Source organism: Mesoplodon mirus (assembly GCF_964341445.2).
Source record: "Mesoplodon mirus genome assembly, chromosome: 18".
NCBI classification, from domain to species: domain Eukaryota; kingdom Metazoa; phylum Chordata; class Mammalia; order Artiodactyla; family Ziphiidae; genus Mesoplodon; species Mesoplodon mirus.
In genome coordinates, this window is record NC_138994.1 from 8,263,738 (window position 1) to 8,334,717 (window position 70,980).

A 70,980-nucleotide genomic window follows, 5' to 3' on the forward strand; every position below is an offset into this window, starting at 1 on the left:
TGGGAGATTTCCCGGCTGGAACCAGGGCTGCCCCGAGGGTGTCGAGCTTCGCCGACCGAGGGCGGGGCTGCCCTGATCTCCCGACCCCCTCCAGCCTTGGGACACTGGGGGAGCTGCGATCGCTGCGGGATTCCCGCCCCCCAAGGACGCTGCAGGGCCTGGGTGGGGGGGGATGGGGAAGGAAGGAGGGGGCGGGGCCGTTGCTAGGGGAGGGGCGGCGGGGAGTGCGAGCAGCGCAGTCGGTGCGGCGAGGCGCGCTCGGCTCTGCCGCTCCGGCTCCCGCGAAGCCTGTTGCTGCCTTCTCCCGGCCGCCGCTTCCCGCCAGGTGCCCAGGGGCCGGCAGCCCGAGGGGTGCGGCGCGCGGGCAGCCCCCCGCCCTCTTGCTCTCCACGCACACAGGTGGACCCGAGCGTCTCCGAGAGCGCGGACGCCGGAGAGCCTCCCGGTGTGCCCCGGACCGCGCGCCAAGACCCCGGGCGCCGAGCGGCGATGAACGCGACCTTCCTGAACCACAGCGGCCTGGAGGCGGCGGGTGGCTTGGGCGGCGGCGGCGGCGGGGCCGCCGTGGGGAACCGCAGCCACGGGCTGGGCACGTGGCTGGGCTGCTGCCCCGGGGGCGCGCCGCTGTCCGCCAGTGACGGGGTCCCCGCGGGGCTGGCTCCGGATGAGCGCAGCCTGTGGGTGTCGCGCGTGGCGCAGATTGCCGTGCTCTGCGTGTTGTCGCTCACCGTGGTCTTCGGCGTTTTCTTCCTGGGCTGCAACCTGCTCATCAAGTCGGAGAGCATGATTAACTTTCTGATGCAGGAACGCCGGCCTTCCAAGGACGTGGGCGCTGCCATCCTGGGGCTGTACTGAGCGCCGCCTCGGCCCGCCCTCGGCAGCTTGGCTGGAAGAAGACGGAGAAGGGAGCCCAGGACCCTGGTTCCCCTCCCCGGGCTCTGCCGCCGCCTCTCGGCGGGCAGCGCGAGGGGCAGCGACGTGCCTCCGGGCGCCCGGGCCTGGGCCACTGCGGGACCTTAGACGGCGGCGCGGGAAGGGACTTCCACACCCGACTCGGTCCTGCGTGCGGTCCAGCGTTGGGGGGTGGGAGGGTAGAGGATGGGGGTTCTTAACTGTTACTTTGAGAGGAAGTTCTGGGCAGGGTGGGCGAGGTTGTGGGATGCACTTGGGGCTGAGGTCACTGGCGTGGGAACTTTGTGTGTATGTAGGTGGGGTGGAGTGGGGGCGAGTTCCAAGCAGCGTGCGGGGGGGACGCCGCTATTGACGAATCCGAGTCACTGAGCTTGGTGGCTTGATTTCGCATTTGAGAAGAAATCTTGCAGTAAAGCTACAGCCGTCGGGCTTCCCGCGGCTTCCGCCCGCACTCCTGTGGGATGTGTGTGTATGTTGCGGGGGGGGGTGTTGGCGGGGGTGGGCGGTGTGTAGCCTACTAGCAAGTACTTTAGGCAGGTCACAGGACGCCGGGCCTCAGGACTGGGCAGCTGTCGGGGCTGGTCGCGGGCTCCTGAGACCCCACTCGGAAGCCGCCGCCGGGGAGGAAAAAAGGTCGTGTTTTCTACGCGGACAGCCAGGGAGGCAGGTCCTGCAGGCTGGCGGGACAACTGGTGAGATCAATTAAATCCCTGGAAAATTTGAATCTATTCCGTGAGATGGAAAAAAAAATCAATTACTTGAGTCCAAAAGGGAGAAAATAGCAAAAATAATACATCAGGACAGTGGGCAAATAAAATTTAATTAATGTGTGGGCAGCGGTCTAGATCGAGGGAAATTTTAATTATAGGGCCAAAAGCCCCATGTAAGGGCTTGCTTGATGCTACCCTTGTAGAGGGTAGGTGAGCAGATTCTGAAGATGTGCCCTTGCAGCATGGGGAGGAGAGTTTGGGTGGGGGGAATGTATGCTTGGGAGGGGGCTTTGTGGTTTGAAGGACCCAGGATGTTTAAAATGGAGCAAATGACCTCCAATGTAGCTGTGTTCAGGGAATTTGGAACCTCCTATTATGAGATGCCCCCTGCTGCCCAGAACCCTAGCACCTCTTACAGGTGCAGAATTTCCTTAAAGCCGTGTTAAGCAGTTAGAACCTCGGCACTCACAGCCAAGGGGGAGTGTGAGTGGCTCTGCTGTCTGCAAGTGTCTGGTCTGGGGAAGAACTGAAACGGGGGGGTGGGAGATAGGAGGAGAGAAAGCTGGGTTTTGTAGCTTGTGTGTATCCCCCTTAGCCCCAGTGCCAACCCCACTCAGGCACCCTGGTGCTTGGAAGATTTGGGGGGAGGGCTCTAGTGGATTTCTCCCCCTCTTCTCTCTTTTGCCATGGGTGGAAGTGAAGGTGAATGAGAAGGAAGGTGGCTGAAGCCTTACTTGGCTTTGGGAAGAGAAGTATAGGGAGCGCCATCTCATGTCTCCAACACTAGTTCCCTACGAGGTTGGGGGGCGGGGCACAGCATCTCAACAAAAGCATAGATGGTCACTGATTATGAAGGATTCAGAATCCTCCTGGCTCCTGAGCCCTCCTGTGTAACCAGGATCGTCATCATTAGGGACTTCCCTGGTGGTCCAGTGGTTAAGACTCCACGCTGCCAATGAAGGGGGGGCCCGGGTTCCAGCCGTGGTCGGGGAACTAGATCCTACATGCATGCCACAACTAAAAGAGCCTGCGTGCAGCAACTAAGACCCGGCTCAGCCAAATAAATTAATAAATAATAAATAACTATTAAAAAAAGAATCATTATCATTAGGATGTGTCATCTTCCCACCCACACCCACCCCACCACCCCAATTTCAGACCTAGGAGAGTTCATCCAGTTAGGTCAGTCCAGTAAAGGATAGGGGCCAGAAACTACTTGCAGAGTTAAACCCACAATGTGAAGAATGTTCCGTTGATGGTTTGGGGTGACTTGCAAGTAGCCCAGCTTGATCTGGTGAGAGCAGCCTTGAACAACTGGGGCAACCTGGGGATCTGGCTCTGTGTAGCACAGCTGTCTGGAGCCTGGCTGACCCGATGGCCTGAAGAATGGAGTTCAGAGAGCTGCAGGCGTTCACCCAAATGACGGGAAAAATGGGAGTTTTGGCAGGGACACAGCTTAGACACTTTTCTGGCTGACCAAGTTGGAGCGAACACTACGAGCACTTCCCTCTAATAAAATGGATCTGCGACTGGGGCAAGAGAAGGGGATTCAAGAGTTAAGTTTCCTGAATTTGCTGAAAAAGGAAAGCCTTAATGGGGAAGCTTTGCAGGATTTTCTCACTGTAAAGAAGAAAAAGGACAATGAAGACACGTACTAACGTGTGTTTGTGCACTCCATCCCATGCCTGGCACACCCATGTGTACAAGTATGCACACACAGGCAGGTGCACACAAAGCCGGGCTCAAGCCCCAAACAGAAAAATAGCAAGTGTGAGTGGGGTCCAGGGAGGGGGTGGAGGCTGAGATCTCTTGCAGTCCATCTTAGTTCTTTTGAAGCCCTGATGTCCTGTAATGTGTTTACAGAACTCCCTCATATAAACCTCAGGGGTGGGGACCCTTAGTTACAAAAGAGCGAGTGCACGAAGCATAGTGCTTCAGGGGAAAGGCAGGACTAGATCAGAATCCTGAGCCTGCGGCATCGGGCACTGGACCAAGAAAGAGCCTGGTTCTCCAATGCCCTCTCCTCACTCCCCACCCCTGTGCAGGGAGAGATCTTCCAACAAGGGCTGCCCAAGATTCAGGGGCCAAATCTCTGGAGGTCCTGGGTTCAGAAGAGAAGTCCTGGATGCTGGTCTTTGAAATCCTAGCCTCCCTGCTTCCTAGCTCTGTGACTCTGGGGAAGTAATTCAATCTCTCTGAGCCTTAGTTTCCTCATCTATAGAATGGAAGCCATAGTACCCATAGCTCCCATGAGATGATGAGTATAAAGTAGCTGACATAGTGCCTGGCATGTGATAAACAGCCAATAAAGATAATTATTATGATTATCATTATTTTTGTTTAGGGTGTGAACTCTTCCCCGGCAAGATATATTTGGTTCTCTGAAAAGGGATCTTGGACAGAAAAATAGTAACTCGTATTTGCAAAGCATTTTATAGGTTTCAAAGCACTCTCATAATCAGGACAAAAATAATGTATCGCGTGTCTAATGAGCTGAGCACTGAGCTCCCACCTTGCTGAGGAAGGTTTCATTACTGCTCCCATTTTACAGGTGAGGTAACTGAGGCTCTAAGAGGTTGTCTGAGGTCACCCAGCCAGGAAGGGGCAGAGCTAGGATTCAGCCCTGCCTGTGACTCCAGCCTTCCCTCCACATGCTCTTGTTTGCTGTCCACAACAGCTCGGTGAGTAAGAGCACACACTGTCCCATGAGCCTGTTTATAGGAGAGGAAACTAAGTTTCCATTTAACGGACTTGCCCCTGTTCATCCTTTCAGCGAGTGTCTACTGGGAATCTCCTGTGGGCCAGGTACCGTGCAGGCACTGGGGTGAGCAAGGCGATAGCAGAACTGGAGTCTAGCCTGCAGCCCCGGGTACTTGCACTGCTCCTCAGAACCACTAGCCCTCGGGTACTGAGGGTCTCAGGGACTAGGTCAGACCCTCTGCTTCCCTTCCTCTGAGTCAGGGATGGAATATCTGGGGTCACTTGTGCTCTCACTAGCAAGAGGTCCTCTGGAATGGGGGACAGTAGGAAGGGCTCACATCACAACATCCACTTACTTTCCCACCTGTTTGTCTGAATCCAGTTCACACAGAGCCATGCTGGGCTGGCTTCTGGGAGCCGCTCTGCCCAAACTCTCCCCAGACCCCAACTCAGCAGTGCAGCTCACGATCCTCTCTTGCCAATCAAGATCTTACCAGGTACATGGGATGTCCGGATCCCCAAACCCAGCCCAGGGCAGGCCAAACCAGGCAAGTGTCCAGGTCTCTGAGATGGCAGCTGGGGCGGGGGGGGTGGGGTCCCTCCCCTGAGGCAGCATCTGCTTTCCCCTGCAGCTCTGTGGGGAGCTAGAGCTCCATCACTACACTACCCTCGAGGACCAGAACTGTCTTCTCTGTGTGTGCATTTTCTGTGGTGCCAAGCATGATGCTTTATTCTGATTAGGAACATCACAAGACTTGGTTGAATTGAAGACACAGCCTCTGCTTTCAAGGGGCGTCATGCATCTTAGGGATCAAAGACATGTAATCAAATAAACAAAACACAAGGAGGGTAAGTGTTCACTTCAGTCAGAGGCAAATAAAATTCCATGGTAATGATTCCCTTTTTAGGTGCTAATATTGCCACTTAGAGAAGATCTTCCACATGCCAGGAATGGTGTGAAGCACTTTTCATATTTTATCTCATAATCCTTTCTATTTTTTTCATAACCCAGATCTAATAATTCCTGCAAGGCAGAGACGGTTGTCATCTCCACTGAAGAGAACAAGGCTCGGACTGTTAGGTCATTCCTCTGAAACCACAGTTAAGAATCAATGGAGGGCCTCCCTGGTGGCGCAGTGGTTGGGAGTCTGCCTGCTGATGCAGGGGACACAGGTTTGTGCCCCGGTCTGGGAGGATCTCACATGCCGTGGAGTGGCTGGGCCCGTAAGCCATGGCCGCTGAGCCTGCGCGTCTGGAGCCTGTGCTCCGCAACGGGAGGGGCCACGGCAGTGAGAGGTCTGCGTACCGCAAAAAAAAGAAAAAGAAAAAGAAAAAGAATCAACGGAACCAGAGCCCACATTCAAGTCTATCTGAGTCCAAAAGATATTTGGAAAGTGAAGAGCTGGCACATTTTATGATTTTGATTGAAATTTTGAAATTAAACCATACCTTGATTTTTCTGTTTCATTGTTCAGGATGTGGGGATATTTGGGGGAGCACTTCTCACTTTTCTTTGTTGCAGAATGTGATGGTGACTCCTTAGTCATGAAATAGTACTGCTACTGATGATGAAGATGTTGGTGAGAAATTAACGACTCACCACCATCATTAAACAGGCTATAAGTTGAAAAGAAAAGTTACCCAAAACACTAAAAGTAGAGAGGGAAAGAGAGGGTTATGTCGAGATGGTTGACTATATACTCACTCCATCCAGCTCTGTGTCATTATAAACACTGGGACAGATATTAAAGAAAATCTATAGCATTGCAGGAAAACATAAGGGGTGCCCTCAGTGGACTAGAAACCATGAAGATATCCTGGAAAATAGGTGTCAGATTAGGTCAGGTCGGAAGGGGTACTCACAGCTCACAGATCAGAAAAGCAAGGTCTGCCACAACTCTGAGCACTTCTCGCCACCAGAGCCAACTCTGAGGCTTTGTCATGAGCAGGGCACTGGGATGATACAGAAAAGGAGAAATTATTTATGGCCGTGGTGAGCTTAAGACACACTGATCTGTAAAGATTAGAAGAGGTTTGCAAAGGCAGTCAGAGGGCATACCTGCCCCAAAGACTGCTCTGGGTCCTTGATGCCATGGGCCCTGTCTCCCCTGGAACCTGCCTTGTTATGCTCCTGACTGCAGACTTAAGTAATGAGACGCTTCTAAAAATGTGGCTTTATATTAACTTTTCTGCAATGTATGTATTGGCAGTCACATGTGTACTTACCAAAAGGGTGAAAAACTCCAATGAATTGCCATGGAGATGAAACCTGGAATGAGGTTGCCATGGTAACAAAACTGTTTCTAAAATGCCACATCACCTTGGGGAAGTAGGAAGGTCTTGTCAAAGACTTGAAGTTAGGGCTTCCCTGGTGGCGCAGTTGGTTGAGAGTCCGCCTGCCGATGCAGGGGACACGGGCTCGTGCCCCGGTCCGGGAAGATTCCACATGCCGCGGAGCGGCTGGGCCCGTGAGCCATGGCCGCTGAGCCTGCGCGTCCGGAGCCTGTGCTCCACAACGGGAGAGGCCACAACAATGAGAGGCCCGTGTACCGCAAAAAAAAAACAAAAACAAAAACAAAAAAACTTGAAGTTAGAGGCCAAATCACAGACCTTCCCATCAGGGCCGGGTGCTCTTTCAGTTTCTTTTTACTTCTTTTTTTCTTTTCTTGCCATCCCCAAAGGCAAGGGATTTAAATTTTGAAGACTTTGATCCAAGCTCTGGCTGTGCCGTTAATAAGTCATGGGAATCAGGTATCTGAGGGCCCTGAAGAGGTGTGAGGAAGAGGGCTGCTGGCCCTCCTCTCTGGCTCTGTATTGACCTGCCGTGTGACCTTGGACAAGTCATTCTATCTGTTCCTGGGTTTCCTCCCATACAAAGCAAGGAGCTGGACTAGGTGGTCTCTAAGATCATTCCAGTACTTTTCTCTCTCCCATGACACTCCGCCTCGAGGGGCAACCAGCCTCTTAAGTAAATTAGGCCAGTGGAGCTGTCTGTGGTGCTGAACATATGTCTGTTGAGCTCCTGGGCCACATCCTGTTCTCAATAGATCATGGCTATTCTCAGCACTCCCAGAGACTGGCGGACTCAGGCCACCTCCATCAGGAGTCTAGGAACCTGCTTGCAGCTGGAGAGGAGACTCCAGAGGGTCTTGGAGTTCAGAGAGCACTGGAGGAGGAATCTGGAGATGGGGTCCCAGCCTGACTCTGACATTTGCTGTCAATGGGTTTTTGATGAAGCCACACTTTCCCTGTGGACCTTTGTTTCCTCATCAATGAAGCTAAGATGGGGACTAAGATGATCCCTAACGTCCGATGGGCCAGAAGAGTCCTGGGAAGCTGGCCTGGGCTACAGGGGACAGGAGAGCCCATACATATTCAGCCAATCCCCACCTGTCCCAAGGCTCAGGCTTCTCTAGTAGGACTGAGGATGATGAACAAAGCACACTCCCTTGTTAGGAACATATGTTCTTTTGTCTGGAAGAAAAGACAGGCTGTGAGCAGATGCAGCATTTACATTTTCTCAAGTGACAACTGAACACTGAGGATGATTAGTGCTTGTCATGAAATGTGTCAAAACTATAATAAAATCTCCAACTTATATCATCCTCCTACTTATCTGATTATCTTTCCAGAATCTGCTTCACTCCTCAGTATCACAGGATGAAAAAGACAAAGACAGGAAAGCTTAAAGGGAGTTCACACTAGGAGGGACACAGACACCGCAATTCGCTCTGAAACATGTTTTTCACCCTTCAACTCCCCCATTTGTCGACATAATGGGATGTTTGGGAGTGTGGAGTCCATAATCAAGAAGGGCCCTTGATTCAAGCCCTGCTTCTGCTCCTTATCAGCTATAAGACACGCTTTCCAAGCTTCAGTTTCTTCGTTTGTAAAATAGGGGTTAATGACACGTACCTTTTTTTTTTTTTTTTTTTTTGCGGTACGCGGGCCTCCCACTGTTGTGGCCTCTCCCCTTGAGGAGCACAGGCTCCGGACGCGCAGGCTCAGCGGCCATGGCTCACGGCCCAGCCGCTCCGTGGCATGTGGGATCTTCCCGGACCGGGGCACGAACCCGTGTCCCCTGCACCGGCAGGCGGGCTCTCAACCACTGCGCCACCAGGGAATCCCGACATGTACCTCTTAATGTTGCTGAAGGGATTAAGTAACATCGTTTATGAAAATGATTAGCAAGCATACATTGAAAGTGATTGTTTTGGTTATTAATATCTGCAAAACAAACTACCCCCAAAACTTTATGGTTTAAAATGATAACCATTTTATTATCTCTCACGGTTCTGTAGGTTGACTGGGCAACCGTGTGTTAGCTGGGCAGTTCCCCTGCTGCACGTGACATCAGCAGGAACTGCAGTCATCCAGGGGTCATCTGGCTAGTGTCCAAGTCTGATGCATTGGTGGGGATAGCTGGAAGTCAGGGCTCAGCTGGGATGGCTGGACCTCTCTTTTCCTAGTAGTCTCTGGCATCTCCTTCTCCATGTGCTTCTCTCACGGTCTCTACAGCAGGACAGCTGTACTTATTACACATCAGCTTTCTTCCCAGGAAGTGTGAAAGCAGAAGTTTCCAAGCCTTCATAAGCCTTAGGCTCAGAATTGGCATATTTCTTTTCTGCCACATCCTATTTATTAATATGAGTCCCAGGGCCAGTCCAGATCCACTGTGGGAGGAGAGACTATATAAGGGCATCAATACCAGGAGGCGTGGTTCACTGGGGAGTGTCTTTGGAAACCAACCACTACACTGATCAATAAATAATTTTTGTTTGAAATTCCAAGTATGCCACTCCCTTATCCCTTAGAAATATCACCTCTTGTTGGGTTTGCACAGAGTTACTGAACAAGTATTTTGTTGACTATATAATTTAGAGTTACGTGGTCACTGCCCTAACTACAGTCCCCTAGGATAGGTGTCATGTTTTTCTCACATACTACCCCACAGGCCTAGGACAGGGCTCTGCATACAGCAGGTATTAACTAAAGGCTTCACACTTTGTTGGATATTAGTATTTCTTTACCAACTTTATTTGGGTTAATATTTTCTTTGCGTATCTTTTCTTCAACCCTTTTCTTGCAGGATTTCTCTGTCAATATATCTTGGGTACATAAAATACAGCTGGATTAAAACATATATAATCTTTTCACTGGTGTGTTTCCTCTGGCTTCATTTATCGTGATAACCAATATATTTGGATTTATTTCTATCGTCTTATCTAGTGTTCTGTTTTTATTACTCTTTTTATTTGCTTCTTCCCCCCCGCCTTCTTTCATGTCTTCTACTAGTTTGGAAGTTATGCATTTTATTTCTGTTCTTCTAGAGGTTACCTTCAATTTTTAACAGCATCCTTGATGAAAGAGTCTGAAATTAGTCAATATCTCTGTCTTCATCCTGGATAAAACAAAGACTTCAAATGTTTAAACTCTGATTACCTCACCCATATACCAAGTTTTCTTGTCTAGTATTTTATTTCCACCTTGTTTCTTTTTTTTTTTTTTTTTTTTTTTTTTTTTTTTTCTTTTTGCGGTATGCGGGCCTCTCACTGTTGTGGCCTCTCCCGTTGCGGAGCACAGGCTCCGGATGCGCAGGCCCAGCGGCCATGGCTCACGGGCCCAGCCGCTCCGCGGCACATGGGATCCTCCCAGACCGGGGCACGAACCCGCATCCCCTGCATCGGCAGGCAGACTCTCAACCACTGCGCCACCAGGGAGGCCCTCCACCTTGTTTCTTTTTAACTCTTCCCAAAGTAGTCATTATAAATGTCTTTTTATTTCTAAAATTATATACAGTGAAATTCATTTTTTTCTGGTGTATGGTACTGGGTGTTTTGACAAATGCTTCGAGTTGTGTAATCACAAACACAATCAAGATACAGAACAGTTCTACCAGACAAACACAGTTGCTCAAGCTGCCACTTTGTAGTCAAATCCTCCCTCGTTCCTTTAACCCCTGACAATCACTGACTTGTTCTCTGTCCTTATGGTTTTTCTTTTCCAGAATGTCAAATCAATGGAACCATAAGATACATAGCCTTTTCAGTTTGGCTTCTTACACTTAGCTTAATGCATCCACATTGCTGCGTGTCTCAATAGTTCATTCTTTTTAATCGTTGAGTAGTATTCCATCATATGAATGCATCACAGATTTTTTAAATTAATTTTTGATTTTTATCTATCTCCTGTTGAAGGACATTTGGGTTGTATCAGTTTTTGGTGATTATGAAAAATCCATCACAAACAATCATGTACAGTTTTGTAGGTATGTGTATGAAAGTTTTCCATTTCCCTTGGGTAAATACCTAGAAGGGGGATTGTTGCGTCATATAGAAAGTATATACTTAACTCTACAAGAAACTGCCGAACTGTTTTCCACAGTGGATGTCACATTCTGTATTCCCATCAGCAACGTGCAAATGTTTTAGTTGCTCTGCATCCGCACCAGCACTTGGTAATGTCAGGGTTATTATTATTTTTTGTATTTTGTTTATTTGTACATGTGTCTTTCTAGTATGTGTGTAGCAATATCTCATTGAGTTAAATTTGTATTTTCTAATGAATGGTGGTGTTGCAAATCTTTTCATGGGCTCATCTGTCATCTGCATGTCTTCTTGAGTGACGTGTCTTTTGCTCATTTTTCAAGTTGGATTGTTAGTTTCTGATTGTTGACTTCTGTATAGTTTGGATACAAGTCTTTTGGCCGATTGTGATTTGTGAATATTTTTTCCCAGCCTATGCCTTGCCTTTTCATTCTCTTAACAGAGTGTCTCACAGAGTTCCATACCTCCCCCAACCACTGCCACCCCCACCACCGCTACTGTGTCCCCAGTACCTAGCTAGCACCTGCATGGCAGGGACGCCAGATGTCTGTTGAGTGGATGATATAATAGTGAATGAAGAGGTGACTCACTCTGGTCTGGGTTTTGCATCACTCAGGTCTGTTGCCTTCTTGCTCTGGTTCTCTGTTCTCCAAGTGGCTTTCTGATCTTTATTTTGGCTTCCCTGGTCTCCTGACTCCAAGAAAGGAGTCCCCAGAATAGTGAGCATGGGTAGTCCAGTGACTGAAAAGGCAGCCTCCATCCCTTCCATCCTGAGTTTAGGAAGTGGTGTTCTGGTTGCTCATCATTGAGTTTGGTCAGTCCAGAGAGGCTGGCCACTTTTGAGGGTCCTGGCCCAACTTCTCGACCCTACTGAAGCCTGGACCATGATGGTCACTCTGAAGTCCACCCTGTGAGGTCCTGCCTGAGGGCCCAGCCAACCTTCCTCAGATGGCCCCTCTCTTGCATCTCTCTTCCCTGCTCAGTCCAGAAGGTGAGGGAGGGAAGTCAGCTCCAGGGTGGGAGGATTGGCTTCTGGGGACCCCCAGGGATGGAAGGACTTTCCGTGGTTAAAGGGATAAAAAGAGAGGAGAAAAGTTTTGGGGGTGGAGAGTGGGAGGGCAAAGGAGAGAGCCTGGAACAAAAAAAGTGTTCAGGAAATACTCTAGCTTAATCCGTTCTCACCATAATTCAGTGTAAAGGGATTGCTATCTGTGGGGGCTGGTAGAGAAGTTTTATTTCCAAACGCAGCAGAGCCTTCTTTGCTCTAGAGATAGAGTCAACTTGTCTTTTTTCTTAGTTTCCCAAAGAAAGATGGAGAACGTCTCCTTTCTCCAGCGTTTTTAATGCAGGGTCAGGAATGCAATGGGGGACCTAAGTGTGGTCGTGATCTACAGGCTCTGAAAAATAGTCAGTGGCTCTTGAGCACTACCAGACAAAGAGAAGTAAACTTAGAAGTCGGGGTGGGGTAGTGGTAGATTTAGGCTTTTCCAAAAAAGAAAGCAGAATACTTTTCCTTTTGAGCCAAACCTCTTCTGAAAAATTTAAAGACTGGAGGTCACGCACTTTGCTGACTGCTCTGTCAGTCTGTCCATCTGTCTGCTGGTAGGAAGCAGAGGATGCTTCTGCTGCTAAGGCACCCTGTGCCCCCACCTTCCCACCAGCTCCCTGGTACTGCTCTCTGGCCACACTTAGGTCTCCCCTTGCATTCCTGACACTGACTCACTTGTCCTAGGACGCTCTGCCTGTGGAGGAGAGCCTTGGGCACGCCTAATTTTGTCAGGCTGTCCTGCCTGGACACATGGAGACCTCTTGTCTTTGCACTGGAATTTACTTTGGTAAAGCATTTCCCATCTCACACTACTCCTTCAGCCTTGTACCAGTTCTTCAAGGTAGCTTGTACATTTCACTGTTGGGAACACTGAGGGGTCATACAGCAAGTTGGGGGATGGAGTGGGCTAGAGCCCATGTTCTCTCAACCCGTGTCCACGCGGGGGTTTTCATGGACTGGACTCAGTCTTCAGGCAGACTCAAACTCCCCAGAGCCCCTGACTTCCCAGGAAGTTGGGTCCACCCCTTGTCCCCATCCCACGACCTCTGGAGGCAGGGAGAACTCTTGTGCACCAGAAGTGGGTGGTGGGAGGGACGATGCCCTGATGGCCCAGTCCTCACCCCTGAGCTGACACATCCTCCTGGAGTGTTCTGCAGCTAGGCCTCAGAGTAGCTCATCTTTAAGTCTCCTTCCAGCTCCCCCTTCCAACGGTTCTTGGCTTAGTCAGGCTCTGAGATGCCTTGGCTCCTGCCATCAGCACTTCCTTCAGTTTAAGAATAAAAGGAAGCCGTCCTCTGAGCCCCCACGCACATCTCCCACCCCCAGAGTCTTCTCTGCTAGCTCCTGCTGTTGCGGCTGTCAGGAGTAGGTTTTTGGGTAATTGTTGCCATGGAGACCCTGTCTTGAATTATTGTGCAAATGTGTCCCATCTTTCTCCTTATTTGGTGTGTGATATGAATGCGGGTAAAATGGGGGAGGCTGAAGGCGCGCCCTTGCCATGCAAGTTGGTTTACCTGGGCCCAAGCTTCTTGGTAGCCTGCACCCCATTCCTGTCTTCATCAAGGTCTCTGGCCACTTGCTGCCAATGGAAAGAAAGTCCTGGACAAGTTCAGAGACACCTATTTCTATAAATTACAAAATGCTTGACGGGGGAGGGCCCACGTCAGTCTTACTCATAGCTACATATACAGTATTTAGCAATGTGCCTGTATATAACAGACACTTAATCACTATTTCTTGCATGAATGTTGAATAAGCATAGATCTGCAAGAGTAATCTTATTGATCCTTAAGTACATACTTCAGTGGCTTCAGTAAGAATGATTCCTCTTGTTCTGTGTGTTTATCCCTCGTGGGAATGGAAACACTTTCAGAATGCTTCGTGACTTCTAAGGTTACACACACCTCTGGCAGAGGTCAGCCAGGTGCAGCTGAGGACAAGGAGCCTTGCTCTCCATGGGTTGAACGGGATCACCCAGATCCACTGACTTTTGGCAGCAACAGATCCCCAAAGCAGTAGCCCCCATTCCTGGAGCCATCATCCCCTTGGGGAATTAAGCCAGAGCTCCCAGCACCTTCCTCCAAGAGACGAAGCCTGTCTAAAAGATGAGGAGTCACTCACCTGGACCCCAGCTCCAACCCACTTCCATAATCATCACCGGGCACACCAATCCTGCCGCAGAATCCAGGCTTAGCACCTCGCCTCCGTTTCCCCGAGCACTCAGCCTCCCACATGCAGATGACTGGATCACTCGCACTAATTTTATCACGTCTCTTTCCCATCCAAGATCTGTCCTCATCTCCCCATTGTTTTTTCTACCAGATACAGACTCAACTTGCATTCAAGGGCTTTCATCAGTTCCTTCCTCTCCCACCAAACAAGCCGGCCCTTCATGCCCCCTCCACCTGGCCCCTCCTCACCTTGGCTCCCTGCCCCCTGTACTTCCGAGAGCAGCCTCACCCACGTGCTCAGACTGGCTTTACTCAGGCTCTGCCCTCCCCGAATGACCTTCTCTGACCCTTGTTGGGAATCCATCACCTTCTTTGAGAACTTACGTTAGCATCCTTCCTCCACAATGGCTCACTGCACAGCTGCTGTTGAGAAGGCTTGAGTGTTGGAATGGGGGCAGGAGGTACAAAGACAGGGTAGCGTGTTGAAGAGAGCGGGAGGGTGGTATTGTGTCCCACCAGCACTGTCAACTACACAGGCTACTCCAGGGCTGCCATCCAACAGGAGCCACGAGACAGAAAGCATATGGCCACCCCCTCGGCGTCTACGTGGATTTGACAAGCTTCCCAATAAAGGATTCATTGTTACCCAACAGACAAGGAACAAGGGAAGCAAGAAAGCTTATAAGGCAGAATTTTGGCCTTGTGTGGGGAGGTTTCTGTTTACGCTGCTACACAGGAGGGAACAGGAGCTGAGTTAGAATATTTCTGGAGTTGTTGAATAACATTCTGATCCAGGACTAATCTTATGGGCTTTTCATCAGTTTTCCCCTGAAGGTTAAGATGGACCCTCCTGTGAGTGAGGAGGGTCACTCTTACCCCTCTTCCTCCCACTCTCCATTTCTACGGGGTTGTAGGTCAGACCGTATTTTCTTGCCTTGCTGACGAGGCTTCATGAGGCATGGAGAGATGATTCTAGATTGCACAGTGCCTAGTCTGATGTGAGGAGAGGCAGCATCTGGATCCCCAATCTAATAGGGGAGTTAGAGTCCCCGTCCCCAGAAGGTTCCTAGACTGATGGTGGAGACACAGCCCCTGTTCTAAAAAGCTCTTTAGTCAGTTGGCCAGGGGTGAGGTGAGAGGGAAGACACACACACAGCTACGCTCAAATAATACATCTAACCAAGTACAGCTGGACCAAAGTGTTAGCAAAAGCAAGGAATCACAAAGGGAGGAATGGTGATGAAGTTAAGACCTGGTTTGGAAGGCTACCTGGAGGAGGTGAGCGCTGAAGGAATGGTTTGGTGAAGAGGAGGGATTCCAAGCCATGCACTGCATCCGAGGTGTGCTTGGCCTGAGACGTCCACAGAGAATTGATGAATGTGTTCCTTAATGAGTCTGGTTCAGAAATCAAGTCCTTCCAAGCTCTACTTTGACTCCTGTCAAGACAAAAATTTGGGGGGCTCAAGGTCTATTTGAGTTAATATTTACTGTGTGTCAGCTTTGCATCTAGCATCTTATAATGTAAATAGCTTGGGAGGAGAGAACAGAGACAGACAAAGGCATGGCTTTGGTCTTGTAGAGGGTTTCCTTCTGAGCCTTCAATGAAAGACACAGAAACCCAGTATAAACCAGCTTAAGTAGGAAAGGGATTTACTGGCTCCCTAAATCGGGAAGTTCTGAGGGCATGGCTCAGTCCAGGGGCTTAACTGATATTGTTCCCTCTCTCTCTCCCTCCCTCCCCCCTCTCTTTTCTCCTCTATCTCTCCCTCCCTCTCTCTCCATCTCTTGGCTGTGTTTTCCTCTTGGAGGACTTCATTCTCAGGCAGCCTCTCCACATGGCTGGAACGAAAGCTCCAGGTTAAGATGTCTTGCTCTCACGGAGGCAGTGATCAGTTAGAATTAGTACTAAAGGGGCCATGCCAGTCTGAGTCTGTTCCTTTTGAAACTTTCCCGGAAGTCCCTTCCAGCAACTTCTCCCCACATCCTGTTGACCAGAACTGGGTGACATAACTACTCCCACTGCAAGAAAGCCTGCAGAGGCAAGTATTTTCAACTGGGCTTCCAATAAAATTAGGGTTTTGTTATGGAGAATCAAAGGGAGAAAGGACATTGGTGGGGCAGCCAGCACTGTCTGTAAGAATACCAAGGAAGATTCTTATTGGCTCTGCATGGTCATGTGGTCATCCCTGAACCAACCACCAGCGCCTACTGACAGAGTCCTCTGATAGGCCAGGCTTGCTTCAGGGGCTTCCCCCTGTTGAAGAAGGCAGTCCTAGCTGAATCCCATGGAACAGATTTTTCCATAGGAAGGAGAGATTATGTTATCAGCAGAAGGGGATAACGGCTTGTAGTCCAAAGAGGGGATGCTGGGCAGATAAACAACATACGCCCATGACAAGAATTCTCCAGTATAGAAAGAAAATATACCGGAAAAAAAAATAGCTTTAAAAAGAAAAATAGCTTCAGGAATCTCCTCCTCTCCCTGACACAATATATACAAAGTTATACTGCAGGAACCAAATAGAGCTGCACTGAGAAAAATGCTTTAGAAAGGAAGACATCCTGGTGGGGGTGAACTTGGAGTTGGGGTGTAAAGGAGGTGATGGCTAGAGAGGAGGAGCAGGGAGGCAAAAGCCCAGAGGGAGAGGTGCTACACAGAGGCCAGGAACAGGGCTGGCTGGGAAAGAGAGGGGAGGAGGGGTGGACAGCCCACCCTGCGGCTGTGAGGGTGGGGTTCCTCCCTGAGTGTACCTGGTCCCCAGAAAACTGGAGGCTTCCTTATCCCACCTGGGTCAGTGTCTGGCTTTGGTGCAGCAGTGGTTGAAATCCGCCTGCTAATGCAGGGGACGCGGGTTTGATCCCTGGTGCAGGAAGATCCCACATGCTGCGGAGCAACTAAGCCCATGCGCCACAACTATGAAGCCTGTGCTCTAGAGCCCGCGAGCCACAACTACTGAAGCCTGCGCGCTACAACTGCTGAGCTCACGTGCCCCAACTACTGAAGCCGTGCACTCTAGGGCCTGTGTGCCACAACTACCGAAGCCCGCGCACCTCCAGCCCATGCTCCGCAACAAGAGAAGCCACCGCAATGAGAAGCCCGGGCACCGCAACGAAGAGTAGCCCCCGCTCGCCGCAACTAGAGAAAGCCCGCACGCAGCAACGAAGACCTAATGCAGCCAAAAAAAAAAAAAAAAAAAGAATTATCTTGGCCTGGGAGATGGGGCAGAGGGGTACGGGGAAGACCTCCAATGCCAAATTGCAGGGGAGAGGAGGGAGGTGGCTCTGACATGGGAGCAAGAGGGAGCCACTGGGAGCAAGTGCCTAACCCAGTTAAGAAGTGATTATATGGTCGTTTTTAAGGGCTATGCCCGTTATCAGACATCCCAGGCGGCTCTACCTGGCAGCTTGACAATTCACCATTAAACCTGGGATCTGGAGCCGGCTGATGCAGCAGCTGGGCGAGGAGCCCAGGCACAGACAGCTCTGGTGGAAATCTTTAAGGATGAAAATGATAGGAAAGGAACTTGCTGTTTCCATGGAAACTGACTCTGGGAGGATGAAACATGGTCCAATGGGTAACCCGAGGGGAGAATGCCACCCACCATCAGGCTTTCACTGTGGGCGGCAGGCGGGCACCTCTGGAAGCGCCGTTTCAGCCATGTTCGTGGGCTCTGTCCACCTGTCTGCATTCTCTTAGGGACATCACAATCTGGCAATGTGCGTGCCAGGTCACGTCAATATCTGAGGGGCCTGGGGAGATACCCCCTAATCAGAAAACACTTGGCATGGCTCCTGCCACCCTGAGTTAGCTGTGCATGGCAAGAGTATGGTACAGTGCCAGGCAGTGGGACTGTAGCTCGGGCGAGGGCCACAGGCTAGGATTAGGACAAGCTGGCAAGGTGAGAATGCCCATGGCAGGAGTGAAATGGCAGAAGCACTGGACTGGGAGTAGGGGACCTCCATTCTGATTTCAGATCTGTTATTACCAACTGGCTGAGTGATCCCTAGCAAGTCACTCTCCCAGGTCCCTAAGACCCTTCCAGCTCCACTTATCCTCTCTTCTGGGATTTGGAACCTGAGTTTTGATTTCATCAGCCCCACGTCTCAGCCCACTGCACTACCCCACCACGGCACAGGGTGTCCCCCACAGGGACCAGTCCCGGCTCTTCTCAGGCTGCTGAGCAGGTTCTGAGACAGGTAAAATGCTGCGGCAGCCCGCAGTCCCGCTGGCCTTTGCTGCTCGGGGCATCTTGCTCCTGAGCCTGGGGGCATCTGAGCACGCAGACAGACGTTCCTGAAGCTCCCAGCTGCCCCCCCGCCATGCTCCCGTAACGGACATTCTTCCTTCCGAAAGGGAGTGGGGGGCTTGTGACTGTCATAGACCAAGGAGTATGGCAGAACGGATGGTGTGTGACTTTTGCGGCTTGGTCATAAACAGGATACAGCTCCCCCCAGGCTCTTTCCCTTGGGGTGCTCACTCTTGGGACCTAGCCATCATGCTGTGTGGAAGCCCTAGCTGCATGGAGATGCCTCGTGCAGGTGTTCTAGTGGACAGGTCCAGCCAAGGAGCTCAGCGGCCATCAAGCACCTATGTGACTGAACCTTCAGATGGTTCCCATCCCCAGCCCTGGAATCTTCCAGCTGAAGCCCCAGACAATATGGAGCAGAGATGAGCCGTCCCAGCCCTGTCCTAGTTCCAGATCTTTAGAAACGGTGAGATATAACAGTGGAGTATTGCTATATTAAGCCCCTATGTTCTGTGTAACATGTTATGCAAAACTAATGCAGGTGGGCCCTCGTGAATCACGCGTGTACTACAAGGCCCAGCCCCATGGTGATACATAGTGGGTGCCCGATTAGTATTTACTGAATGGCTGAATGAATGAACTTCAGCAGGTGACAATTCTAGTCTAACCTTTCAGTCATCACTCTCACCTCTCCTACATCCCTGCTCTCAGGGAACCTAAGCAGTCCCAAGCCTGCCCTGGATGACATCTCTGAGCCCTGAATCAACCAACCCTGCAGCCCACGTCAGCTCCATTAGTTCTTTAAGCTACTTGGAGTTGCCGGTGCTTGCAGCCCAGAGCATCCTCACTGGTCCACGCAGTTGATCGTTTTGTCCTCACCACAGTTCTGTGAAATAGGTCATTATTACCATCCCCATTTCATACCTGAGGACACTGAGGCTGAGAGGAAGAGAGAGTAAGCGAGTGATAATAAGTAATAAAGCAGGGATTTGAATTCAGATCTTCCGATGCCAAATGCAGTATTATATCCACGACATCATACCTGTTCACAAATAAAGTCTAACTCTGAATGTCTGCTGTACTTTCTTTAGGGATATCGAGTCCTTGACTAACAGCCACGCCAGCTGAACGAGAATGGACCAGACCTAGGTCTTGTACAATGCTAATTAACAATTTTAAAAAACCCTTCGGCTACCATCTTCTTATGTCCCAGGCTGTGCAGAAGCACTTTATATACACTGCAGTGTTCACTGGCTCCCAGCCTCCCTTTGGGATGGGCATAATTTATCCCTATAAGAGAGCAGAGTCTTGGGATAGGTGGTATGACTTGCTTGAGGTAACACAATAATGACAGACAGCATACCCAGGCCTGCTTGATTCCAACCACTTAAACTTTTCTGCCTCTTAACAAATCACTTCCACTGACTGCCAAGACCTCAAATATGGGCACATAAGCCACCCTTATGAGGTAGCTATTATTATTCCCATCACACAGATGAGGAAACAGGTTTGGACAATTAAGCCCAAGGTTATCTTGCTAAGAAGTGGTAAAGTCAAGATTCTAAGCCATGTCTGCCAACCCCATCACAAATACCATCCCACCACCCTCGTCGTGCTAGCTGCATCTCACAAGATCACGTCAAGGTCCTTGGTGGCCAGGTCCTCCCAGGAGAGCTGAGCTTGTCCACACCACACGTTAGACTAACAGCTTCTCCACCAAGTCTCATCAGCATGTCACAAATGAGCTGTGGTGAGCTCTCAGGGGATGTGGCAGTGCCAGCCGCTGCCTCCACAACCTGTGCCCGTTTGGTGGTTGCTCCATGTCTGAGGAGTCCAGACCCGGGTGCTCCTGAGAAAGACCGGCTACCCGGAGCCCCAGCAAACCCTCCCTCCTGTACACTTACATCAGAGAGCAGGCTTTAACCCAGACCCTCATGGCGAGGCCGGCTTAGGAGCGTCCCCGCTCCTCCTTCCTGAGTCCACAGAGCTCAGGGCATGCGCAGGGATCCTTCCCACTGCTCCGGTTTCAGGACAACAACTAAGGATCCTTACATCTGTGTTCACAGCAGGGCCTTCCTCCACCCCCAGCTCCAGCTTCCTCCCCAATACTTCCCCACTCCTTCCACAGGCCGCTCTGAAACCCCGCCAGCTGAGAACTGAGCTCACACTCCTCCCTTTCAAAGCTGCACCCCTCCCCAGGGAGGGCTGTCCTCCGAGGTCGTCAGTCAGTACCATCCTGGGCCACTGACCTATTCTCCACCCGGCCCCTGTCCTCCCTCCCCCAGGAAGCACTCCAACACCACTCCCGCCCCCATCTGGATAAGCTCTCCTCTTGGGTATCTACCCTGCCCTGTGACATCTCCTGTAATTATTAAATCGACTTCTTATGTTAAAAGGGTACAATACTAGGGGTGAGCTCTTTTTTTTTCCTTAAGTGACTATCCCAGCCCTTCCACATCTTTAATTGAGTGCTGTTCCCTCCAAATGGATGATCTCAGAAAATTTGTTTCAAGATGTTTTCTCATTCGAGGAGGTGGCCAAGGTTCCCAATCTGGAATTCTGCCCCGGGGGCTGCCTGCCAAGGGTCTCCCAAGGCCTGTGGGCCGAGGTCAGAGAGGCTGCTCCCTGCCACAGCGGTGAAGGAGGGAGAGGAAAGAAATGGTTTCCTGGACACGGACTTTGCGCCCACTCGTGCGTGTAGCAGCAAGAACTCAGACAACACCCAGGAGCGTTCAGAATTTTATCTTCTGATATTCACAACAATGTGGAGAGGCCCAGGGGACAGCGATGATTATCCTCTGCTCTTACAGAGGTCCCAGCTCTCCGACCCCTTGTCCCTGTCCCTGCACAGGCCCTAGCGTGAGGAACTCTTAGCAGAGCATGCCGACAGGTGCCAGGAGGTGAGCAGAGCCAGAGGCTAGGCCTTGCCCCAGATGTCTTGGTTGAAAGAATGGGGGGCCATGGCCCAGGCTGGAAAGGGGAAGGGGGAGTGGAACCGTCTTCTGCACAGCCCACACCTGCTCGCCCCTGATGAGCGACAGCCCACCAAGGCTTCAGCTCCATTTCAGGCTTCTTGAGCCTCTGAGCATCAACCACTTCTCCGATGGGCTGTGAGCCAAGCAGACGATGGCAGTCAGCCCTCCCAGCGGCTCTCCCTCGCCGCCTTTGACACTTAGAGGCTGATTAGACTTAACTCCCCCATGCCAGCCCCCTCCCCTTCAACTTCTCCCATGACTCTTCCTCTCCCTCAAGCATCCCGCAGCCATCACCTCGCTCTCTCCCAGAAAGCCCTTCCTAGTTAATGCCCCACTGAGACAGCCACTCTAAACTGCTGTCCCTCCACCTTGGGAGATTCTGATGTTACTTTGCCCTCTGCTTGTTTCATGCAACTAGTTCTTGCCTTTCCAGTTAAACAGGAATAACCTATCATACCTGGAAGGCATTTAGAGCAGAGGTTCTCAACCTTGGCTGCACGTGAGAAATCTCTTGGAAGGTTAAAAAAAAAAATCCTCAAATCCAGGCCACACCCGTGATCAAGTAGCTCAGATCCTCTGGGGGCAAGATCCAGAATCAAGACTTCTTAAAGCTCCCCCGTAAGTGGCCTAGGCTGAGAAGCACTGCTTCAGACCTCTGGAGTCTGCTACAAACACTAGGTTATTTGGGCCCCATGTCCACCCTGGGAAGGGACAAAGACAGGTGTTACTGCCATTCTAAGAGGAGAGAGCTAGGTTCTGAGAGGTGCCTGCCATGTGGCTGCTGCCAGCAGGGCTGCGACTTGAGGCCAGGCATCTGCATCCTAGATTCAGGGCTTTCACTGCTGGCTCGTGCCTCTTTAATTACTGCTATAGCCGCAGAGGGCAGAGGCTGCTCCCAACCCCTCTGTCTGCCCTGAAACAGCTAACACGGTGCTGGGCATATGCCAGGGCTCTGGTAGCGGGGTACCCAAGGCTGAGGAGGTGGAAGGCTTCCCTGCTGGGCCTGGGCAAGTCTCTGTCAGCTCTCCAGGAGGAGGGGCTGGGGAGACGCCACCAACAGAACTGCTAGGTCAGGGAGACATCCTCCACAGCCACAGTCCCCTCTTCCTGGGTGCCCTGGAATCAGTCACAGCCTTTAGTGTCCACAGGGTGGCCAACCACCCTGGTTTACTCCAGCCTGAGGAGGTCACCAGCATTCAGGACTTTCAGCTTTGAAGCCAGAACGAATTAGTTGCCCCCTTGTCTCTCCCCAAACAGTGCTGGTTGGCACATTTTCCCTCCCGTGCCTCACCTGCTTTCACATTGACCATCGCTGCTGTTGAGGGCCTACAAGCACAAGGCCAGTGCCACCAGTGGCCTTGACCCTCCCGGCTTCCTCCTGGCCTAGCCACAGCAGCGCAGCTGGTCCATGACCTCCATTCTCAGAAGTCTGTCAGCTGCCTGGGCTGGGCTCCTCAAGTGCCCTCCTACAGGCCATGACCCAATACCTATGGAGCGCCTACTGTGTGCACAGGATGCACAAGAAAGGTCCCTGCAGTGAGGACACCTCAACAACTACCATTCCCCAGGGACTATATGGTGCTAGAGGTATGCTGGGGGTGGAAACAAAGATGCAGATGTACAAAAGGGCATGGCATGTTCCCAGAAGGCCAAGCAGTCCTGGGAGGATGGAGAACCGGGCAGGGGTGGTAGGGAGGGCCAGGCGGTGCACTGGAGGGGGCAGTGACAGGCTGGTGTGTCACACTAAGGGACTGTCCTCAGCAGACACAGAGGCATCAGTCAGTGAGGGGGTCCACAGGCCGGGAGGGATCTGGCCCCTTCCCAAACCACAAGGGAGAAGTAAGCTTCTACCCCGTCCCCGGCTGGCCTTGGACAGAACCCTCCTGTGCTAGGCCAGTCTCTCTCACCCTTGTCTACACATTACAAATGCCTGGGCAACCCTTAAAACTCCCCATATCCAGGCTGCAACCCAAGCCAATTAAATCAGAATGGATCAGGGTAAGACCCCCACACAGGTATCTTTAAAAGCTCTGGAGGGAATCCCGATGTGGAGCCAAGGTTGGGAGCCCTCTGCTAGAGGGACGTGGGGATGAGGGGGGCCTGCTCATTGAGGAGGTTTTATGGTGGGTGGGGGGGCTTACCAACTGCACCTGAGCGGGCCAAGGACCTGCAGAGTCCCCTCACCGCCATGCCACTTCCCTCCTCTCCCATGTGTCACATGACATGAAAGGACACAAAAAGGGGAGAAGGAACTGACACCACACCGGGGAACACTTTCCACCCTTGTTTGCAATATGCCCGTGTGCTGAGGGACACTGAAAGGGGAGGGGAGCCCTAGAAACTACAAGAACTAGGATTTCGGAAGGCATTTTGGGCCATACCCTGAGAGCTCCAGGGGGCAGCCCGAAGCCGTTACTCGGCAGGGAATTTCTGGATCTAAAAGGAAGCGAACTAAATCTGCAGGTATTTCCTCCTCTTCCAAGTACACCAGGCCTAAGGCAGAGCCAAGTTCTGGGCAGACCAGCCAGAAAGGGTTATGTCGCTCCCTAGTGGCAAGATCTGAGTACACCTCCCGTTCTCCACTCCAGAAGCTCCTCCTCAAATTCTCTCTCCCGCTTCAAATAAGGAAAATACTTCAGAGCAGAGAACCTGCCATGTAAGGTGCACCAAATGCGTTACAGCCCTTTACCCAATCCCAGAAAGCTGCCTTGGTCTCCTGCATCTCGTCCCGAGCACGGGTGCAGTGTTTATGAGCTTGGGCTATGAAGCCGGACAGAGGAGGGGCTGGTTCCTCCAGGACTCCCTGTGGGGCCTTGAGAAAAGTCACTAAAGCTCCGTCCCTTCATCTGCACAAAGGAAATGACACATAGCCTAACTCAGAGGGTTTGTGACGATTGGAGGGAAGACCCGGGAAACTAACCATGCCTGACTTCCAGTAAGGGCCACAGGCAAGCTAGCAGTAGTCAAGGTCTGGGCTCTCCTCTGAGCAAATATGACATCCTACCCTTCAACAGACAGTAACAGATCATGCTTCTCTCTTTGCTTTGGCTCCAGGCCTAATCAGGGATCCCCCAGAGTGTTTTTGTGGGGCTTCATGACTTGCATGTCTCTTTTTCTTGGCACTGACATTCTACTGACTTGTTCTTGGCTCTCACTTCTTTATATTTCACTGTCTTAGTTATTTCCTCTAAGTCTCCTCAAATCTTTCCTGGAATAAGATATAAACAAATTAAGACTTTATTTTGGACTTGATAAGTTTTGCTCTTCACTCATATATGCTTAGTTCGTATGTTTTCAAATGCTATAGTCTTTGATTAAAACAAAAGCCTCTGTCTACCGCTTCCCTGGTGGCGCAGTGGTTAAGAATCTGCCTGCCAATGCAGGGGACACGGGTTCGAGCCCTGGTCCGGGAAGATCCCACATGCTGCAGAGCAACTAAGCCCGCGCGCTACAACTACAAAGCCTGCGCTCTAGAGCCCGCGAGCAACAACTATAGAGCCCTCGTGCCGCAACTACTGAAGCCTGCGCGCCTAGAGTCCGTGCTCCACAACAAAGAGAAACCACCTCAACGAGAAGCCCGTGCACCACAACCAAGAGTAGTCCCTACTCGCTGCAACTGGAGAAAGCTCGCACACAGCAACGAAGACCCAACGCAGCCAGAAAAAAAAAAAAAGAAAAAAAGCCTCTGTCTAAAAGACACACATCAGGGCTTCCCTGGTGGCGCAGTGGTTAAGAATCTGCCTGCCAACACAGGCAACACGGGTTCGAGTCCTGGTCCGGGAAGATCCCACATGCTGCGGAGTAACTAAGCCCATGCGCCACAACTACTGAGCCTGCACTCTACAGCCTGCGAGCCACAACTACTGAGCCCACGAGCCACAACTACTGCAGCCCGCGCACCTAGAGCCCGTGCTCTGCAATGAGAAGCCTCCGCGACGAGAAGCCACCACAATGAGAAGCCCGCGCACCGCAACAAAGAGTAGCCCCCGCTCACCGCAACTAGAGAAAGCCCACGCACAGCAACAAAGACCCAACTCAGCCAAAAATAAAACACCTAAATAAATGTGGAAATAAATAAAAGACACACATCAGAATTACCTTAGAGACTTAAAAAGTATTCTAATGCAGAAGGTTTGGGGTAGGCCGGAGGAATCCATAATTTTTAAAAAGTTTCCCAGCTACTGCTGAGGCAGCCAACCCACCCCTGGTCTCGGAACAGTGTTTCAGAATCTCTGGCCTGAGTGGAAAAAAGGGTCATTAGTTATGACGATGAATGTCAAATTCCTTTACAAAATGTAATTTTCTAAATAAAATAAACAGCAACTTTATTCAACTGATGTGTTTCAAAAACAATAAGTGTAAAGACAAATGCAAATCAAACCCATTTAAATTCATCAGGGCAAAGGACAGGAAAAATCCCAGCAGCGAAGCTTTCTATAACATCAAGACTCTCCTACTTACTTGGTCGTGGAGTTCGGCTTTTCTTCAGGTGATCACACCTGGAGTACACATCCACGGAATGAAGATACTCCAAGTTCCTTGACAACCCACCTGTCTTAAACCGCAATAGGTACACCAAAATCCTGTACAAGGTCGCAGAGGCGGCTCCTGGAGATTCTTGCACCTGAGAATTCACCCCAACTCCACTAGAGGGTGCTCCTTCCCTGGCCTGGAGACCCTGCCCTATACTCTGGGGACTGTGGAGACAAAGTGTGCTGCTCAGAGCATCGAAAGCCAATGTGTGACAGGGAAGGGCAAGCACACGATGACACGAGGTGCCCCAGGGTCTCCAGACATACTGTGGCTGCTGTTCCTTAGCTCCGGGTGGTGAAGACCCACAAACTGCCCCCTCGATTTTTATTACAAAGTAGGGAGAATGGCTCTGAAGGTGCAGCACGAAGGAAGGCCTTACTTCTGGTTCGTCGAGGCCAACAATCACTAGAAAGGCAAGTGTGCAAACAGACTGGTGTACATTACAAATAGGTGTCACATCAGCCAACAGAGGGCAGGGGGTGGGGGGAGTTTCTGCCTCCCCAGAGTTCAAGTCCAAATGGCTTAGCTGCTCCTCTTCTTCCAAAGTGCACTGTCTGGCAGGATCCTCAGGTGCCCAGGCTCAGAGCCAAGTCTGTGCAGTTTAAAAACCCATTTCAGGGCTTCCCTGGTGGCGCGGTGGTTGAGAGTCCGCCTGCCGATGTAGGAGACACGGGTTCATGTCCCGGTCCGGGAAGATCCCACATGCCGCGGAGCGGCTGGGCCCGTGAGCCATGGCCACTGAGCCTGCGTGTCCGGAGCCTGTGCTCCGCAACGGGAGAGGCCACAACAGTGAGAGGCCCGCGTACCGCAAAAAAAAAAAAAACCCCAAAAAACCCCATTTCATGGACTGCTAAGAGACCTGTGCTGGGTCCCTGGGATGGCAGGGGAGCTGGGTATGATGGAAATTCCCAACTGGGCCTCCCCAAAGTCAGAGCTAGGTCTGAAGATGCTTCCACCCCTCTGTCCATCCACCAGGCCAATGTTTTCACTCTGGCAGGGCCCTCAATCCTTTTATGAAGGGATCAAAGATTCCCCTTTCCTTGGAAACCCAGGGCCCCCGTTTAGCCCAGACAAGTAAGAGCAATAGAGATCCTACCAGAAGTGTGAAATCAGTACCCAGGAAACTCATGTAAAAATCTGTGACAATTAAGAAACATTTCCCCAAAAGGGATCTATGCCACAGATGTGCCTACAAAGATCAATACTGCTACAGAAACAGGTTGGGGGGGGGGCGGTGGTAAAGAAGGGAGGTGGAAGAGAAAACACACAGAAAAGAGAAAGATGACAGAAGATAGTCCAAATGACAAGAAATAAAGACAGGAAGTAGGTAGGGCAAGACAATCAAAGGTGGGGTTAATACTGACCAGGTTTACAGTTCCTCTGGGAAACTGTGAGTGTTATTTATGTCTTGCCATACTGAGCCTAGGGCTGGTAGGGCCTGTGACAGATGAAAAAATAGGCTAACCACGTCTTTCTGGTACTTTCAGTGATCAGTCTCCTTGAACAGACTGGATTTACAATAAATTCCACAATACGCCGGGTACCGGTACAGCCTTAATCTAGGGTTGGTCCAAGAAGGAAAAAGGTCCTGGTGCCTGAAAACAGTCTTACAAGGACATACACACCAGAGACGTCTCTAGGGTGGCATGTGCCCACACTGGCTGGGCAGAATGGAGGCTTGGCTGACAGTTGCTAATATATTTCAAGGAAGGGAAGAGAGTCAATTATTCATTAGAGACACTAAAACTAGAGATGAGACTGTAAAAGACAAATCACTAACCTTTGCTCACAGCTACCTGATAAGGGGCAAACACCCACCAAAGCCTGGGCACGGGTGCCAGGCTGCAGTCTTAAAAGCCAACCATTAACTACTGGGAAAAAAATCGGTGACTAGGGTCTTTAGTTTCAAGACTGACCACTCCCGGGGAGTTAACAGTGGCCTTACTTTAGAAAGGAGAAACACCCAACAACTGTGATGGGGAAAATCTTGCTATCAGCAACAGCGCCTATGCCTCTGTTTCCTCTAGGTAGCTGCTTCCGGGGAAGGATGACAAGTATTAGCAGTCAGTCATTGGCATGTCATTATTTTTTGGAGGGGCGTGGGGGAAGGTGGCTAGTAGCAAGAGCATGTGAACCAACCTACTGTAGTGGGTGCAGGAAAAGAAGGCCTCTTTCCCCTCCTCTCTTTGCTTCTGCTCTAGACTATCTACTAGGAGCCAGAAAGGCCAGTGGATGGCAAAGCGTGGACAGTCCTGTCTGCAAGCTCACCGTGAAAGCCTTCCCGGGTGCACATCAGCTAGGAGGACAAAAACCACCAAGGCCATTCTCTTCCTCCCCTCTCCCTGGCCCTCCCTCACCCTGGCATCACTTCCTCCCCTAGTGAGAGTGAGAGTGAGCATGAGAGAGAACAGACGCTTCGTTCATTTCCTAAGCACCACATCTTGGTAGCACGAGTTTCCCCTCCAAGATGTCACAAAAAACAGAGATTTGAAACTCCCACCAGGTTACAGGTCACAATTACTTCTGAGTGGTCTTCACAGTTAAGATGGGCACACAGTTCAGAAGGCAGCCTCTCGGCCTCCCTCTCTTTGCACATTCACGCTCACACACACTCTCACGCCATGGGACCGTTGTTCAGCCACGGGGCCTGGCCGGCTCAGGTCAGGTACTGCACCACGAGGAACATGACCACACAGGTGAGAAGCATCCCACCGATCATGAAGTACTTGTCCTGGAAAGCTCGCTTCTCGATGAGCCGCATCACCGTGTTGGACAAGCCGAGCATATTGGCGATGTCGAGGATCTTCTTCTGGGTCCCCTGGGACAGACGAAAAGAGGAAGAAGAACAAAGATCAACTCCTTCTACCAAGGACGGGTGAATGTCATCATGAGGTGGGGCTTTACCAACAGACAGTCTCTTGGTCATGCCTAAAGCATACAAGCAGCAGCAGCCACCAGAAACAGATCACGCTCCTATGGCCAAATGACTTTTGGTCAAGATTGCAGAGCAAAGCAAGGGGGAAAGGAAAGTCTTCCACAAATGCGCTGGAACAAATGGCTGTATAATGAGTAGCACACGTACGTATCATATACACACACGTACATATATGTCTGTATATAATATATATGTATTTAAAAAGACCTTTGATTCATATTATACATAAAAATTAATTCATTCGTAGAATTAAACAAAAACGCTAAAACTATAATAAAGCTTCTAGAAGAAAACAGAAGAATGTCCCCAAACTGGAAACAATCCAGGTGTACATCAACCAGAGGATGGATTAACAATTTGTGTTCTGTGCACAATGGGATACTGCTGGGCAATAAAAAGGACCTGATTACACCATGTAACAATATGAATGAGCCTGGAAAACATTCCTGAGAGGAAGAAGTCACACACAAAATCGTTATGTGAATACATTTACATTAAGTTCAATAACAGTCAAAACTAATAAATGGTGAAATAAATTAGAACAGTGGTTGCCTGGGGCAGGGGGAGGGAGCAGGGGTAGACTGACTGGGAAAGGGCACAAGGGACCTTTCAGGGGTGGTGGAAACGGTCTCTGCCTTGACAGCAGTGTGAGCTACAAAGACGGATGTATGTATTTGTCAAAATTCAATGATCTGTACAAATAAGATCTGTATACCTCACCGTATGCACATTATACCTCCATAAAAAAGTTTTAAATTAGAATGTTTTATATTGAAAAAAAGGCAACATCAAAAAACTTCTCTCTGCTCCCTGGCTCTAAAACGCTTGCTCTCAGCCTGTGTACTCTGTAGAGTAGAAACCGTAGGGATTCTGCTGAGTACAACGTATGGGTCTGTGTCCACGTTTATAAGAGAGTTTGAAGTGGGCAAGATGGAACCACAGAAACACAACTGGCAGACACCAACCCAAGGACCTACAACTCTTTATATGAATGTCACCACCCGCCACGCAAAACAAAAGGGTATTTTATTCCTAAACCAAAAGCCCAAACCACCGAGGCCACCCTTCCTCTCTGCTTTCTAATTTTCATTTTTAAGCACATTCAATTTCGTATGAAGTAACAAATATAAATGAAAGCTGGGCAGACCGCAACTTAACTTACACACATCACCAACTGCAGCTGTATGACGGCATCTAACCTAATGTCCTGCAACCATTTTTTAAGTGAACACAGTAACGAGCAACTGAGAGAAGATGCAAGAGAGGTGAGAACAACACAAGGCATTACGGACAGGAGTTCAAGACCCACGTTCTGCCCAGATAATGATATACAAGCCTCACGGAGAGAGATCTCTCAGGTCAAACTTTATCTCTGCCAGAGACCAGAGACATGTTTTTCCCATAACAATGACAGTATAAACTAGACTGTCACTAAAGACTCCACTTAACTCTGAAAGAGCAGATTATTTCATCACTCTATGAAGTTCAAGTACCAAGCTTCGAAAATCACTTGAAAATTAACATAAATTTCAAAAATGTTCTTCATTTTCCACCCCAATTTTCCCCAAATCAAGGCCCGGTTCCTTCACGTTCCCTCCTATGTCCCTTTCAAATGGTTTGGGCAGAAACTTCCCTGACAGAAGTGGGGTAGGAGGCAGGTGGAGGGAACCAAGAGGCAAAAGACAGGTACAGTAGGCGTGCAGAGGAAACGGAATTAGAAACCTCTCATTCCAGCCCCTGACTGCCCACCAGGCTTCCCGGCGCTTCACCTCTGGGGGCAGTGTTGGGGCAGAAGTTGCTTGGACTCCTCAGTGACACCAGACTTCGGGAAGAAGCTGACATGTGCTTTAACAATAAGCTCTGACCCCCAGCGGGTCAACTTGAGTGTGACATGGTGAGTCTCGTCCTAAAAGGGTTTTACTGTTTTTCTGAGATATGGGAAGGAGGCCAGCAGTTTTCTAAAGAAAGGGAGGATTAACCATCATGTATCAGTTTAGATTACTGCAGGTGGCTGTTCTGAAAGGGGGGCACCCATGGAGCTGTCAGAGACCACGCTTCCAGACCATTTGAAGCGCTGCGGCCATCAGCAAGAGATAAGTGTCACTCGCGGCTCCCCTGACCTTCTCCTGGGTAAAGGTGGTAGGCGCTGCTCAGAAATGTACAGAAGTCCCGTGGAGCTGACAAGCTCAACACAGTCCAACAAAAACTAAGATAAAGCTCACGCTTCCGAGTGACTGCTTCTCACAGCTCAGTGGCTGGGAGGGCTTCGTCCACTGGGGACCACACCCTGATAACAGACACAGCCCACACCCCATTATCCATCAGGGTTGATACAGGAAAAGGGCTGAGGCTGAAACATCATGACTGACATCAGAGGCTGTGTAATGTTTCTGTAAACCACTCCCAGGGGTTTTGAGTCTCAGCCAATGGGGCAGGGCTTCTAGGAATACCTGTTGCTAAAGAGAGAGTGAAGAGTCACTGGGGATCACCAGCCTGTGCTCTAGAAGGCACCCGCTGCTAGTCAACCAAGGCAGCCCTAAGACCCCCTTCAGTTGCTGCAGTACAGAGGTCTCGGCTATAAGGCTGTCCACTGGTGGGCGCGGGGTGGGTGGGGGGCGCCACACAGGAAAACTGAGAGAGAGCGAGAGGCCAAGTACAGCTGCATCTTCCTTCTTGCGAGAGCGGATTCTGTAACAGAATTTCCCAGTCCATTACTGCTTCCTCTCATGGCAGCAGTCACTTTACATTAAGTTCAGGAAATGGAAAAAGACCTGGATACCAAGAGATGCCACATTATGGTTCACTGCAAACACAAGAAACACCTACTGGCAAAGGGAATCTGGCTCCTTTTGGACTCATAATAATTCAATTCCAACAGAAAGGAACCCAAACTCAAAGGCTCTCACTATCACAGTATCACAATTTAGGGGTATGCGATCAAAAGGTAAACGCAGGTCCCACACTTTTGGATAAAGCCAAAACAAAAGGCCTTCTCCCTGTCCCCCAAAAGGGCCCCCACCTTCAAGGTCAGTCTCTGGGCCCTCAGTCCCTCCAGAATACTGTGCCCGCCTCCAATGAGGTCATCCATGCCGTGGTGAATTTTCTGGAGGGAGGAGTTAAACTGCAGTGATTCATCCATTGGTATGGTGGTGTCAGAGTCCTGTGAAAGAAACGCAGGCACTTGATTACTTTGCTTGCTGGTCAGCTCCTGGGGTCCCACCACATCTGACGGCTCTGCCTCTTGGCCAAGGTCAAGCCGGAAAAACAGCCAGAGGGAATGGTGCGAGAATCAGAGGAACTTAACAGAGAAGAAAAAGCAAAGATCTGGGGTGGCCTCTGTTCACTCAGAGGAAGAGGAATTCTCAGACTTATCACTCTGCATGTGGGTTCCCCCGACCCAAGTCTTGTTCATCCCTGCCTCCATATCATTCCCCCAACTTAGGAAAAACTCTATTCTTTTAAGACCTTGCTGGGCTTCTCCTAAAGCCTTTCTCTGACTCCTTGCTAACGTAGCTTATTCCAAATGTTCCTTTACCTGGCTTTCCCTCAGTGCAGTGTTAAAGGTTTGCTTTTGTCCTCCAGCTATTTTATCTACAGCTTATCCCTCCAATTAGACAGACTAAGGAGAGAAGAGACTGTTTTCTATTTAAGGCCTAATGGTGTTCAGGATGGGTCTATCCACCTGAGCAGGGAAGAAAAGTCTATAAAGAAATGAAGGGAGAAAAAACTAATACTGATCAAGTGCTTTCCGCTTTGCATGCTCTTTACCCTAAGCTCACTTAATCCACACTCTACCCTTACGCAGGAGTTATGATATTATCCCTGTTTTAGATGAAGAGACGGAAACCCAGAGAGGTGGAATGACTTGTTCAAGAGTACGCAGAGCTGGTAAGACGTCCAGCGGAGCACGAATCCCAGTGCTGGGTGCAGAGCCTGCCCTCTTAACCATCCTGTAGGGAGAAAAGCAAGACCAATCCCAGGGCTCCACTTTTACACGGCAAGTGGGAAGGACGCAGAAGCAGGGCACGACCAGCCACAGCACTGTCTTCTCTCCCGCCTCCTGGCCATTGCAGACTCTTCTGCCAAGTAGTGCCACTTTTACCACTTTCCATCATCATGAAGAGGTTAAAGCACCTCTTCTTGGCTGCTCAAGTTCACAATCATTTTTCATTCAGGTATACGTCCCCCCACCCTGCTAACACGGGAATTTCTCAGAGGCAGGAGTCACGGTTTTTTAATTTAAACACGCTTTACTCTCGGTACCTTAAATAGCATTCTGCATAAGCTGATGCTCGGTGGGTCAAGACTCCAGTGTTTGAATCAATTAGAGACTTCTTTTCATTTCTTTGACAGATATTTATTGAATGCCTTTTATATACAAATCTTTCTTACCCTCCCATCTGAAAAGGTATAGCTGATGGGCTGTTAGCTCTCAGAAAAATGTATTATACCTCCCGATCGTAGAAAGACCAGGAAGAAGTTCGTTCGGCCAGTCAGTTTTTATTAAGGGCCCACTGTATGCACAGCATCACACTAGGCTGCTAAGAAACAAAATAATTCTGAGCCATCATCCATGGCCTAAAAAGGCTGGAATAACCAATGTCACAGCTAGCAAAAGCCCATACACCACCTTCTCATGTGTCGTACAGTTCTCTACTCTTTTGAAAGGCAGCTCTGCTTACCATTATACCACCAACACATGCTCATTGAACTTCTGAAGTGTTAATCACGGTTACCAGACTGCTTGCGCTAGAGAAACCAAACTACATAGGCACATTCTGAAGCACCTGGGGACATTATTCCAAGTGTGGACACAGCAAAGAGAGTTAAACATCTGCAAAGTGGGAGCTGATCTGAATTCTGATGATAGGCTTAGAAAGCTAAGATCTCTTTAGAAAATGAAACTCTCTGCAAAAACAAACAACTCTCCCCCCTCCACCACCAAGACCCATCTAATTTGGTGGAATACATTATGCAGGACACGGCAAAGGCCAGTATGTTCTACAGCCACGTGTGGGAAATGATCCTCTTGAGACCAAAGGACAGGGACAAAGGTGTTCTAAGAAATCAAACATGCAAACCAACAGGCCACTTTGAAACAGGCTCGAGTCAAGCAATCCCGCTAAAATGAAATATCTGTTAACAAATTCCTCCAAACTGCCGCTCAGACTAGGGGCAAAACATTTTAATGCATCTGACACTGGAAACACACACACACACAACCCCCCCACGATGGCAACTGCCTGAAGGCAGCTTTGAAACGCTGCCCTCACTGCAAATAGCCTAAGTTCTAATCATCTGTCTCGATCTGATCAGGAAAACATTTCCACCATGTGAACGTCCACCTCTCTGCATCGGGCCAGTCAAACCAGGTAATTTTCACCTCTGCTCGTTCCCTCAATTTAACTGCTTCCTCTTCAGGTTTTTGTGACAGAGAAAGAGATTCCCTGCTTAGGACTAGTCTCTGTGGCAACGCACAAAGTCTGCCGTCACTTCCGGTCGCTCTCCTCCTGTCCGATCAGTCTGCTTCAGACACCCGCTAAAAGACCGCCGCTCAGAGCCCTGAGCTGCAGCTCCCACAGGCTGTCGAGTTCCTGCAGATCCCACCCAGGAGCCTGGCTTACATTAGTGGTGAAGGTGCGGGACAGAAGCTCTTCTCGCTGTCTTTCCTGCTGCTCCCTTGCGTATCGCCGATGCTGGAAGTTTTGGAGAGCAGTCTGCAGGTGCTGGACATCATACTTTAACTGGTCGACACGACTAGAATTGACAGAGAGATTGAATTCCAGAGTCCAGAGCAGCATGATTGGAGGTAGCCAGGCTTTGTCTTCAGGAAAGAAGACATTTCCTTACTTCCCCCTACACCACTCCATGCCATCCACCCCCCACAAATAATCTGATTTTGATCAATGATGTTGAAAGTAAAGAAGGAGCTTGTGGTTAGAGCAGGGTGGTAGCACATGAGATTCCAGCAGCTTTACTTAAATATCTGCTGGTCTCTGATTTTGGATGCATGACAGGGAACAGGTGACAGGAAGCAGGTTTGATGACCTCTTCCTGACCTTCTAGGGGTTATATCGCTCTCCTGGAAGAAGCCCAAGGGCATCTTTGGAGTAAAGCATCAATGAAGTTTCATAAAACTTTTGGGAGCAGGGGCTGGGGTAGAGATGGTGAGGGTGATTTCATTTTAATTTCGTGGGGGTGTATCAAACATTAGATCAGTATTTCATTACAAATACACCGACTGGAGTAATTAAGAGCAAGATATTTCAACCCAAGAATGTAGCAGGAACCAAAGAGCAGAGTGAAACTCCCCGGTAGCATTAGGTTTCAAGTGGCCATGGGTCTGGTCAGAAAAACAGTACTGGGGGCAAAATTTCTAAATGACACCAACGAGAAAAGGAGACATGAGGCTTCTGAGCCATTAACCTGACAGGCTTTTTACTCCTTTTTTTTTAAATTGAAGTATAGTTGATATACAATATAATATAAGTTACAGTTATACAATATGGTGATTCGCAAGTTTTAAAGGTTATACTCCATTCACAGGTATCATAAAACATTGGCTCTGTTCCCCGTGTTGTACAACACAGGCTTTTTATTCCAAGGGGGTATCACTCAAACAGAACTGTGCTCTTTATGGGACTTTATCTTTTCATAGTCTCAGTTTTTCAATGTATAAATGGGATTTTCAGAATATGTGATGGCCTCCCCTGGGAGAAAGGCCTGCCATGATAGGCCTGGGGTGTCAGAGTACTCACAGTTTGGCGTTCTGTCTTTTGTTAGGAGGCTCCTTGCTGGACAAGATCTCCAGACGCTCTAGATGGCTGAATATCTGGTCTATGCTTGCTTGGATTTCGTTTTCTACTACTGCACAAAAGAGAAAAAAGAATAATTACTGGAAAAATAATAAACACAGTCATTTACCTTATCCCTTTCAATAAACAGTCAAAATGACCTCTTTTCCATTTCTAATCATATACCAATGAGATTGCTGGGAAGGCAAACAAAGTCAAAGAATAATTGCTGGAATAATAATAATAATAGTGAACTTAAATTGGAATAAATCAAACATATCTTTTTTCTATATCAAATGAACTCAAAAATATGTATTTCAAAAGGAGAAAAATGCATACACTAATGATGATGGAGAAAAAATTCAAATTATACTAAGTGACTGTAAACGTTGTTTCAAAAAAGAAATATATATATATATATATATATATATATAGCTGTTAATGCCATAACAATGCCAATTTTTTAAAAAGCTGAAGATACATCTGTAGAAATAAATTTCCTGCCTTTAGAAAATAAAATGAACATTTAAAGATTGTCCAAATAAATATTTTAAGCAAAATGTAGTATTTTCTGATACAAAGTGAGGCCTCTTTTCATCTGAGATTATTTTCAGATATGGGTTATAAATATCTCGTAGAAAGACTGCCAAGTGAACTCCCCACAGAACATAATGAGGTTAAAAAAAAAAAAAAAGGCGCAAAGGGAAAGATTTAGTATGTGAAACAGAGAGAAGAGTTCCCTTAAGAATGGGCAGACTGATGTTGGGAGTCCCCAGAATAGACCGAATATCAACAGGAAAGAATCCACAGAGGTAACGATACGATAAACACAGTCATTTACCTTATCCCTTTCGATAAACAGTCAAAATGACCACTTTTCCATTTCTAATCATATACCGATGAGATTGCTGGGAAGGCAAAGTCAACAGACAGAAGCAGCTAAACTGTGCGCAGAAAAAGGCATCCAGATTGCCTCTTGCCCGAAACAACAGTAGAGAAAGAAATGTCACCTTCCTAGGGTAGCCCACAGCTAACAAGCACGGCTCAGAACAAGGTGGGGCACAGGACCAAGAGACGAGGTGCTTTTGGAGCTGCAGAAAGCAGACGTGAGAAAACAGGAGAAATGGGCACGGCGCCAGCCGAGGAGTGAGAGGAGGGGACCGCATCTGCAGTGGGTGGGGGGTCAGCAATGCCTGTGTGACTGACTCAGAAAAATGACCTTTTCTTACAACAGAGAAGAAACGAAAACACAGAAAGCAGCACTCTTTTAAAAGGAAATCACGGTGTGGGAACTAAACCAATTAATACTGCTCATCGTTTCTCAATAATCCGCCTAAAAAGCCACAGTTCTCAGCTCAGAAGAAATGGCCAATTCCAGTTAAACATCTCTGAATTTTTATGGACCACATTCCTCTACGGACTAGGTAATGAGATTAAGACAGATGGAGGAAAGGACTTCCATTCCCATAGGGCCATGTCAGGTTGAGTGGAGGGGTAATGGGGGATAAGACTTGTGGGATTCCAAAGGGCACAATCAGGGAAATCAGTGACTTTGCCATAGGGTTTTTCTGTCCACCCTAACAACAGAACTCATTCCACACTGAATCATTAAGCCCCTGAGGCAGAAACGCAGTCAGGAAACCCAGCCCATTAGCACCGTGTCATCAGAGAAAGGACTCTGGTCTCCATAGTTAATTACTCACAGTGCAGAGACTGCTTGTCGGCTGTCTCCAGGCGTCCCATGTGAGACTGGATCTCGTGGACCTGCCTATCAAAGGAAGAGGGAGGAAATGAGTGAGACAGGAGTAATCAACAGCGCTTCGGTCAGGAAAGACAATTTTTCTAATGCCAACATTTAACTGATTTAAATTGACAGTATCGCTGAACTGTAAAATTTGTATGTGGCACTTCAGGTCACATGTTTTGGCACGGTTTCTAATATTTTAATATTAATAATAATACTGACAGGCAGCATTTAGTGAGTGCTTACCGCATCTGAGACGTTCTGCAAAGTCAATAACCCTATGAGGAAAGTACTATTATCATCCTCATTTTGTAAATAAGACAACTGAAGCCCAGAAAGGTTATGTAACTTGTTCAAGGTCACACACCAAGTGATAAACCTCGATCTGGACCCAGCCAATCCCACTCTCTGTTCTTTGACCCAATGTGCTGGGCACTGGTCTGTACTAGGGAGAGTCAAAGGGCAAGAGAGATATAATCCTTGTCCTTGAGAAACACTGTAATTAGGAAGGACAGGCCAGATAGACATGTAAAGTCCCAAGAAGATTTAAGAGAACACTAACACACAGACGTGTAAACAAAAGAGAGCTGAGGAGCTGCGCGCAGCAGTGCTAAGCAAAGGCAGTGAACGGAAGAGTGAGCTGGGGAAAGCTCTGTGGGTGAAGGGCGTTCTCAACATCATTTTGAAGAAGACAGACACGACTTGGTGAAGGAAGATGTGGAGAAAATGACGTGCAAAAAGGCCTGCAAGGCACGTCACGTGGGTTACCAGCAGGCTGGCCTGCCTGAGGGTTGGGGTCAGAGGGGAGAAGGGGATGAGGTGATTAGCTGGAGGAAACCATCAGAGGAAGGCCCTGAAAGATACGGATCTCCTGTTTGGTCAACATCTTTCCCTGGCAATACGAGGCGACTGTCATCTCATTTGGAAACGCCAACACTGCACCCAGAACCTCTGGCATGGTCCCGGACATCAGGCCCCAGAGCATCTTTTGGAGGCTCCCCGGGGACTGGGCAAGGTCACCTACCCGCTGAGCCCTTCCAAGATGTCCTCTGTGATCAGTCCTGGGGATACTGTTTATCCTACCCCAAAAACCGTCTCCTGGTGCTTCTGGTCTCCCCACGTGAGAGCCACATGAGAGGGGCCTGTGAGCTCTTCCATCATCACCAACCCTTGAGGGAAAGGTCAGAAACCATCCTCCACCATGACCACCACAAACTGTGACCCCAAATTTACCAATGCGAGCCAGGAGCCCAAATTTCATTTGAACTTGCCTCTAGTCTTTTCCAGGGTGTCCCTGTGGCCTCTAAACGTGACCCATGGCCCCAGAAGCAAGAGCAGCTCTCTAACGACTCTCAGAGCCCTCCTGGGCAAGACCCATGGTCCTGAGAGGCACCAGGAAATCACTCCTAGAACCTGCTACTTCAGGAAGGCAAGTCTGGATGCTTCAGTATGCAGGCACGTGGAGATATGGAGGAAGAAACCAACATCTGGATCAGGGCAACTGTGAAAACAGCCAAAGAGGACTGGATGGCAATGCTGAGATGGAAAAGAGAACTAGGACTTCCCTGAAGGCCTGGATGTGGGCAGTGAGGTAAATTTCTAATGGCAGTGGGAAAAGAATGGACTACAATAAGGGCTGATGGCTCAGCTCGTTATCCATCTGGAAAAAAGACACCTCATGTAATAGTACACAAAGATAAACTCAAGACGGTTTAAACCCTAAATGTAAAAAGTGAGGCTTTAGAACCTTCCGGAGAAGATATAGGCGTGCATATTATGACTTCAGGTTAAAGAAGGATTTCTTAAACAAGACAAAAACCAAAACTACCCCCAAAACCCCACAAACCACGAAAGAAAAGACTGATAGATATGGCTACATTAAAACAAAAACCTTTTTACACCAAAGGCACAATTTACAAAAAAAATAAGACAGGCAGAGACTGGAAGATACCTGCAGCAGATAACAAGGGAATAGTATTCAGAATGTATAAGGAACTGCTACAACTCAATAGGAAAAGTCAAACAAAGCAATTTTTAAAATGGGCAAAGGGCAACTGACAGAAAAGGAAACCCAAATGGCCAATAAATATATGAAGAGACACTCTTCTAGTAATCAGGAAAATGCAAATTAAAAACAGTGACATCATGGTGGTGCAGTGGTTAAGAATCCACCTGTCAATGCGGAGGACACAGGTTCGAGCCCTGGTCCAGGAAGATCCCACATGCCACAGAGCAACTAAGCCCACGTGCCACAACTACTGAAGCCCGCGCTCTGCAACAAGAGAAGCCACTGCAATGAGAAACCCGTGCATCGCAACGAAGAGTAGCTCTCGCGCAACTAGAGAAAAGCCCGCACGCAGCAACAAGACGCAACGCCATCAAAAATAAACAAAATAAATAAAGTTATTTAAAAAAATAATAAACAATGACATCATATTTCTCCCATTAGACTGACAAATATTTTAAACTTTAAGGATGAGGGACTCATAGCAGGCAAAACCATGGTCCCCAAGGGATTCTGGGAAGACTTCCAGGTTCCACCAAAGGACTGCCTTTGGCTCTGTGTTTTGCTCAGTGTTTTTTAAAAATCAACGTTTGAGAGCTTCCCTGGTGGTGCAGTGGTTGAGAGTCTGCCTGCCAATGCAGGGGACACGGGTTCGGGCCCTGGTCTGGGAGGATCCCACATGCCGCAGAGCAGCTGGGCCTGTGAGCCATGGCCGCTGAGCCTGCGCGTCCGGAGCCTGTGCTCCGCAACAAGAGAGGCCATGACAGTGAGAGGCCAGCGCACCACGATGAAGAGTGGCCCCCGCTCGCCGCAACTAGAGAAAACCCTCGTACAGAAACAAAGACAACACAGCCAAAAATAAATAAATTAATTAATTTTTTAAAAAATCAACGTTTGATTATGAAATTTGCACATGATTCTGTGCTCTAGTGAGTGCTTAGGATATTGTACCACAAAACAAATATTAACATTTTTCATTTAGGCTTAAGTAGTAAGATGAATTTGTCAGGGATAAAACACATTTTGTGTAAAACAGAAAGCTAGTGGGAAGCAGCCACATAGCACAGGGAGATCAGCTCGGTGCTCTGTGACCACCTAGAGGGGTGGGGTAGGGAGGGTGGGAGGGAGACGCAAGAGGGAGGAGATATGGGGATATATATATATATATATGTATAGCTGATTTACCTTGGCAGAAACTAACACATCACTGTAAAGCAATTATACTCCAATAAAGATGTTAAAGAAAAAAAACCACACATTTTGACTTGAGGTTAAAAAAAAAAGTCAAATGCACAATATAGAATGGCATTCAATTTTGGGAGCCATCTGCTAAAGGAACCCTACCAATTAAAGGTTTCTCCCAATGGAAGGTGAACAGGACAGCTGGAAAAGAGTTTAGAAGTCAAGTTATGGAGAGGAATGGTCAAAAGAGCTAGTGGTAATGATCCTCTGAGAAAAGAAAAGAAAAAACTAAACTAAAATGGGGCAGCTGGGGCTCTTCAAGTATCTGGAGATGACATACAGAAAGAGGAGTGGGCTTGTTTTCTGTGGCTGCTCCTTAAGGGAGACCCAGAACCAAAAGGTACAAATTTCAAGATGACAGATTTCAGCTCAACCCCGGGAAAAATGAGAACAATTACAAACTCTCTCTTCAAGAAGAGGGGGGAAAAAAAAGAGCTCCGGCATGTTTAAACACAGAGTACGTGAACTACCTTGAGTTTTATAAAGGGTCCTCCCGACCAAAGTGAGTTGGAATGGAAGACCTTGCCAGTTGCTTTCAATTCTGAAATTCTATGATGACAGCAGGAGAGATGATGCCCATACCCACAAAACCCTATAACCACTCTTCAGCTGGCTTTTACTGTGTTCTAAGCTACAGTGGATAAACTTTAAATTGCAAGGAAACGTTACTGACTTTTTCCATCCAATCTCTATTTGCTTTGAATGAACTGAAAAAGTTAGAGCCAATAAAGCGATACAATCTCTACATGTCATGCCCGACAGGAAATAAATGCAAAACAACAAAGCAAGCATGAATGGCATGGTGGGAACTGCCATGCCGAGTGGCAGATCTGTTTTATACTGAACTGAGAATTCGGACACACATTTGAAGCCAATACGGAAAAGCTGCTACACAAGCGTGACTTGGGAATGTGGACACTAGAAATCACAAGTCCTAGCCCTGCCTAGCATGGGGTCCATGGTGGGCTTGGGTGAAAACATAACCAAGCAGAGACCTAGTAGCAAATAAGCAAGGGTCACTGTTGCTGATTTAAAAAAAAAAAAAAAAAAAGTCTGTAGAAGATCTAGGAAGAATTTTAAGACAGAATTGTTTTTTAAAAGTCCAAGGAACTACCCCACCCCCATCATATACACCCACTTTGCACCCATGCTGCCTCTGACCAACTTGAGCAGGAAACAGGGTTTTGGAGTTAAAAGATCTGAGTTGAAGTTCTAGTGCCACTGTGCAGTAGCTGAGGGACACTAAACAAGTCATTTAATTCCTTGGTGCCTCAGTGTTCTCAACTGTAAAACGGGGTGCTGATAATCATAATTATTTAAAGCGTAGATCCAAATGCAATATGAAACTGCTGTGTAACCCATACAGCACCATACAGAAGTTTGTTGTTTTTACTCAGCTTTGCTTAAAAGTAGTGGGAACCATCTGGGCATTTTCACTCACCCACTTTGCCTCTACTATATTTAGCCTCTCATCAGAAGGGAAAATCAAAAAAAGGAAAAGCTGGTTTTGAGATAAGGTAGCAGTCTTTAAACCCAGCTGTTCATCAAAATCACCTGGAGAGCTTGTTAAAAATAGAGCTTCTTGTGCTCCAAACCTATTGAATCAGAATCTCTAGTGATAATAAGGTCCAGGGCACTGAATGATCCTGGACAAATATGGGCACCTTTCCAAGCACTGGGATCTCAAAAATAGAAGCCTGGCTATTAGCTCCTCTATAAAGTTCATCCTAACACAGTATTATTTAAGTGCAAAATGTTTAACCGGTTTTACATCTTTTCTTCTTTTCATTCATTGTTCAGGTAGTTCAGGTGTTTTCAAGATACACACTTTAAAATGTTGATCTAATTTCAATGTACTTTCAGGGACGTGGCAAGAGATAACTACAAATTGGGTTCAAAGTTCCAGTAAAATTAATACGTTCAGTTACTGTTGTGTCAATTCAGCTGCAATCATTAATTTCTGCAACTGCAAAAGTTAACTGCTGATGCACACAGGATTCTGTGTGTTTCCTTTTAAGGACACTCAATCACCCGTATTATGGAGCTGAAAGGAGCCTTACAGTTTTATCAGCCCAAAACCTTCACTTCACAGATGAGGAAAACAAGGTGAAGAGGTCTAGAACCAGAATCCCCAGTCCTGGTTCAGTCCTTGAGGGGAAAGGAGGCAGATCAGAATATACTGCAGCGTGAAACAAGGTAAACTCCCTAAGGGCAGGGCTGTACAGTTAGCACTGGGAATGGTGCCTGACACAAAGCAGGTGCTAAATAAATATTTGCTGAATGAATGAACGACTGCATAGTAGAAGGCCTAGCAGTGGCTGGCCAGATCTTGCCCCTTTCTGTTTTTGTAATAAAGTTTTATTGGAATACAGTCACATCCATTTGTTTACATATTGTCTTACAGCTGCTTGCCCACTATAATAGCAGAGTTGAACAGCTGCTACAGAGACCGTACGGCCTGTAAGGCCTGAAATATTTACTATCTGGCTCTTGACCAAAAAAGTTGGCAAGCTCTGCTATAGACTCTAAGGGTCTCCAGAGTTTGAGGGTAAATCACTGGAGGCCTGCAGAGGTAAGTAGTTTATCTACACTCCACAAATCTTGTTTGGGACACCATTGAGTATTGCTCCTCTAAGTTTATATAGAATTGAGCTTCCCAGTTTACTATGTGATCAGCTACCTGCTGCAATGATAACAGGTAGTCTGAGACTCTGTGAACAAAATTATTCTTAAAAATAAACTGGGTCGCGGCCTCCTTAGCAACATCCTTTAACCAAATTAAATTAAATTAAATTAAATTAAATTACTCAGTCCATTGAGCCTTATTATTGTAAAAGATCTGCCCTTTCTTAGTAACATGAGCATAATTTCCTGTTTCATTCCTTTTCCAACTGACTCACAGATCTAGTTTTTAAAGTTCCTTCCTATAATTATTATATGAGAATAGGGCTCCCCAGTGTAAGACCAATTCTGTCATTTCCATACTATTACAAAGTAGGCTCTACATTTTCACCCACCCAAACCAAACACTTAATAAAGTAAAAAGAAAGAAAAGTAGAAAATGAAACAGTAACTTAATGAAACATAAATGAAAATGAAACATAAACTTAGAAAATGAAACAATAACGGGATCATCTTCCTCTTATTCTAATGCTCCAAAGGATTGCTTTTGTTGTGAATTCATTAGAGAGGTGGGTCCCCATTTTCTTTCTTTCCCAGGCCCTGGAGGTGTGATTTTAAGTGTTTTCTTCAGCACAAAACTACAGCATAAATTGAAAGTTGTTAGAATAGGATAGGTATAGGCATACACTCCAAAAAATTGAAAACAGAGACTCAAACAGATATTTGTACACCAATGTTCTCAGCAGTATTATTCACAACAGCCAGAAGGTGGAAACAACCCAAGTGTCCACCAATAGATGAATGGATAACGAAACGTGGTGTGTGTGTGTGCGTGTGTGTGTATCCACAAAAGAACAGTATTCAGCCATAAAAAGGAACGATGTTCTGATACACGCTACGACATACATGAACCTTGGAAACATGCTAAGTGAAATAAGCCAAATATTATATTATTCGACTTATATGAGATATATAGAATCGGCAAATTCAGAAACAGAAAGGAGAACAGGTTACCAGGGACTTGGGGAAGAATGGGGAGGTACTGCTTAATGGGTACATGAGTTTCTGATTGGGATAATGAAAAAGTTCTTGAAATGGATAATGTTGATGGTTACACGACACTGTGAATGTACTTGATGTCACTTAACTGTACACTTAGAAATGATTATCGGGACTTCCCTGGTGGCGCAGTGGTTAAGAATCCACCTGCCAATGCAAGGGACACGGGTTTGAGCCTTGGTTGGGGAAGATCCCACATGCTGCGGAGCAACTAAGCCCATGTGCCACAACTACTGAGCCTGTGCTCTAAAGCCCCCGAGCCACAACTACTGAGCCCATGTGCCACAACTACTGAAGCCCGCACGCCTAAAGCCCGAGCTCCGCAACAAAAAGAAGCCACCGCAAGGAGAAGCCCGCACACCACAACGAAGAGTAGCCCCCACTCACCACAACTAGAGAAAGCCCGTGTGCAGCAACGAGGACCCAATGCAGCCATACATACATAAATAAATAAATAAAATATAAAAAAAGAAATGATTATAATTTTAAATGGCAAACTAAATGATACTGGTAACAATTAAAAATTAAATGGTTAACTTTAAAATGGTAAATTTTTATGTTATGCATGTTTGACCACAATAAAAGATAAATCATCCCCCCAAACACGATAGGTATGATCTTATTTCCATATTCAGTTACACATTTCAGCAAGTTCCAAAAATGCAGGACAATATGAATAAAGGACACTACCAAGGAATTTAAGTTATGAGAAGCTAAACCAAAATTCAATTTCCTTAAAGGTAACCTGTAACCAGATATGAATAACAAGTACCGTAATAATACTGAATGCTATCTGAGCAATTTCTTTGTATCATAAAAATACGGTCTTTAGTATAAACCAAAATCAGAATAAAAGAAAAAAAATCACAGTATAGAACTAACAAGTTTTGAGTCAATAAAGAGTAGGGACTAACATCATTTAGGAGCTGTGCGCTATTAATTAAACGTTTTCTGACGACCTTATCCCAGTGATGGGTCCTTCTAAATTACTTAAGGAGATCCTGTTGGTACTGCTCATTTACCTTCCACCTCACTGTGCCACACGTTAGACCTTTTTCGTGCACGTCCTGACTCTCCAACTAACCAGTAAACTCCTCTGTGCCGGGGCCCTGAGTCCGCACCAGCTCTACCAAATCGGACCATAGAGTTGGCCGGTGCTGGACAAAGTGCGACCTTCCCTTCACCTAGTCTACCCAGCGGGTAGTCATGGCCTCCAAGATCCCCGGAGGCATTCGGCCCAATGTCCTCGGGCACCAGGTCGGACCCTCCGGCCGCCGCTACCTGGGCATCCCGCCAAAGACTGAGCACTTCCGAGCTGCTCCCCCCTGCAGCGCCCGGGCGGAAGGACTAGGCCTCCATACCGGCGGACGCCCGAGGCCCCAGCCCGGGGGCAGGCCTCATCCAGCCTGGCTTTGCCCCAGCCCGTGCCCGACTCGTCCCTCACTTGTGCGTTTGCTGGTACAGCGCTTCCATGCTGCCGGCCCCGCCGGGTCCCGCGCTGGCTTCCACAGAACACGTCCTCACAGCTCCCCTTCCGGCTTTCCGGCTTCCGGCTTCCGGCTTCCGGTCTCAGGACCCTCCCTTCCCTGCCGGCTAGGGCTGCCCCAACGCGCGCCCTACTGGTGGTGACTGCGAGAAAGGAGAAAGGAAACTAGTAAAGGGGCCTGGAGAAGAAGGCTAAGTGTAGTCAGAGGTTCTGCCTCAGATGGGGGACGAGGAAGCATAGGTTTGGGCCGGAGGCTGTCTCCAGCATTGAGTCAGGCATTGGTAAGGGCAGTCGCAAGGTACCGTCGTGGGGTCCTCAGAGCAAGTTTGGAGACCAGAGGATAGCAGTTCGTCTTTGCAGGAGGAAGTCTGGGAGGATTCCCGCTTGGTTTCGTTTCGAACTGTTTGTTGTGGGTCTGAAGATTTCACTCTTCGCTGGAGTCTCTGGTGCAAGCATCTCCTGTCTTGTCCACCACCCCATTTATCCATCTAATAAACCCAGAGTGAATGAGTGGTTACCATGTATCACATGTGCTGTGGAGGAAACCGGTTCTTCTTGCCCTCAAAGAAGTCTTGGTATTGGAAAGGAAATAAGATGTGTGTACAAATAAACATCTACAAGGTAGAAAGTCTGAAGAGGTTGAGCGAGCTGGAGTCGGCTCCGGTGAGAGATTCAGGAAAGACAATGTAGGAGGTGGCATTTGAGTTAGGACTTGAAGGATTTGGACACTTGCCTCTCCACGTAGACCTAATCCGTTTCCATCCTCCCAGGCTTATCTACCGTTCCTCCCAAGGGAGGAGATGTTCCTCTTCCTTTGACAAGTTGATGCTTCTATTTTCCTGTATCCTGGATCCCACCCAGTTTTGTGCCCCAAGGGACTGTCCACCCATGTACCTTCTTTCCCTAACATTATTTTCACACTTATTCTAATATTTATTAATGAGTACCTACTATTACCAGGCACAGATACTGGGTGGTGGGGGGGAAGGAATACAAGTAAGACACAGCCCTAGAGAAACAGACTAGAATGATCCCAGCCACTTAAGGAGGACTTAGAAAAAATTTAAAATAGCACTCCAAAGCGTGGGACACCCTGAGGCCCGGGACCTGGGCCAGGGACTTGGCTTGCCTAGGTCTTAGGACAATCCTGCATGGTAGAATAAAGATGGTTTCGTATTCTTTGCTACTGTTCTGATTAAAAGGTGGAGCCTAATTCCATTCTTTTTTAATCTGAGCTGGTCTTAGTGACTTGCTTGAGCAACCGAATGTAGCAAAAGTGAAATTCTAGGATTTCCAAGGCCAAGTCATAAGAAGCCTTGCAGCTTCTACTCAGCCCTCTAAAGGAGCACTCACTCTGGTGATCCTGAGTCACCTTGGAAGAAGTTTGTCTACCTTGAAGCCATCATGCTGGAAAGGCCATGTCTATATGTGTTCTAGTCAACATGCCTAGCTGAGTCCACTCTTCCAGCCAAGGCACCAGACTTGTAAGTGAAACCATCTTGTACCCTCAGTACTAGTCTATCCGTCAGCTGACTCCCACCAAGTGACCTCTGTAGACTCCACATGGAACAAAAGAATTGCCCAACTGAGCCTGTGCCTGAATTCCTGTCCAGGAAATCAAGAGATACAGTAAAGTGGGTGATATTTTAAGCCACTAAATTTTGGGGTAGTTCATTTTGCAGCAGTAGATACCCGACCTCAAAAAGCTCATCAGCTAGTTAGAGAGACAGGGTACAGGGATTATGAAAAGGTAACAGTGCAAGACAATATACGAATGTGTAATGAGTAGTAAAGACAATTAGTTTCTGTCATAACGTAGGGAAGGAAGAGATCCCTTTCCATTTGGTGATGAAGGAAGGCTTTCCAGAAGAGATGAGATTTCAGCTAAACCTTGAAGTACAAGAAGGATTAAGATATATGGAGATGCAGGCACAGGGAGTTCTTGGCAAGCAGAGAGAGAAATTTTCAGAAGCTGTAGGTAGTCCCAGGCAGTCTGTGTGGTTCCTCTTGGCTAGAGCAGAGGGTTTCTGCAGTAGAGGAATATACACAAACAGGAAAGATGCTTTGCCTCCACCTTGTGGAACATCTGGAGGGCTTTGAGCCTTAGATAATGGAATCAAGTTTCCACTGATTTCAGGAAAATCAATATGATGACTTTATGCCCTCTCCTTTTATCTGAACTTTAAGAGGTGCCCCAAAGTTCTACTGTTCCAGGATTTGGTAAACTAATCCATATTCCGCCTGTTTCTTCCCTTTGTGGTATGATAAACTTCAATACTTTGAAGAGTATTTTTTAAATTTATTTATTTTTATTTTTGCCTGCGTTGGGTCTTTGCTGCTGCACACAGGCTTTCTCGAGTTGTGGCAAGCGGGGGCTACTCCTCGCTGCGGTGCACGGGCCTCTCATTGCGTTGGCCTCTCCTGCTGCAGAGCACGGGCTCCAGGCACGCAGGCTTCAGCAGCTGTGGCACGTGAGCTCAGCAGCTGTGGCTCGTGGGCTCCAGAGCACAGGCTCAGTAGCCGTGGCACACGGGCCCAGCCACTCCGCGGCATGTGGGATCTTGTTGCCTTGACATGGACTCCATTTAATCAACTCACTCTCCTAAGTATTCCACCTGCCTGCCATTTCAGAGGCCCAGAATTATTTGGAAGTTGACTTTTAGGCAATTATAAACTGCCTGCATTAGGAGTGCCATTCTTGTTGAAAGGCTTGTCACTTGAAATCAGTGCAGAGCGCTAAACAAAAGGTCTCCTCTTTAAGCGATTTCACAACAGTTTCTCATTCTGTGCTCATAACCACCCGGTCAGAGGCAGGACAGGCATCACCATCCTGGTTTTCTAGACAAGCATCCTGAGCTTCAGAGATTAACTTGCTTGCCTAAGCTGACCGTGGGAGAGGGGAACTAGGTCCAGGCTGCAGTCACACACCGCCCTCCAGGTAGCTGCTCTGTCATCCTGCCTTTTTGACTCCGAAGGCCTTGCACAGATAAATAAAACACCTCTGATGGCTTCTGCTTTGGACAGCAACAAAACCCTAGTCACCCCCGCCCCCAAAGCCAGAGAAACATAATCTCACCGCCTCTGGGTTTTCTCCCTAACCCCTTCGATTAAAGCTGAGCAGACAGAAAGGATGACATTTCTGGATTCAGAGGCTGCAATGAGCTGAGCACGACAAGCATCTGGGGCCCCTTCCAGGACCCACCAGGTGGAGGAGATGTTGCCCCGGGTGCTGTGGGAGGTGGGGAGAGGTCTTCAGGGAAGCTGCCCTCCACAGAGAGTCCATCAGCAAATTGTCTCATGTAGCCATAACAGCCAGGAGCAAGGTCGGGGGAGCAGGGTTTGGTCCGAGGAGAGCCAGTGTATTGTAAACAGGATAAAAGGGGCTGGAAAGCCCCACTTATCACTGACTAATGTGTCCCCAGGTCATCGGGGAGCTGGACCCCCACCAGCAGCCCTGAGGGAGGGAAAGAGAATTCCCGATTAACCCCATCACCTGTGAGCGGAGCCAGGGCAGAGGTCTGCCTTTCCCCTTGCTAAGTGATTTCCGTGGTCATTAGGCATTTGTGGGGCTCAGCACAGTTTCTAGGAAGCCCTCTGCCAGACTGGAGAAATGCCTTCTGAGGCCCCTGCTCTTTGGGGCCACCTGGAGCAGGGCCTATGTGGAGGCGTCTGTAGAAAGAGAGGTAGTCTGAGGAAGGCAGACGTAGCAGGAGGCTGGGGCCATTGTAGGGGAGAGTGGGGCTCTCCTCTTAGTTGGAGGGGAGAAGGAGTCTTGGGCGTCAGCACATGGAGCCATGGGTTGGCTTAATTTAGACTTGAGGGACTGACTGAGAGCTCCATCCCTCTGGGCTCTAATGATCTCATCCGTTCCTTACAACCCCGTGTGGCAGGTGTCTTAATCTATAGATGACAAAACTGAGAGAGGTTAAGTGTCCACAGTAAACAGCGGGTGAGTGACCAGCTGAGACCTGAACTCAGGCCTTGCTGACTCCCAGTCTGGGCACTTCAGTGTCAGTTGGACCAGATGCACCATGTCAGTGTTCAAGTGTGAAGACTTCCAAGGGATGCTCAGTTCAAGTGAGTTCAGCTTTTCTCTGAATATACTTCACCCCTCCAGGGAGCCTTCCTTGGTCATCTCTGTCTCCTCCTTTCAGGCCTCCATTTTCATGGACCCCTGAGCATGGGATAGAAAGAGTTCAGAGTTTGATACAGGGAGCCTGAGTTTGATTTTCCAACTTGGTCCCTTTGGCCACATCAATCAGTTCCTCTGAGCCTCAGTTTCTTTTTCTGTCAGATGGGGACACTGATATCCACTCTCAGTATTTCACCAGGTTGAAGGAGGATTAAACGAGAAGGGCTCTGCAAGTGATTCGAGTGTTCATTTCACAGTGATTGTCATGGGACCTCCCGAGTGAATTTGTTGCCTCTAGTTTTCACCCCCTCACCCACCTGCCTCTCCAGGAATATTGCCTTCAGATTCACATGCATAACATACCACCTTATGCACGTCTCCTGCTCAGGAACCATCAGTGTCTCCCTGCTACTGCTTCCTTGGCCTGAAACTCACTTTCCAGAACTGGCTCCCTTCCCACTCCCAAAGCTGGAGCCTCCGCTCCCCCGCCCCACCATGGCCTTGAGTCACGGATCCTACTTGAGGTGTGTAAACACACTGTGTGTTCTCATACCTGTGGGCCTGGGCTGGCTCCTTGTAGAGATTTGTCCCCTCTTCCAAGTTGGCTCAGATCCCAGCCCCTCCTCCACTGGCTTCCTTACCACCCATCCTGTCGCACCCTCTCCACTCTCTCGTCTTTATCATTCTCTGTTCCTTAGCGTTCACTTCCTAGGCATGTTGGCTTTCCATGTATAACCAGTCTCCACATTAGATCATCAGCTTCTTGAGAGCAAAGACCTCTCTGTGTCTTTCAAAGAATCTGCTCAACAAATCTAGGCTAGAGAGGCCGTGAGTTTAAGGGGATGTCCTCAGGACCCCATCCATCTACAAGTCAGGAAAGAGTGTTTACCTGCCACGTGAGCCCCTTGAGCAGTGCTGCTTTGAGGATCTGGCTTACTGGAGGGACCATTGTACATCCATGAGTTGACTTGAGCCATGGCAGACCAATATGGAGGCGGGGATTGTTTTTGGCCGGTGGCAACTTTGTGGGACCGGGCCAAGAGCACCAACCTAGAAACCCTCTATTCTACAGCCCATAGGGCTTTCCCTGAGCATACAGGAGCCTCTGTGTCATCCCCTTTCATCTCCACCATTCAATAAGTCCTCAGGGATTCTGGTGGGAAGCAGGAGTATTGAGGAATTTTCCTTCCATGCCCTTGATAACCAATGAACTGATGACCATTCAGCCTGCTCATCTTCCTAGAGAGAAACTGAGGCCCCAAGAGGGGGGTGACCTATCCATGTCACACAGAGTTCAAAGCCCAGCTGGGGTTGGAACCTGCATGTCCTGACTCCAGTGCAGGGCTCAGCTCCCTACCTCACACTGTCTCTTGGGTGACACACACAGGTCAAGGTCCTCAGGCAGGGATTCCGGAAGTACAGGCCTGGGAACCAGCCTCCCCCATTGAAATAGCCTTTAATCTGCCAGGAGGTGGAGCAGGCCCACCCAGACTGAAAAGTTTCCAAGAAGGAACCTCTAAGCCCCTCTCCAAAGCCCCCAAACCTGCCATACCTTGGTGCGGCCTGTCTGCTTTTTTCTTCCCTTGAAATGAACGTGCTGTCACCATAGCCTAAGCCACCTGGTCTAGGGCTGCCCTGTCCAATACGCTTGCTTGCTAGCTGTTAGCCACATGTGGCTATTGGGCACTTGAAGTGTGGCCAGTGCAAATTGGCTTGTGTTGTAAGTGTAAGATACCCACCGGCTTTCAAAAGCTTAGTACAAAATAACGTCAAATACCTCAATACTTTTTTACATTGATCCATGTTGAAACGATACATTTTTGGATGTCTTGGGTTAAATAAAATATATTATTCCTTTATTTTTTTTTTGGCTGTGCCATACCACACAGCATGCGGGATCTTAGTTCCCTGACCAGGGATCAAACCCGCATCCCCTGCAGTGGAAACGTGGAGTCTGAACCGCTGGACTGCCAAGGAAGTCCCTAAAATATATTATTAAGATGAACTTGACCTGTTCCTTTTTCCTTCTTTATTGCAACTTCTAGACTATCTAAAATTAAATATGTAGGCCACATTTGTAGCCTGTGCTCTGTTTCTATTGGACAGTGCTGATCTAGGGGATACCCTTTGGCTTCCTTAGGAGACTGCAGGCTCCTGAGTGCAGAGAGCTGACTTGGGGTAGTTCTTCCTCTACCCAACTCACCCCTTCCCAGCCTGGCATCCCAGGCCTGGCACATGCTGATGCACAGATTGTGTCCCCAGTTCTCCAGACCGAAGAGCCCCTCCATGTGTGCTCCTCTGAGGTCCGCTTAGATCCAAAGAGTCTCAGAGTTAGGGTATGAAGGCAGTCAAGGCAGGCTTCCTGTTGGAGGCGAAGGGGGCTTCAGGGCAGGATGAGGCAAGCCAGGTACCCAGGGCACAAAATTTAAGGAGGAATTCACTCTCAGGGTGGCGCAGGGGCTGAGCCCAGGTGCTTTGCTTGCTGCTTGCCCTGCTCCCAGCCCTGTCAGGCTCCAATACGGTCCCTTCAGTGGGACCCGGGCAGGAGCCACATTGCCACAGAGGTCCACAGCTGAGCTCACCACCGTCCCAGGGTGGTCCTAATAGCCCACGCCTCGCATGGGCAAAAACCCCACCCAACAGCCACCACGCCGGTCCCAAAGAGCCAGATCAAGCCCGGATCTTCAGTAGCCAGGGCCTCCTCGCCCTACTTTCAGTACGCTCCAGGAGACAAGCTGCATTAATGGTGATAATTTTGCAGCTTTGAAAGGGAAGCACCCAAAACCCCGAGGCCTGGGGCTAGAGGAGCCCTCTGAGGCGAGGGCCAGACAGCAGGCATCCCTCAGAGGCCTCCGTCCTGCTGCAGGCCATGCGGCCAACGTGTCCCAACACTGACAGGCTTCCTTGCACAAGCCAGACCTCACAGAGTGAGGGGGGCACGTGAGGAGGGGGGACGAGGAGGCTCCACAGGAGGGTCGTGGGCTCATCCATCAAGAACCGTCAAACAGTAGGGCCACAGGCCTGCCTGAACATTTGGCTTTTTAAAGGGGCCTTCTGCAGCACCCCCCAACCCCCCAAACCTTAGCCTCCCAGAATCAAGCACATTCCATTGGTGGGGGATTAGGGGGTCGGCAACCCAGGCTGGGCCGCCCCCCCCCGGCCCCGCCCCGTCCTGCTTACTCACGGTGCAGGGACAAATCTCCTATACGCTACCCAGCAGCTGGAGCTGTGGTTCGGGGCCCAGGGCAAAATAGAAATTGGTGGGGCCTTTTTGTCTGCTCCTGCTTTTAAGAAAATAGCACACAAATTGGGAGGCAATCTTGACTATCTTTTCTTTTTCTAAAATCAGGAGAGTTGGCTTGCACTGGGGGGTCTCCAAAGGCTTGTTTATGCCAAGAGCTGGGGCTGGAGAGTGGGGCTGGAGAGTGGGAAGGGTCACTCAGATAAGAGCAGAGGACCGCTTGTCCTCCCCACCCGGTCTAACACCTGCACCTGGTTCTCCCTCCTGAAGCACCAGGGGTCAGTCAGCCTCAGATGTGCTGAGTGCTCACGTCCACGGCCAGGCCCTCCCTGCCAGGTAGGACAAGAGCATGGACTTCCCATCTCTCCTTCCCTCCCAAAGGAACCCCGACTGGGGGACTGCAGTCCTGACTACAGCAGGGCCAAGAAGAGCCCCAAGCCTTGGCAGTTGCTCACTGAGGCATCAGAAAGGCCTGTGCTTGAATCCTGACTCGGGCCCTTGCTGCCCTTTGACCTTGGCATGCTACTTGAATTCTCTGAGCTCCATTTCCTTAATTGGTGGACTCCTAGCATACTCCTAGTATAGTGGAAAGACATCTGGCCTTGCTATCAGAGAGATGTGGCTTGGGCCAGTGGCTAGCTATGCATCTTTGAATAAGTCACTTGACTACTCTGGCCTTCATGTTCCTTATGAGGTTTTTGCAAGGATTCAATGAAATCACGTATTTGAAAGTACCTGGCACAATACATAGTGGGTACTGCCATCAGGTGGAATTCATCCCTCTGTCTCCCGCCCTCCTACTTCCCTAGATACCTTCACAGTATAGGTCCAATCACACTAATTGCCCTAACTTCAGTGTAACTGTGGCGTAGTTACATGCTGGGCTCCCAAGTGGCGGGCTCCAGGCAGGACCCCGTGATAGCGCCCAGTACACACATGGTGTTCAGGCACTGCTCTTATTTGTATACCTTTGGGAGGTAGGGTTGCATATCAGTTTGGAGCATAACTCTGCAGCCTGAGTTCAAATCCGGTCTCTGCCACTTACTAGCTGGGCAATCTCAGGCCAGTTGCTTAACTTCTCTGTGCCTCAGCCTCCTCATTTGTAAAATGGGCATAAAGATGGCACCTTCCTCCTAGGGTGGTTGTGGGGTTTAAATAAGGTAAGAACTATAAAGGGCGCATGATACAAGCTACAGGAGTGTTTTGTCAAATGAAATTTATTGACCACCTTCCCTGCCCAGAGATGCTCACCATCCATCTGCTGGCACTCGTGCAGGCCTTCTACAGAAACTGTCCTGTTCAGGGAAGTCCCTTCTGACCCTGTATCTATTTTCTTATAGGATGGGGAGGGAGTTGAGCTCCAGAAGAGGCCGGGTGAACTCCTTGGCTTGGTCACTGGTCCTTGCCTCCCACCCCACCCATGAGCACTGGTCAGAAGCCAGGGCCTGCAGCTCCTTCCCTGCGCTGGCTTTCTCGCGAGTGGGGGCTGGGCTGGGCTAGACAAGCTGCTTCTCACGGCTCAGGAAGAGACCGTCAGGCAGGGGACACACTGGTGACCGCCCAGTGGTCAGCACAAAGGTGGCTGCGGGAGGAGCTTCCTCTCTAGGAGGAAGGGAGAAGGTCAGTGGCCCACATCCGGCCCTGCCCATTCCTCCCAGATGCTGTGGAAAGATGTCCTAGCCACTTCGTCATTGTTGGGCGGGGTCTTTCCTTCACACTGGGGCAGGCCCCTTGGAGGACCCTGGTCTGCAGGGCTGGGCACACACTCACAGGCACACAATGCCCCACTCACCACACACACACATACGCACAGTCCCGGGGCCGTGGGATGAAGCAACCCGTTGTGACTTGGCCGTCTGCTTGATATTCCACTGGGCTGTCCCAGGCTGCAAGGCCCCACTGTCCGGATGCAAAATGGGCTGTTGGGAGTGATGGCTCAGCTGTCAGTGTTCATTGCCCAAGAGGTCAAGGTCATGGGTCAATCCTTAGATTGGACCATGGATTTCCTTCTCTCCCATAGTCACAGACGTCACCCTGCACCAGAGCTTGCTCTCTCATTCATGTGTAACATGTCCAAAAGGGATCAGCTCATGACTCAGCAGAAAGAGAAAACTGTGTCTCCTTGCTGCTGCCCACTCTGGCTGGGGGTGGATTATTCCAAGCATCATCTTCACAGGGGACCTTTGGATGCTGGGATGCAGGCCATCTAAGAAGGTCATCTCACTAGGACCACTGTGGTTCCCCTTTATCCAATGTAGCAACCGAGGCTTTGGGACACATAGAGACCAGCTCCAAGATTCCAGAGCTGGTTCCTTTGTGGTAGGGATGGGCGTTTCCTGCTCTGCACACTGGGAGGGGACCCCCAAGGAGACATGAGTGCCTTATCTCCAGGGGAGAGGCAATTCTGGGCAAGGGGCTCTTTCTGAGATCTTTGCTGGGAAGATCATGGTTTTCCTGGCAGGCCCAGGCACAGCTCAGGCCTGTGTTCACGTGGAGGTTTCATGCAGGTCTCCCGAGTTTGAGACTTTATGCTTCTTCAGGGCCCTCTGAACTTGATAAAATGCAAACTAGAAGAGCAAACGGTAGAACAAAGATGCTGTGGGAGATGGTGAGCTCTATCCATCTGTCTGTCTATTCATCCATCCCTCTGCTCAGCACTCACAACAAGCCAGGCTTCGCGTTGGGTGCTGGAGATCCAGAAGAGAGGAAGCCATGGTCCTTACTTTCAAATTGTTTTCCAGTGAGGAAGACAACACCGATTAGGATAGAAGTACCTAGGAGCCCTGCCTGAAATGGCTCAAACAACAAGGAAAACATCTCACATGGCAAGAGGGCGAGAGGAAGGAGGCTCTGTGATTGGTCAATTTAGGGGCTCAATGGTGTCACTGAGAACTTAGATTTTAAAAAAATTTTCCACCTGCCTACCCTCCAAGTGCCTGCCAGCTCACCTCATGGTGTCAAAGTGGCTGCCACACATCCATGTACTGCAGGCCAATATTGTAAACTACTGAAGCGTAAGAGGAACAGTTTCTTCTTGCATCCCTTTTTAAGAGAGAGGAGACCTTTCCCACAAACCCCAGCAGAAATTGCCTTCAACTCTCATTGGCTGGCATTTCATCACCTGCCCAAACTCAAGTTAATCTCTGAAAAGGGATGACCACACCAGGCTTAGGTGAATCAGGGTTTACCCCTGAAGTGGAGATCCCTTCCTTAGGGAGGATGGCTATCCCACCAGAGCTGGGGTTCTCTTTACCGAGAAGAAGGAGAAGCTGGCTACTCATAGTACCTGCTGGTAACCAGAAGAAAAATCCCAGCATTTTGTGTTTCTTCCCCCACCCCATGAGCAGCTTGGGAAACCCATCCCTGCCTTTCTCAGCCCCCTGATCTGTTTGTTTTTCCCTCTAGACTGACTGCTTGGCCACAAACTGCTCTTTGTTTGTTGTTAAAACTTGGCCATGTGAAAACTTCCTGCCATGGCGTTCTTTCTCCCCATCTCAGTCTTAAAACACACACACGTGCACACGCACACACACACACACAATCTAGGTGTCCACTGAATTACTCTATATCCTACATCTACATGAGGAACATGCCTGTTCTGGTGCATTGCCCCCTCCCCAGTACAGACACCACCATTCATTTCTGACAAGGTTTGCACAAGTCGACATCTTTGACCCTCCATTTCTTCATAAACAACTCACAGCCAAAGACTGGACTTGATCTAAAGCAAAGGAAAAACTACACCTAAACGCATGTGCTCTATGTGGCCCATCCAGAAGGAAAATGCTTATGGGACAGCATTCAGGGAGGGAGGCAGCTTATCCAGTTGCGTCCATGGCAAGCACCAAAAGGAATCTCGGTGATAAAATATTTTGCTCCATCCAGCCCAGAGACAGTGCATGGCAGCTGGACACTGCGGAGAAAACCCAAAGATTTGTTGTGAATGACTCAACCTTTACCTCATTGCCATAAGCATAAAGAGACACCATGCTAGATCTAGTCCCTGGGATGCTACTGTTCCCTTTCGGTTCCCTGTCACAGGAAGTCTAAGAGAACCTTCCCGTGGCAGCCAAGCACACTAAATACAAAAATCAAGTCCCTGATGCAGACTTGCTCGCTGTGTGTACCAGGACCTATGCCTACCCCGGGACCTCCCCTTGCTCACTCCCACTTGCTGCCTTAGCTACAGCCACCCTGGCCTTCTTGCTGTTCTTTAAATGTGCCAGGCTTGTTCCCTCTACCTCAAATGCCCTCCTCCTATCTTAGCTCAGAAACCAGCTTTTCAGAGAAACCTTCCTTGAACACCTAGATAAGGAAGTCCCTTCCACCTTTGTTTGATTTATTTTAATTGCATTATAGCCGAATCAGAAAATACGTTCTTTATAGATTTACTTCTTTATTATCTACCACCCCCCCCACTAGAATAGAAGCCCTATGTGGGCCAGACCCTGGACTGCCTTGGTCCCAACCTTATCCTGGAACCCAGAGCTTGGCCTGTAGATAGTGTTCAACAATGAATTAATTAATGATGTTCCAGCCCAGGCCACTTTTCTGGGATGAAATGAAAAACAACAATAACAACAAAGAATAAATGTAAACCTCCTTCCAAAGTGCCTGATAGAGATTAGCTACAACTATAGTCTCCCCACCCTGCAATGCTGATCATGCAGGAGTGAGTTGACAGAGAGAAGCAGGTGGAAGACTTTCTCGTAAATGCTTCTCCTTCTCCTCTAAGGGTGATTGCACTTCAGGAGGCTTGAGAAATAGAAAATGATGGGAGGACGGCGTGAAGGAAGCATCTCTAATGATAATGATGCCTACACACACCAGGCACTGTGCTGTGTGTGTGTAACACACAGATCAGTGTGCCCATTTTACAGATGAGAACTCTGAGTCTCATGAAGGTCAAGGGACTTGTTCAAGGTCCTTGAACTAGTAGAAGGTGGAGTTGAGGTTGTACATTAGCAATCATTGCCATTCCCTCCTCTCCCTAGTCCTAGGCAACCACTACTCTATTTTCTGCCTCTACGGATTTTTCTGTTCTATCCATTTCATATAAATGGAATAACTCAATAGGTGGTGTTTTGTGATTGGTTTCTTCTATTCAGTAGGATATTTTCCAAGGCTCACCATGTTATAGCACGCATTGGTACTTTTTAAAAGAAATAAATTTATTTATGTATTTATTTTTGACTGCGTTGGGTCTTTATTGCTGCACGCGGGCTCTTCTCTAGTTGCCGCGAGCGGGGGCTACTCTTCATTGCAGCGCGCGGGCTTCTCATTGTGGCTTCTCTTGTTGCGGAGCACAGGCTCTAGAGTGCAGGCTCGGTAGTTGTGGCACACGGGCTTAGTTGCTCCGCAGCACGTGGGATCTTCCCAGACTAGGGATTGAACCCATGTCCCCTGCATTGGCAGGCAGATTCTTTACCACTGCACCACCAGGGAAGTCCTGGTACTTCTTGTTTTGATGGCCTAGTGACCACATTCATTTATCCATTCACCAGTTGGTGGACTCTGAGTTGTTTCCAGCTTTCCACTCTCATGAATAATGCTGCTAAGAACATTCCTGTATAAGTTTCTGCATAGACATATGTTTCAGTTCTCTTGGGTAAACACCCAGGAGTGTAATTGCTGAGTCATATGATAACCCTATGTTTAACATTTTGAGGAATATTCAGAGTGTTTTCCAAAGCAGCTGCACCATTTTATGTTCCCACCAGCAGTGTAGGAGGGTTACAATGCATGAGGGATGCTAGGTGCTCTTGTCATTACTGTTGAAATATATGGTTGACTAGAGCCTCCTGAATTTTGAGGTTCTACAAGGCAAGAACCCCCAGCATGATTTTTATGTTTGTTTGGTTGTCTCTCCACTTCACCTGCCTTCTTACTTTCCTCTTTGCCCTAATCGCTAACTCTCCCCCAATCCTGTTTTCCCCACGGTTCTCACCTGTACCCTGCTCATACACCATGCGGTGGCTGAAGACCCTGGTGGACCAGAAGTGAGGCCAGGTTTCATGAGAACAGCCATGGGCACAGGCCATGGCCAGAGTGGGAGGAGGGAAGCTGAGTACCCCACTTCCTGGGGAACCCTTGAACTTGGCAGTGGACACACTTGGGATAGCAGGCCAAGGCACCACATGGGAATTATTTCAAATGTACAATTTTATTTTTTATTTTTTTCATTAGTTTTTATTGGAGTCTAATTGCTTTACAATGTTGTGTTAGTTTCTGCTGTACAGCAAAGTGAATCAGCTATATGTATACATATATTCACTCTATTTTTAGATTTCCTTCCCACTTAGGTCACCACAGATCATTGAGTAGAGTTCCCTGTGCTGTACAGTAGGGTCTCATTAGTTACCTATTTTATACATAGTCATGTATATACGTCAAGCCCAATCCCCCAATTCATCCCACCTCTCTCTCCCCCCACCTTGGTAACCATAAGTTTGTTCTCTATAGCTGTGTCTCTATTTTTGCTTTGCCAATAAGTTCACCTGTACCATTTTTCTAGATTCCACAAACAAACGATATTTGTTTTTCTCTTCCTGACTTACTTCACTCTATATGACAGTCTCTAGGTCCATCCACGTCTCTGCAATGGCATTATTTCATTCCTTTTTATGGCTGAGTAATATTCCATCGTATATATGTACCACATCATCTTTATCCATTCCTCTGTCGATGGACATTTAGGTTGTTTCCGTGGCCTGGCTATTGTGAATAGTGATGCAATGAACATTGGGGTGCATGCATCCTTTTGAATTATGGTTTTCTCTGGATATATGCCTAGGAGTGGGATTAAAATGTACTTTAAAATCAATATCACTAAGATTTCAGTTAAGAGCTTGAAACTTTTTCTGTGTACATTTGTGATATTTTGAAGCTGGGTATTTGTTGGCTGGGGGAGGGTGGGGAGGTGGAAAGAGAAAAGTCCTTTCCCACATCTTTCCTGGGGTATCTCAGCAAGGTCACAGCACTATCCAGGGCTGAAAAGTGTGGAGAAGGGCTGGCCCTGGGGTGGGTGGGATGGAGAGGGTATGATTTAGAGAGGTCCTGGTCCCAGTGACCAGTTCCCGATAATGTTCTGTTCTGTCTCTGGGGCATTAATGCTGCCTCCTCCAGGAAGTCCTCTGATCCTACTCCCCAGAGAACTTTCTGGAAAAAGAGGGGACCACGTTAGGAGGCCGTGCACTCTCTCCCTTGCTGAACAGGCCCCACTCAGGGATGGACACTGGGTGTGCAGTATCCACCTATGTGACAGATGCCACCTCTTTTTTCCCTCTGGAAAGTTCACAGTGAGAATCCAGGACCCAGGTAGGCGAGGAGCCCTTCGGTTCAGGCAGTGGAAGAAGTGGCCCAGGAATGTCCGGGATATTTCATTGCCGAGCAGAGTCAGTAAAGGGAAATATCCCCAGAGCCTATCTGAGGAAAACCATTCACTAAGTGCCAGCAGGAGCTTACTACAAAGTTCCTCAGTCCAGTATGTGTCCAAGGATGGGCAACACATTGGTGACTCAACATGATGGCTCTAAAGGTCTAGTTTACGGCCGCCCTGGGTGAGCCCTTCTGGGGCTCCAGGTGCCTGTGTCCTGTGGGTCTAAGTGGCTCCAGGTGTCAACAGCACCAGGCAAAGTTAGCCCTGGGTTTCTAGGTGAGGTTGGCCCTGGCTAATGGTAACCTCTGATTCTAGGCATCGGTGGCCCTGTTTATGACCCTAGGAGGTGGTGGCTCTAGATGTTGGTAGCCCTGGGCAATCTGGGTGCTGGTAACCCTGTGGCATTAGTGATGAAGGCCGCATGGCTCTAGGTGCTGGCAGCCTCTGGCACTAGGTGACCAACAAGTCTGTGGGCATTAACCTGGGCTGGTTGGAGAAGAAGAGAAAAGGAGCTTGGCCAGAATCGCCCCATGCTCCTGGGGTGCAGCTCCTGAGCCTGCATGTTTAAGTCCTCTGCCGCGGCTGCTTCTGAGCTGAGCGATCTGGAAGCACTTCATAAGGGACAGGCCCCGCGCACAAGTTAGTTATTATAAGCCACTGACGGGGCGGGGCTGGGGGGATCCCAACCAGCAGCCTCCACACTGACCGGCGGCTGAACCCAGGCTGGGCTCCCTGCCCTGGAAGCAGGGCAATGCCTGGGGACGGATGGTCCCGTGTCCTCTCGGCCTGGCCCCCTGGGAGCCTGAGGCTACCTCCCAGTGGGCTCTGTCGAGGTACAGGAAGGGGCTGCTGCTGAGGAAGGTGGGATCCAGCAGGTCTGGGCAGGTCTGTTCTGCCGAGGCCGGGCCCTCTCCCGGGTGTCTGGGACGCCCCAGAGCGGGCAGGCGAGCACGTCCGAGCGCAGGCCCCTGCCCGGGAGGCCCGGCTAATGACCCCGCACATTCCGGCCTGCATGGGCCCAAGAATTGGCTGAGGGCAGGCCCATTAGCTGGAATTCTCCCAATGCTCACACATCAGAGTGGAAGGTGGGGGAGAAGTGAAAACTTGAAAAAGAGCTAATTATCGCTTTTATCAGAGCGGGTGGGTTGATGGATCCTGCCCGAGGGCAGCTGGGGCTGCATTAAAGATTAAACGCCAGGTAGGGGGGAGCGGGGCTCGTCATTCCACAGGAGGGAGGCCGCCCTATGGAGACCTGGTGGCAGGCGGCAGCCTTAGATCTGTCAGCCGAGCCCTCCGTCCCAGCGCCCACCATGGCCACATTCCACCAGGGGACCCCCGCGGCGCCCAGCGCTTCCGCCCCTGCAGGGAGTGCAGCTGAGGTCCACATCTGCTTCCTCAAGGGATGAGGGGTCGGGGCAAGCCTAATTATCCAATTGGTAGGTTTCCTGGCACCTGTCTTAGGGGGACTTAAATGATTCCTGCACATCACCCAGTGACCTTAAGTGTAGAACCTACATTGGAATTATATGAGGCCTGGCAAGGACTCAGGGTCAGGGAGTCTGACCCTCCTTGTTATTACAGAGCAGGAGCCCAAGGCCCAGTGAAGTAAAGGGACTCAGCAATCAGGCAGCCATGTGGTTAGTCCCATGGGGTTGTAAGTCCCTTGAGGATGGGGGCTACATCTTTAATTCTCCTCTTCATACCTAAAGTATTGAGGCTAAGGGACCTGGGGTTATTAGCTTAGAGTAATCAAGGCCAGGGTGACTTCATCATGCCACTGAACCCAACAGTGTTTTGAACACCATGGGTGTTCAATGAGCATTTGTTGCTTGTGTGGATGATAAAAAGTCTGTACCTAAGAAGCATAATGATCATTTGGAGCATTCTGCAAATCTTCGGAGCCAATTCACAGGCCATAAAGAATGGGTGTAGGTGAGAACCATGGTCTGGAGTCACCAGGACAAACCAAGGCACGAGTGGGGAGTGGGTTGCCGAGTGCCCCAGGCAGACGGACTATAGGCAGGTGGTGTTGAGGCAGCCAGCTGTGTCAATCCAGCTGTGTTAGTCTTCACTACGTGTGTCTTGACAAAGATGTCCACTAAGCCATCTCTGTGCCCATGGAGACCCTGGAAGCATGATGTCCATTATCTGGCTCCACTAGGGATCCACAGCCCTGTTTGGCCAACTGGGCTCTGAGGAGATGCCCTTGCCCAGGAGAATGAATCAGGCTCCTTGCTTCTTTCTCTTCCCCCAGCCTCTAGAAGCCAGAGCCTCTCCAGTTTGATTTCTTCAGGCTTCTAACCTCAACTTCAAATCTGATGCTGTTCTCACCTCTACCCACGGTGAGCACATCCCACAAATGATGTACGTAGGTCAAGACCAGTCCGAGTCAAAGAGGCCCTGGCCTTCCCAGCATTTCCCATACACTGTCCCACTGACCTAGTCTAGACCGGGCCAGTAGATCCCCTAGAAATGCCAGGTGAGGGGAAGGAATGAGCCTGAGCAAGAATAAATAGAAAGGATCTGGGGTTCATAAAGGACCACAAGCTGAAACTACACTGGCCACACGGATGTTCTGAGTCAAACCAACAGGATGCTGGAGTGCTAGGATACATTTGAAGGTAGCAACCGGCTCTTCACCGTCAGGTGCTTCTTAAGAAAGCTCAGGTAGTCCTGGCCCATATAACCCTGCATGCATCTTCAACAGACCACTTACCACAGTGCTAATCAATCTTTTGATTAATTGTATGAGTATTTGATTATCTATCTACAGCCTCCACTAAACTGTAAACTCCATGACTACTAGGACTGTGTCTTTTTGTTCACCTCTGAACCTCAGCACCTGGCTTGGCACATTGCAAGACTGAAAAATATGTATTGAAGGACAGAGGGGAAGAGAGAGGGAGAGAAGAAGGAAGGAAGAAAGGGAAGAACTTTTTCAGGAATTGAGATGGATGAGAGTCAGGCCTTGTTTACAAGAAGCTCACAGTCCAGTGGGGGAGAGAAAGACAGAGGTGGACACACAGTTGCCCACAGTGAAGGGTGATTGGTGCAAATGGAAAAGAAAAAGCAGTCTGATGGTGCGGGGGCTCAGAGGAGAGAGTGATTCACTCTGGGGTGCGTTGGAAGTTTATAATTGAGTCTTTAAGGCTGAGCAGGACTGAGTCAGATGGACACAGGGAGGAGAGTCATTCTCAGCAGGACTGGATGGCAAAGGCACAGAGGTGGGAAAATGGGCCACATTCGGGGAGAGGTGAAGTGGCTCAGCTGAATGGGGCATGGGGCACTTTGAGCAGGGCCCAGAGGCGTGGACCGGGAGGGCAGGGAAGGGCTGAGGAGCTCACCTGGAGATAAACAGCCAAGGTTTTCAAGCAGGGGTGCGAAATGTCCACCCACCAAGAAACTCTGAGGACTGGAATTAACCTTCACTAAAAACAGAGACCATTTCATTTAGAGCCAAGAAAGCTCTGGGGTCCCCGAAGCCCTTGCAGAGAGTGATCCTCTGGCCCGTGGGAACAGAGCACAAAGAAGGACTGGGACCTGGTGGCAGGGCGAGACGGGGCCACCTGGGGGGACGTTTCCAGTGGGAAGGCTGTTGGGATGAGTGGAAGGGGAGATATTTCCTGGCAATTTTCCCCCTGGTGTTCTCTACAGGCAAGCTGATGTCCTCCCGACTGAACTGATGGACTGGGACAGGAGAAGGTATGAGGGTCCCAGACGAGATCCCACCCTTGCTTGGGTACCCACGGGAAGGCTCTCAGCTCTTGGGGCGGCACAGCTGGGAACTCTGCAGAGGGTGGGGAAATCAGAGTGCAGTGTCTCCACTCTGCACATTGGATTGAGTTCTGGTTCAGTCTCCTTCCACCTGTGACCTTGGCAAGGTGGTGTTCACCTCTCTGAGCCTCGGTTTCCTCACCTGCAAAAGGGGATGATAAGTCTCTATCTACCCTGTGAACTGCGGTTGAGGGGGGGCGGGGTCAACAAAGGAAGAAGAGCCATGGAAGATGCTTTGTAAGTGGGAACGCCCTACCCAAAAGCCAGCTGTGATCATGAACATGTCCCACCTGAGTCACAGAGCAGGGACAACCCAGACATGGAAGGTCAGGGCTCTGCACCCAGATCTGCTAGGGGCTGGGGCTAGCCAGAGAGAGCCCCGGACTCCACTGGGGGCCCTCCTTCTGTCTCTCCTCGTCAGATGCTCTGCAATGGAGAATGACCCACGTGAGTTCCCATTCTGCTTTTCCCCTTCTAGCTGTGTGACCTTGAGCAAGGCACTTCCTATCTCTGTGCCTCAGTTTCCTCACCTGTACAGCCGTGACAGGAGTGTCTACCCCAGGGAGCGGTTGTGGGAATTAAGGGCCATGGCCAGACTGCAGGCTCTGAAAGCACTCACCAAAGTGGTTGTTTGTCTTCTTATCCTCCTCCTCATGCTCAGCCCCCTCCCGTTCCTCTGCGCCCACTTTTGTCACTTCCTGGCAGCCTCCCTAGTGTTCCCTGTGGCCGGTCAGATCCCCGGAGCTTGGGCCTGAGGAAGGCAGGCTGTGGTGAGGTCTGAGACGGTCTGAGCAGAGAAGCCACACCAGTGGCCAAAGGAGCTGGACCCCAGAATGAGGGCTGGGCCCAGTGGTTTTCTGCTGGAAACCTCCCAGGTGCAGAATTTCACAACTCTGGGACACTTCTCAGACTGAGTGACCAAGACACATGTCCTCAGTGTGGTTCTATCTGTCACAGGACACTGGGCTGGGAGTCTACCCCAGGGCAATGAGGCCAGGATTCTAAGACGTCCAGGTCCCTGGCGTCCTGAGCGCAGCCCACAGAGGGGTCGCTCCTCCTGGCCCCCCACCCCGCCAACTCCAGCCGCATCTCTGATCAGCAGGAATCCGGGAAAGCCCACCTGGGGAACTCACAGACCTGCATTCTTCCTCCCAAATCTTCTTCCAGCTGGGCAGTCCTTGCCTCTCGTGGAACACTTTAGGCAGAGCTGGGAAACCACAAAAATGTTAAGCTGAGATGAAGGAACGTAAGGGGCTCTAATCTGAATTGACAGTAGTATTATTAGCCAGAGGAGGACTGCGGGAGCAGCGGGACAGCAGGGAGGGAAGGGGAGAGAGAGGAGGAGGAGGAGGAATGGGCACAAAAGACAGAGAGCAGACACAGGCAGGACCTCAGGGATGGAGACTGCGGCGGGGCTGAGGTGGTGTGAGAGGGGCTGCCCAGGAGACCGGGGCACAGTCTTACAACAATAAGATAATGGTGATGATGATGATGAAGATAATAATAATAATAATAGCAACTATTGCTTCTTTAGAGCTGCAATGAGCCAGACTCCTCCATTCCAAGCTCTCATATTAACGAATGTAATCCTCACGATGTAGGTGTTCGTCTTACTGCCCTGTTTTTACAGTGTAAAAATTATGGAACAGAGAGGTCCATCAATAAAGAACACCCATCCTAATTGCAAGGCTGGGGTCTGGCTGCTCACAGAGGCCTTCTTCTTCTGTCTAAAGGTCAAACGTCAAAGGCCTAGCTCAGGAGTCCGTGAGACGCTAGCTGTGTGGGACCCTTCTGTCCAGGGTCTGGAACAGAAGAAAGGACATGCACTCGTAACCACCACCCAGGCCTGAATGATGCGGGCCAAGTGAATGCCAGGGAGAGGAGGGACCAGGAACACAGAGGTCAGAGGTCTTCATTAGCCCTTAGGAGTCAGAGGTCAGAGGTCCATGTAGCCAACCAGGGGCTGGAGGCCATGACCAGTGACAGTTGGCTGAACTCTGACAAGGCCATGTCGAAGCGGTGGGTTAAGATGTGAATCCCACTTTCTACCGCGGAGAGAGGGGACATGGTCACCAGCATGGCTTCCCTGGGGTCAAGGCTCTTCCTCTCTGGCCCCCAGCCACCGGGGGAGACAGGCTGAGCCCCCTCCTGAGGGACGCACTTCCTGTTGGACTGAGGCCGTCCTGCCCCACGGGGCCTGATTCTGAAGGGAACACCTCTAAGTGAGCAGTGTAACACCCCCCAGCCCCCCCCCCGCCCCCGCCATCCTGCATCTAGATGAAGTCAGCTCCTGACCATCCGGCCTCCCTGGAAATCAGATGTTCACAATTTTATTGGTGTCATCATGGGTTCTACATCCAGGACACAAAGACGGTTTCAGTTATGCTTAGTGGGCTTACTGAGTTGGAGGAAATGGTCTTCTTCCTGTTGCAGGGACACGCTAAGCAGACAAGCAGAGAACATTTGAGATATGGGAGCTCTGCTTCAGGGCCTGTACCGGGCTAAGAGGCCGCCTGTGGGGGGGGCGGGGTCAAAGCCTGATCATGTGACCTCATGAAGGTTCCTTAACCCTTGCACGCCTCAGCGTCCTCATCTGGAAAATGGGGGTAGTCATCTTAGTACCTCGCTCCTGGGAGGATGGTTGTTAGTGCGTTATTCCTGCTCACAGCACTGGCTCTCATTTGCTAGACTATGTACCGCCTTGAGCCTGAGGCTGGGAGGGGATTCTATCACTTCTCTTCCCAGCCTGGGGCGGTTTCTTGGTCTGTGACGTGAAATGAAACAACCTGGGCAGCTGTCCCCTGCGTCAGACCGTCTGGGCTTGTTTGGGTGCTGTGTCTTAGGCGGGGCAGATTCTAGAGGAGCCAAGACCTCCCCCCCTGCACAATGTGCCCTGAGTTTAAGCCTTCTCTCTGCCTTCCTGCCCCAGGGCTGGATGCACGTAAACCGTAACATGCTGCAGCAGTGCCAGGAGTTCCTGCCACCCTGGGACCCCTAGATGCCCAGGAATATGTCAGAGTCAGTGGCAGCTTGAGGGCCCCCTCTCCCTAGCCCCTGCCAACGGCAGCAACTATAATTGGGGAATAATAATAGCCGTGGCTACCATGCATTAAGCACAGCCTGTGTGCCAGTCACTTTCTAGAGACACCCTCTAATGCTCCTAATGACCCTGCAAATTTGTTTTTATCACCCCGTGCCATAACCTTCCCGCTGACACCTGCATCCCCCTCCCTCTCAAACTCCCCACCTGGCCAAGACCCCATTAAGCTTCAGGCTGGAGCTGGGCTATCACTCCTTTGGGAAGCCTTGTCTCACTTCCCCTTGGCCAGGTCTGCTCACACCCCCGACTCAGGGGTCCCATCAGCTGCCTGTTCTTACCCTTTGTTAACCCTCATTACACTTTATTTTTATTCCATTTTTAATTGTATTTATTTGGGGGTAAGCAATGCATTCACATGATTTGAAATCCAAAAGCCACAACAAGGGATACAGTGGAAAGTTGTCCCGCTCTCCCACCCCTGTTCCCCAGCCACTGAGTTCAGCTGCCTGAGGCCCAGGGCTGTCAGTTTCATCACACCGAACAGTGACGACTTGTTTATCTGTCTTCTGTCCTTTAGGAGCAGGGACTAGGCCTGTCTTGTTAACTGCTTCGGTCCCAGGGCCCGGCACAGTGCCTGGCATATAGTAGAAGTTCTATGTATATAATCTCTCTCTCTCTGAGAGATATCTATACCGACTTCTTTGTTGTTTTGCTTTGTTTTCATGAATGAGGCTCAGAGAAGAAAGTTAACTTGGCTGCTTGGCTGTAACTCCCAAGACAGTGCTCATCCAGGGACTCTGGTTATCTGACTTTTTTGTTTTGGCCTCGCCGTGCGGCTTATGGGATTTTAGTTCCCAGACCAGGGGTCGAAGCCGGGCCCTCAGCAATGAGAGGACAGAGTCCTAACCACTGGACCGTCAGGGAATTCCCTATCTATCTGACTTTTAGAGGCCACCTGTCCTTTCTTCTTGGACTTTTGACCGTCCTGTGAAATGATTTCATTTTTTAAGTTTAATTTTTTAATTGGAACAGAGATAGTACCCCTCGATAAGTTATCACAGAACAAAGAGCCATGTTTCAGGAAACAGAGCATCACCATACTTCAGAAGTCTCCCTGGTCCTGCCCAATCCTGGCCCCAGTGTTGTAGCCCCAGGATGTTATTGCTGCTGTGGCTGCTCACCTTGGGCCTCAGCCTCCTTTTCTGTAAAATGGGAAGGGACCCATTAGGTCTGAAGTTCTATGGATCTTTTACGTCTTCTCTGTCTTTACCCCTTCCAGCTGATGCTGTTTTATGCCAACACTAAATGAAATGATAGCTGTGAAAGTCTTTTGATTAAAGCTAATATTTGATAACAAGGCAACAAATGCATGATGTGGGTCAGGACAGTTTTCTCCTCGTCAGCCAATCTGGCCATGTTCCTAGCTCTTGCCTCGGTTAAGGGTCAAGCACACACAGCCATAAGTCCTCTGAAGAGCTGGAGGGAGAGGCAGGAGGGAGAAATTCATCCTGGGGAAGCAGGTAGAGCTGAGTGGTGAGGACCACATTGGGGAAGGTGGGTTGGCCCATGCACCATCTTTACCAGGGGACTAGTAGGCTGCTTTCCAGCTAGATTAGCTCAGCCCCTGCCTGGGGATTCAGCAAGCAGCCCACATCTTGTGGAAACTCCAGGTTCAGGCTTCTGCATGGCCTTGTTCCTGGTGGTTGAGGCAGCCAGGGATTCTGGGGATTGGGTAGGGGAGGAAAGAGGGAGTGAGGGGAAGGAAAGGAAGAAGAGAAAAAGGCAGGGAGCGTGGCTAGAGAGGAGCCAGTGTGTCAGGGAGGGACACGGGTCCAGGAAGCCTGCTATGGTAAGGTGCTGCTGAGGAGGGAAATGGAGAAGGAGCAACAGGACAGAGAGCAAGCGTCATAAATTCATTTGTTCATTTTTCCTTCATTCATCCAATAAAACGAAGGATGCCAGTGTTGTGATAATTGCTAATCAAGATACAGGTATATGCAAAATGCTACAGAAATTTAAAGAAGGAGCAACTAACTCTTCGGGGGGTTGCAAGAGTGGGGAAGTTAGGGGAGCAGGCAAATTTCACTGAAGATATTTAGGTCAAGCCATGAAGCAAGCAAAGGAGAAATCAGGCCCCAAGTCCTCCCCGGCTCTGTGGCCCATCTCTTCCCAGACCTCCAAATCCCAGTCCAGCTGTTGCCCTCACCGGGTGTGAGTCTGAGCTCTGCTACGTGCTTGTTGTGTGACCTCAGGGAAGTGATCTAACCTCTCTGAATCTCCATTTTCTCAGCTGTAAAGTAGGGACGCCGCCGACTTGGAGGGTAGTCATGAGATTCAAATATGACAGTGCATGAGAGGCACCTTGCAGGGTGCCTGGCCCCTGTATAGCACATGCTCAGAATGATCTGCTGTTGATATTGTCAGTATCAGCAGTGGCAGCAACTTCATTCCCCCAAGTCTGGGCCTCTGTCTTTGGGCGGAGAGGAAAGCAGAGGCTGTTCCCATCATCCCCCATCCCTGGCCCCCCTGGCCCTTGGGGAAATATGAGAAGCAGAGCTTGAGGATCTAATGTGTGCCCCCCACGCCCCTTAATCCTTCCTGAACTTGGGGGGGTTGGGTGCGGGGTGGGGGGCGGCACCACTGTAACACCTGCACAGCTCTGACATCTCCTGCCTCTGGGCAGAGAAAGCAATTTCAGAAATGACATGTTGCCAACAAGCAGAAATCAGCTTCTGAATTAAAATGTGTCGGCGTCAGGTGACCCCAGGCTTGGAGGGCTGGCTGCACGAAGACAGCTGAGATTAGGGCCTGTCAGCCAGGGGAGGGGCTCTGCGGGAAGGGGTGCGGGGACCCCAGGGGCTACCGTTGGCCGCCCGGGATTTGTTCGGACAGGGGGGCAGGAGTTCGGACGCTGGGTCAGGTTCTCCTGCGGCTCTGACCAGCCACCACCTCGCAACTGTCTGCTCTCCGTGGTGGGGGGCGGGGTGGGAGTGCACGGGCTCTGTTCCCCTGGGATGGCTCCAGCGTAAACACTCTAATGGGCCCGAGAGAGCCAGGGAGGAATGTGGGCCCCACAGCCCCTGGGGACTCGAGGACGGATGGGAGTAGAAGGGATAAGACACCCAAGCGGCTGTCAGCCTCAGCTCTGCAGGTATGCAGGGCGGAGAGAGCGGGAGAGGGAAGGAGAGGAAGGCGAGAAGCAGACGGCCCGAGGGAGAGGGAGGAAGATGCCACCGGCCAGGCTGAATCCTTGCAATTCCCCCATGCCGGCTGCTCCCTGGTGTCCAGGCCTTTGCGCAAACTGTGCTCTGCACTGTGGGAGAAGACGCATGAAGAGGCCGTCTAATTTTCAGCCCTGCTATTTATTGTAGGGCTTTGGACGTGGCAGGGAGCCTCTCTGAGCTTTAGTTTCCTCCTCTATAAAATGGGGTCACGGTTGTACCCCTAGGTACATACCCCCATATCAGTTAAATGAGATAATACAGGGAGATGGTGTAAGGGTTTCGGTGTAGTCGGGCGCCTGTCACAGTGCTTAACCACTAAGGATCTCACTCCTTAGTCTCTTTGTCTGTGACTCCCTGAAGGCCGGGCCTAAGTCTTGTCACCACGGCACCCTGGCACGTGCCTGGCACACTGTTTAGGTGGCCAGTCACTGTTCGCTGAGTGAGCGTTTCCATGAAGGGACCAGGTGTGAGATGTGTAAGTAAAGAGTGGGAAATGAAAGGGGACGGTCGGGGCTTCCCTGGTGGCACAGTGGTTAACAGTCCGCCTGCCAATGCAGGGAACACGGGTTCGATCCCTCATCCGGGAAGATTCTCACATGCCGTGGAGCAACTAAGCCCGGGTGCCACAACTACTGAGCCTGCACTCTAGAGCCCACGAGCCACAACTACTGAGCCCGCGAGC

General features: G+C 49.5%; 2 protein-coding genes across 7 annotated transcripts; one reads left to right on the forward strand and one right to left on the reverse strand.

The window, feature by feature from the left end:
• Positions 1-489: 489 nt before the first annotated feature.
• RPRML (reprimo like) lies at positions 490-1,062 on the forward strand (the record flags this gene model as incomplete). The annotated part of the gene is made up of 1 exon (XM_082604252.1): positions 490-1,062. One exon carries the CDS (start codon positions 490-492, stop codon positions 853-855), a length of 366 nt encoding a protein of 121 aa, XP_082460378.1. The 3' UTR covers positions 856-1,062.
• Positions 1,063-25,385: 24,323 nt separating this feature from the next.
• On the reverse strand, positions 25,386-45,571 carry GOSR2 (golgi SNAP receptor complex member 2). 6 transcript variants are annotated; one of them, XM_082604285.1, is made up of 6 exons: positions 45,468-45,571; positions 37,055-37,115; positions 35,316-35,424; positions 34,182-34,314; positions 31,577-31,717; positions 25,386-28,440 (listed from the first exon to the last, which is right to left on the reverse strand). In XM_082604285.1, exons 2-6 carry the CDS (start codon positions 37,092-37,094, stop codon positions 28,279-28,281), a joined length of 585 nt encoding a protein of 194 aa, XP_082460411.1. In that variant the 5' UTR covers positions 37,095-37,115; positions 45,468-45,571; the 3' UTR covers positions 25,386-28,278. The 6 variants fall into 6 exon arrangements, with proteins under 6 accessions (XP_082460411.1, XP_082460412.1, XP_082460408.1 ...); XM_082604286.1 differs by having other exon boundaries at positions 35,316-35,449; XM_082604282.1 differs by having other exon boundaries at positions 35,316-35,421; positions 37,055-37,119.
• Between the last annotated feature and the right edge of the window lie 25,409 nt (positions 45,572-70,980).

Coding starts and splice junctions, on each gene's coding strand:
- GOSR2 (XM_082604286.1), bottom strand. CDS start 45,496: ATGGAAGCGCTGTACCAGCAAACGCACAA. Junction 34,315..35,315: donor AAAAGACAGAACGCCAAACT/GTGAGTACTCTG, acceptor TGTCAATTCTAG/TCGTGTCGACCAGTTAAAGT. Junction 28,441..31,576: donor CCCAGAGACTGACCTTGAAG/GTGGGGGCCCTT, acceptor CGTCTGTCCCAG/GGGACCCAGAAGAAGATCCT.